Raw genomic sequence first — 72,089 nt, 5'->3', positions numbered from 1 at the left:
TGCCACTACTTTTCTTAATCAGTGGGAGTTTCCACTAAGACGGAATTCATTCCTTCATTCATTTTATACATGCAAATAACTGAGGAGCCCCCAGGTGTATAAGGACTGAAGGTGGCTTCTTTGTGTTTCCTTTTGCTTTTTTTTCCCTAAAGAATAATGGTTACAGTTAAAACCTCTCTCTAAATTGCTGCAGCTTCTGCAGCAATGAGTAACGTTTCAACTTTTTTCTCCTCCAGTTTTATTGAGATATATTTGACGTGTAACGTTGTATTCATTTTGGATATATGATATAATGATTTGATACATGTGTCAAATGATTACGGCAGTAACTTTAATTAGCATCCATCATATCACATAGTTACAAATGTTTTTTTTTTCTTGTGATGAAAACTTTTAAGATCTATTCTCTTAGTAACTTTCAAATATATGATACAGTATTGTTGACTGTGGTCACCACGCTGTGCATGACATCTCCAGGACTTATTATCTTCTAGCTGGAATTTTGTACCTTTTGACGCTCTTCACCCATTTCACCCACCCCCTGCCTCTGGCAACCACCAATCTGTTCTCTGTATCTATGAGTTCAATGTTTTTAGATTCCACATATAAGTGAGTCATACGGTATTTGTCTTTTTCTCTCTGGCTTATTTCACTTAGCATAATTGCCTTCAGGGTCCATCCATGTTGTCATAAATGGCAGGAGTTCCTTCTTTTTTATAGCTGAATAATATTCCATTATATATATGTGATATATATCTGTAATATGTATCATTATATATGTGTGATATATATATACCACATTTTCTTTATTCATTCATCCATTGATAGACATTAAGGTTGTTTAGTTTGTTTCCACTGGGTATTGTAAACAATGCTGCAACAAACATGGAGGGGGTGTAGGTGTCTCTTCAAGATAGTTATTTCATTTTCTTTGGATATATGCTCAGAAGTGAAATTATGGGATCATATGGTAGTTCTATTTTTAATCTTTTGAGGAAACTCCATACTATTTTCTATAGTGGCTGCACCATGAGTAACATTTTTAAAAGCTGATTTAGTTTCATAGCTTCTTTAAAAATGCTCCATTGTTTCTGACTTTAGGGTAGGTCCTTTTTTTTTTTCCTCAAAAGAGCCAGATAGTAAATATTTTACAGATTTCAGGCTCTGTCACAACTACTCACTTCTGCCATTGTAACACAGAAGCAGCCACAGCAATTAGTAAACAAATGAGCGTGGCTGTGTTCCTAGGAAACTTTACTTGGATTTCATATAATTTTCACATGTCACAAAATATTTCATTCTTTTGACCCGTGTCTCACCCACCATTTAAAAAAATGTAGCCATTTTAAAAAATGTAAATTCTTAGCTTGTGGGTCATACAAAAGTAGGCAACAAACCCTGGGAGGCCTCAATGAACCTAGGGAATTGTTGCCCAGACAAGACACAGGAAGGATGGACGGAGCTTGGCTTCAGGAATAACTGCCTTCAGAGACCCCACAAGTCCCAAGAACCCCTCTCTGCCTCTTGTCTCTACTTCTTTCTTCTCTCTAGCTGCAAGCTATCGTTTTCCTCATGTAGGAAACATGACCACTGAGGCCTTTTGAGCCTCACGTCTCAGAGGCGTGGCCGTGGGCTGACTCTGCATCCCAGATCTACACATCTTGGGGCAGGAAGGCACTGGTCCACTTGGGTCAAGAACCAGCCCAGGAAAAGACATCTGAGGCTGGCAGTAGGAGGACGTAGGAACACGATGGATCCCGTGGGATCCAAAGGGGTGAAGGGCAGCTCCCAAGCAATAGTTGTCTTCCTCAAAGACTCGTAAAACAGGATGTGTGTGTGTGTTTGTGTGCGTGTATGTGTGTGGTGGGTGAGACAAAACATCCATACATTACAAATTCCCAGAGTGCATTCCAGTAGGCTCTTCAGAGCACGTGCTGGCTCCCTGATTGCACACATCGCCTTTTAAGGACCCACAGGACTGATTGATAACACGACCAGAAAAAGAGCTGTTTGAGGCGTGCTGGGAAGGTACATTAACACGAAGTATTTTGCATTTGCAAATTTTAACATTCCTGCTTGTTTTGACCCAGAATTTGATAGGCGTCTTTCATGGAGAAACTTTTTCCATCTCTGGACCCAACTTTTGCTCTCATTTCAGAAAGAACATTTTAATGGCTCCCGCTCTTCTCACGGTGAAGTTGCTGCTCTTTTTGCAGAAGTTTAACTAATGGCTTCTCAGCAAGATCAGGGCAGACAGGTCACCGCAAACACCCCGAGGTCTGGCTCTCTGATAGAGCCAAAGGGATGACAGCACAGGGAAGGATGAGCTGGGGCAGGTGGTAGCCAGCCGTGGGCCTGCTTTCAGGCTGTTTGCTTGTTAGTCCCTGGATGAACGTGGAATTTCACAGTCTGATCAGAGGAACAACCCACGCGTTATCAAACACTCTGCAACTAAGAGGCCAATGGTGGGCCGTGGGGCAGTTTGTGCTAATCAGACTTTCTAAATGTGCTCTTGTCCTCTTCATCCTACACCGTGAAAGCGGGATGCTCCCTGAATTCCTTGGCCGAATAGCAGGCAGGGAACAAGAACATGAGGCCCTCGTGGGCCCATCACAGCATGGTTCTCTCTACAAAGATTACCCACAACCACTTGGGAGGAGGCAGTGGTAAAGGGGAAAACAAAAATATTAACCAGACCAATCCATTCCCCAACTATTAGGTGCTGGAGGAAGAGAGTCGAGACCCACGTGAAGAGGGAGCAAATTGCCTTCACACGTCTGTAATATCAAGGCAGATGCAGCACTCACTTGGGAAGCGGGCAACGTTTGTCTTCTGGCTTCCTTCATTCTCCTTTTGGGATCTCCTCTCAATTTTAGCATCTTCATTCATTCACCAAATGTTAATTGAGGACCTAATATATGCCACAGACTCTGTTGGGGGGCTGGAGTGGATAGAAGGAATGAAATGATTGAATCTTACAGTCTAGGGAGACCACCTCACATGTGAGCCAATAATTAGGATACGGTATGATAAGTACTATAAGAAGGGAAGTCAATCAGGGTGGGCTTCAGAGAGGAGGTGGCATTTGACAGAGGTCCTGAGGGATGAATGAGCTTTGCTGGGTGCAGAAAAAGAAAGGCTATTTTAAGGCAGATGGTGTAGCAAGAGGTGAGACAGAGTGGTGGGTTCTAGTGGATGGAGGATTGGTGAGTAATTCAGTGAAATGAGACCTCAGGGTACCTGACAGGTGGTGACCTGAGGTAAGTCTGGATGGATGGATTGGAGTCAGGCTGTATAGGGTCCTTGGCTTGTATGAAGTGCTCAATTAATACTTGCTCAAGGGTGAGAGAAAGAAGGGTAGTAGCAAGCACATAATAGTAAAAATGATAATGACAATAAAAGTAATAGCTATTTACTATTGGCTGACTCATTCATTGGCTTGAAGATTTACAGGGTATTGGGAGAGAAATAAAGAATTACACAAATTCAACTGCTTATTACATTGCACTATATCACATCTCTCTCTCTCTCTCTCTCTCGCTCTCTCTCTCTCTCTATTTACCTATCAACCATCTATCAGCCAGCCCTGGTGATCTTGTGGTTAAGATCTGGCATGCTCACCGCCACAACCTGGGTTAGTTTCCCAGTCAGGGACCTACAACACCCGGCCGGCAGTTGTCACACTGTGGTGGCTGTGTGTTGCTGTGATGCTGAAAGCTATGCCACCACGATTTCAAATACCAGGAGGGTCACCTTGGTGGATAGGTTTCAGAAGGGCTTCCAGACTCAGACAGACTAGGAAGAAGGACCTGGCCACCTACTTGTGAAAAAATTAGCCACGAAAACCCCAGAAATAGCAGAGGAGGAGCATTGTCTAATGCAGCCCTGGAAGGTGAGAGGATGGCACAAAAAGACTGGGCAGGGTTGCGCTCTGCTGTCTACAGGGACGCTAGGAGTTGAAATCAACTCAAAGGCACTAACCACATCTATCTATTTCTCTATGAAAGACAGTAAAAGGAAGCTTTGGACTGCTCTGATCTTGAGTCCTTCTGTGATGGGATGACAGTGGGTAAGAGGACAACATCAGACCATCTGTCCTTCCCGACCCAGCATCTGTTCTGGGGAGTGGCCACTCTGAAGGGGACCAGGCCCCTGTGCAATGCTGAGGGCAGCATCTTAGGGGGAGATTTCCCTCCCAGGGGGTCCGGATAATGCCCTTTTGTGGAAGCCTTCCTGCAGGGTAAGGGCACGACCTCAGACAGAGTCCACCAAGCTGGCCAGGTCTGAGCATGACCCTTGGGTGAGGAGGGCATCGAGTTACCTGGTAAAGCAAAGTTCCTTTTTCGGAACAGGGGGTGCATTGACATTACGTATGTTAACATGAAGACCCTTAAAGATTTTCGGGGATGAGCAGCAGCAGTCAGCATCTACATGGATTTTCTGAGATGCTCTTTTCACCTGTTGTGAGAGTCAGGTCACTGCCCAGGGCACTGTCATCTGGCAGGCCAATGGGAGGGGGCTGGTTTTGACAATGCAGGGAGAATGTGTAACAGATCCCCCACATCATGGAAACTCTCTCTCTGGAGTAACTGGAGAGACTATAGGACTCGGCACTAAGGAAGGAGGTAGCCACTCACGTGCTTCCTGTAAGAGGTGAATAGCAGGCAGGAGCGTACAGGACAAGCATGCCTCGTCCTACTCAGTGAACGCTCCCTCCGCCGTCATCCTGGGAAGGTCAACACAGACCCACTCCATTGACACTGCCGCTTTGCAAGCCTTGAAGAGTTCCCCAAACTGCTTCATGAAAGAAAATGTGTCTTATTATAGTCACGGCTCCTTTTGGACCCAAAGGAATACAGCTCAGTTTGATCCCTACCTTATTCCCCAGACCAGGCTCAACCACAGCAATGTGAGTAATAGGGACCTTTTATTCAGCTCTTATAGGTGCCAGGCACTGTGCTGAGCGCTTTGCATCATCTGATGCTCTCAAGAACACTAAGATGTGTAAATGATTACTATTTCCATCTTACAGATAAGGAAACTGAGGCACAGATTTGCAACCACTGAATATAATCATAAGAATATGCCTCTGGCTCTAGAGAGAATTCGGAAATAGGAGTGCCCCACAGCTCTATGTCAATTTGATGGCAGCTCGTTGAAATAAGCATATAAAAAAACCTCTCAAATTAAAAGCCCCCTTTGAAAGCACCCACTCTGAGCTTTGATTTGAACATGGCAGGTACATATCCATGGATTCGGTGTGCTGAGTCTGCATTTAATGCTGAAATGTTGTGACGACAGAGAGAGAGGCTGAGGCTGACATCAGCATGACAGCTCATGTCCCAGTCATTTGCCTAAAATGTCATTCAATGTTGATAAGCTCTTGAGCTCTCCACACTGCAATGTTTTCTTTCCTTTTCTGTTTTGAAGGGAGAAGATCAGCATCCACAATCATAGGGATAAGCAACAGAATTTTGCCAAGAGACTAGAAGTAGGGACAGAAGGAAGGTTGGAGTTATGGCCCTGCAGTTACAATCTGTGTGTATGGATATCTGTCACATTTTCTAGCTTCCCAGCACCTTTTGAATACCTCTCTTGTTATGACTTGGGACGTTTTTTCTCCCTAAGGTGGAAGGCAGACACTGACCTTCCCCACCTTGTTGTCAGCTGGGACACAAGTATGTGGCTTGGGCTGGGCTGGCAGATGCACCTGTGACCGACTCTAGTTTGGAGGAAAGGAGCATGAGAAAACAGGCACCACAGAAATCCCTGTCTCTGGCGAGGGTGGTGCTGGGGGCATCTGGCTTTGGGGGGCAGCAGTGACAGAAATCCTGAGTCCAGTGTCCACCATGGTGAGTGGCGTGTCTGTGCCCAGTGGGCCAGTGGTGGGATCTTTGTTCTGCCATGTGGCTGGGTTTCCTGGCTCCAAGGCTCATCTTCTGGGCCTCCTAGAGACTGAACTCCCTAAGAACCCTTTGATGAGCATCTTTCCTCCTTAAGCCAGCGGGAGTGGGTTTGGCTGTTTGCTGCTAAGAACCCCACCTGGATCTCTGTGATCCTCCTTGCCTCCCTTGATTTCCTCATGTGCAAAATGGGGATTGAAGTAACGCTCACCTTGCAGCATTTTCATAAGGATTTTATGAGATTCTTTAAGCAAAGAACATTTTGAAAATTCTGAGTAATTGTGTAAACATCAGTTATTTGAATTTAAGAGGAAGCCATAGGGAGCAGCCGCTGTGGAAAATAGTTTGGTGGTTCCTCAAAAAATTAAACGTAGAATTACCATATGATGCAGCAATTCCACCTCAAAAGAGTTGAAAGTAGGGACTCAAATAGATATTGTACACCAATGTTCACAGCAGCATTATTCACAATAGCCAGAAGTGTTTCGGGAAAGCACAAGTGTCCATTGGGACAATCCCAGTGTCCACTGGCGGATGACTGAATGAACCAAATGTGGCTTATCCACACAATGGACTATGACTCAGCCCTAATAAGAAATGAAATTCTGACACATGCTACAACGTGGCTGAACCCTGAAGACATGCTAAGTGAAAGAAGCCAGATACGAAAGGACTGTATGATTCCACTCACGTGAGGTACTTAGAAGAGGCAAATTCACAGAGACAGAATGTGGAACAGCGGTTACTAGGGAGGGGCTGGCGGGGGGATGGGCGGTTAGTGTTTAATGGGTCTGGTTTAGGTTTGGGATGGTCTAAAATTTCTAGAGATGGATAGTGGTGATGGTTGCACAACAATGTGAAGGTACTTCATGCCACTGAACTATACACTTAAAAGTGGTTAAAATGGTCAATTTTATGTTATGCATATTCTATCACAGTAAAAAAATAGTCCAGAAGAAGGAGGAGGAGGGGAAGAAGAAGAAATATCCCAGGGACACATTAGATTTTCAGAAACTTTGGTGTTAGCTGTTTTTTGTTTAGTGGATTAAAACAGAATTCAGAAATTTGCCAGCTTGTTCTGCTAGGCAGGCTGGGAGGAAACAAGGAAATGGGGCTGGTGGGAATGTAATGGGTTGAACCCCTACAGAAGGGAGTCGGGCAGTAGCTTTTAGAGCAGCAAATATCTTTACCCTTTCACTCGGCAGCTTGCGTAACTTAGCCTGACCAACACATCTGTTCCCACCCCTGCCTGCTCCTACCCGGTCTCTCCACCCTCCGTGCTACCTCTGGATTTTAATAGGAAAGAGATTTTGAAGGGTGGGAATGACCATGCGTGTGAAAGTTGACGTTTCTTCTTCCTGTATAGCTGAACCTTGGAGAGGAGATGTTTGTTTAGAAAAGTTTTCACAAATCCTTTGTTCTGGAGATTTCCAGGAAAGGTGACAGTGAGCCTTATTAAGGTGACTTTTTATATACCAATTAAATGTCCTGATTCAAGGATTGTGGGGCAGGAAGAGAAGTGGCGGCAGCCTTGGGTGTTCTGATCTGAGCAGCGCATCAGTGCCTAATAGCCTCTTTGCTACATGTGGGTACAAATAACCAATCTTCTGCTTTTTCAGCCTCTCTCGCCTGGATATTTTTTTCCCTAAGGAAATAAGAAAGTGTCACTGGTCACTACCTCTATGTCCTATGAGTTTATGTCTCTATTTTATGTTCTGGAGGGGAAAAAGCTCACAGTCAGAGGGAAAAGTAATTTTTCCTGTTGCTAATAAGCTACGTATGGGCAAAAGGTTAGTTTCTGAATTTCTTTCAAAGATTCTGCGATTCAAAACAAAGGATTTGGTCAACTCTAATGGACAATTGTGAGAAATGAGAAATTAAAGGGGGTTTGGAGTCTTTCATATATTTCAAGTTTAAAAACAATTTGGTCTCTGCATCATTAAAACTAAACTTTCACCTGCTACAAATTTCTTTCTTTCTTCTGAAGGCTATTGTTGGTTTGAACAGAGAGGAGAGGAAGCTGTCGGAGGCCTTTTACACTGTGCAAATGAGAGCAGAAATGAGCAGGGACACAAGTATTAATGAGAATGGCTGCTGATCAGAGGGTGGGACACAGAAACCTTATCTTGGATTTTAAAAGTTTTTCAGTTGGTCATTGGTGGTCACAGTAAGATGAATTGCCTTTAGAAAATAAATATCAAGTGATGTGAGATGTTCTAAATGATTACGCCCATGCTTTGCAGATCTTGTGCTATGACTTAGACTTCACGTTGAAGCAATCAACCTGTACTTAGAATTTCTAGATCTTTGTATATATTACTGCACATCTATTTTGAAAAAATATATAGACAAATACATAGCATTTGTATCAATACATATAAAAATAGACGTCTTTCAAAAGAGAGGCAAATACTATAGTTTCTTCACCTATCAACTCACTCAAGTAAAACTTATTCTATTTTTCATGTATCTAACGTTTCATATACCAATCTGTCAAATGGTTTTTCCTGCACTGTTATCTTATTTTATCTTTAGAACAACTTTGTAGGTCAGGGATTGTTATTCCCATTTTATAGATGAAGAAACTGAGGCTCAGAGAATGATATTGACTAACTACTGAGACAATCGGTTGAACCAGGGAGATGCATGGGAAGATGATGAGTCTCTGAAGAGGGCAAATAAATTACAGTGAAAGGGTGAATTGCTGTGAATACCATGAACCAGTTTAAAAAGATGAGACATGTCACTCTCCCACTTGGAGTGGGGGCACAATATCAGTGCAGGACACTGAAATGCAGAAAGGTATTTAATATAGGAAATTACGTTACGTAAGTGTTGGAAGGGCTGGAGAAGCAGAGGCAGAAGGCATTTGCTAGGCTTCAAGGTCACATCACAAGAGCTGTGTCCAGGGGGGAGGAAATCTCCATCATCAACAGAACAGCCTGGTCTGCAAAGCCAATGCCAGAGTGAGCAGGAAATCTGGCTGGTGCAATGCTCGTGTCTGTCGGAGCCTACCCGTCAGACACCTCTGCCTCACCTCTGACTTTCAAATTGTGCACAAGTACATCTGATTGGCAGAACCTAAACAGCGTCTAGAACTCTGGTGGGAGAGAGTTTGGGAAACGTAGTTTAAAGCTTCCAGTTTCTGAATACAGGAGGGGACACAGGAAAGGGGTAGGGGGTGGGGTAATCTGAACTATGGTAACAAATAGACTCCCCACATTCAGCGCCTTTAAGGATAAAAATGTTATTGTTCAGGTAATAGCCCAGGGCAGGGGTCAGGTCAGTGGCAACGCCGCTCCATGCAGTCATTCAGGGAGTCATGCGGGATGGTGGCTTTGCCATCTTTACCATGGGGCTTCCAAGGATGTCCTGGCTGTTCATCCTCTCAGTCAGCGAGAAGGAGGAAACAGCATGGAGGGACACATGTGCGTGAACCAGGGAGTCCCAGCATCATTTCTGTTTGTATCTCATTAGAGAGAGCTTAGTCTTGTGGCCACACTTAACTGTAAGAGATTCTGGACAACATTGTGTAGCTGGACAGACAGGTGCCTGGTGCCTCTACTAAAATGAAACAATAAAAATACAGATTTTAGGACAGCTGGCATTCTCTTATAATGAGTGGAAAGGATCCCATTTTTCAATAGGTGATTTCCAGCCCAGAGATAAACAGTTGCTCTTGCCGATTTTCATTCCTATTATTTGCAGGTGTAATTTGGTGATGTTAGCCCAGAAGGAGCTACAAGTCTCATTATAAGTGACCTGTGCTTTTTCTCCCTTGCTCCTCACCAAGTTAAAATGCACGTTCTGATTGAGGATAATACATCTGCTCAAGCTATGTTTCCATGTATGGTCAGTTGTGAGGTTATTGCAATTAATTTCTCTTGTCAAAATAAAAACCTCCTGTGCTACGCTGTTGTTATATATTTTGGTTTGTAAACTCACTATTGGAGTATTTCTCCTCACCCTTCACACACCCTCCAAAACACACACACACACACAGTATTTTGCCTGCAATTAGAGGTGCTGCCCACAGATGGTAGTAGTGTGCTACTTGGGCAGATGTTCAGAACTGAGGGCACGTGGTCTCAAAAATCAAAGATAAATTTTAAACTGACTTTTAGAAAATAAATGATATAATAGTTTGACAAAATAGGCATCCTTAAAGAATATTCCTAAACCCTACCTTTTAAAACCCCCACCCCTCAGACTTACATGCACACACCCTCAGAAGTCAGATTTCATTTACTAAAGCACAGGTCCTATCGTGTCACATCCCCCAGGACTCTGTTGAACTCATGTCCTCCTCTCTGGTTCACTCCCTAATTCTTCTTGTTCACTTACTACGGTGTGCTCTGGTCAAACTCCACTCCCTGAACGTAGCTCTCAATTTCTCAACTCCTAGCCTTTGCTCAAGACGTGACTTCTGCCTGAGAGTCCCTCCCCCTCTCATTTTGTAAGGACCAGTTCAGATACTGCTTCCTCCATGATGCTTCCCAAGATACCATGGTATAAGGGAGCTCGCTTCTCTGAACTCTCTACCTTTCTCATGGATGAAGATTGTTACTCTCCCGCTTGTGGTCAAGTTATTTGCCAAGGTCTTAGATTTCCTCTTAGACTGTAAGTTCCTTTGGGCAAGGACCATATCTTACTTATCTTTGCACTGCTGGACAACCCGTGTCCCCTTTCTATGTTTCTAGTGACTGAAATCAGTGTTGTTGATGAGTCAATAAACACACGCATGGATGAATTAAAACAATGCCTTAACGTGGCTTAACCTAACCCTTGTTCCTAGAATTAGTTTGCAATGACTCTGACTGCTACCATTAGCAACTGTCTTTGGATAGAGAAATTTCAGTAATCTTTCATTTTTTGCTTGTCTTATTTTTTTTCCTTTTTTAAAATGTAGTAAACAAACATTTACCATTTTAATCATTTTTCAGTGGTGTTAAGTACATTCACGTTGTTGTGCAACCAACATCATCATCCACCTTCAGAACTTTTTCGTTTTCCCAAACTGGAACTCTGTACCCATTGAACATGCACTCTCCATTCCCACCTCCCCCCAGACTCTTAACCGCTACTCTGCTTTCCTTCTCTATGAATTTGACTATTCTAGGTACTTCATAAAAGTGGAATCGTACAGTATTTGTCCTTTTGTGTCTGACAGTTAATTAACATAGTGTTTTCAAGGTTCATCCATGTTGTAGAATGTGTCAGAATTTTCTCCCTTTTTAAGGCTACGTAATATTTCATTGTATGTATACACTATATTTTGTTTATCCATTCATCCATTGATAGACATATGGGTTGCTTCCATCTTTGGGCTATTGTGAATAATGCCGCTGTGAATGTTGGTGTATAAGTATCCGTTTAAGTCCCTGCTTTCAATTCTTTTGGGTTTATACCCAGAAATGGAACTGCAAGATCATACGGTAATTCTATGTTTAATTTTAATTTTTTGAGGAACTGCCATACCATTTTCCACAGTGGCTGTACCATTTTACACTCCTACCAGCAATGCACAAGGTTTCCAATTCCTCCACATTCTCACCAACACTGGTTATTTTCTGTTTTTTGATAATACCTGCCCTAATGGGTATGAGATTTTATCCCACTGTGGTTGTTTTTATATTTTAAATAAAGAAAACACACTAATTTAATTTTTTTAATTAAAGGGAGTAATATTCCTATTTCCCTCTCATCACCAATTAATTTACAGGCAAGTGCTTCTCGGGCTGGTGAAAGCTTCGGTGGCCTCATGCTGAGTGGACTGTAGCTTGCACTTGGCTCTCATCGCATACCCATTCTTACTCTCCTGTGAAATGAGATGATGTGATTAACGGGGGGAGTTTCACCTCAAATCATTGGATCAGTCAAGGGACATGAAAGTGTGAACAAGAAATTCTCTAAGGCAGTCCTCTCAGGGCCCACATGAGCTGTGATCACCACTAACGGCTGTGCTGTATTTGAGAAAGTGACTTAGGAGCTGCGATTGCTTTTATATTTAACAGCTTTATTGAGCTATAATTCACATACTGTACAATGCACCTATTTAAAGTGTACCATACTATAGTTTTGGTATATTACATTACCAATTTTTTAAAATTACATGTATCTTAAAATTTGCCATCTTGACCATTTTTAAGTGTACAGTTCAGTGGCACTAATTACATTCACAATGTTGTACAACCATTGCCACTATCTATTTCGAAAACTTTTTCATCCCCCCAAACAGAAACTCTGCGACCATTCACCAATAACATCCATTCCCCTCCCCCCAGCCTCTGGTAACCTCTAATCTACTTTCTCTAGGAACTTGTCTATTCTAGAGACTTCGTATATGTGAAATCATACAATCATGCAATATTTGTTCTTTTCTGTGTGGCTTATTTCACTTGCCATTATGTTTTCAAGGTTCACCCATGATGTAGCATCCGTCAGGACTTTGTTCTTTTTAATGGCTGAGTAATATTCCGTTGTATGGATAGACCAATTCTGTTTATCCATTCATCTGTTGATGGTCACTTGGGTTGTTTCCATGTGATTGCCTTTTAGTAAGACCAGTACTGTCCTCAACCTCAATTCCCGCCCCCCCCAACCCCCCATCCAAAGCTGTTCAGCCAGAAGCTTGGGCAACTCCTGGCCACACCCAACTTGTCTAAGGCTGTCCTGGCCTCCATTCAGATGGGGCGCACTGTTCAGCATGGCTGCAGAGAAAACCCAACTATTATTTTTCTGAGAGACCGCCTTTCTTGCCATGGGGCACCCACTGCAAATCCACGTGTGCCACGTCCTTTTGACAGACACCATCATTTTAAATTTGAAGTGTGCCAATTACTATTGGCTTTCAGTTCCAAACTCACCCTTCTAAATTCTGCTGTATGCTGTTGGATGGGGGCTGGGGCTTTGCAAGCCACATTTCTGCTTTCCCTGCAGGCTCCAAGTTAGGCTCTGCCAGTAGGGTGAACAGGAGAGAAACTAAAAGGCTGAAGTGGAAAAGGAGGACTTGCTCCTTCCTGTCTGCTTCAGCCACGCACACTTCTTCACCCGGCAGCAGCAGTTCCTTCTCACTGTAGGAGCTGCATCCAGCATGTGGTTTTCCCAACAGTTAGAAAATCAGCATCACTGCACCCCTCCCCCACCTCGAGAGCCAGCCTCAGCTGGCTGGAGCACCCTCCTCCCAGATCTGCATTCCGGCCCCACGAGGTCCCTCTTACAAGCCCAGAGCCACCAGCACCAGCGGAGCAGGGCCCCTCCCTCTAAGATCTGAATTTCTGTTTCTCGAGGTCTCTCAATCTAGGTTTGAAAAATACCTCTTTCCTTTTTTTCCCACCAGCCCTACGAGTGGTAGCTGCTTCTCGTAGTTGCTGTCTCCATCTCTCTGTATTTTCAGTTACTTTTAAAACAGTTGTATGCCTAGTTAACAGCTCTTTGGATTAAATTCTCCTTTTGAAGGCTTGGTCATGAGGTGGCTTCTCCCCTGTCCTCTCCCAACCCACACACAACACCTGGATGCCACGCACACACTGCAGGTGCATATTGGGGCTGGGGACGTCATTATCCAGGGAAGATGTGAATAGCCTGTGGTGAGCTCTAGCGTAGGGCCAGACCCATGAACCTGGGGACCTCCTCTGGAAGGGACAGAAGCCCCACTGTGGGTCTCTGTAAGACAGCAGGGACCTCTGGTAGGAATTGGGAATGTAGGAGTTCCTCAGGAACCTGTCTCTCTCTCCCTTGAGAATGTAATATTGAGGAGTCTGCATAGGGTGATCCAGGGCGGGCAGTCCCAGGCGATGGAGGAAAAGTGGCTTCTGATGAATTCCTCTGACGTTCATCTCTCTTTTCTTCTGTGATGCCTGCAAGTAAAAATTGGCTTAAACATAGCAACTTAGCTCTGCTGGGGAGGATTAGGGGGTGGGTCTGGTATCCATGCCCAAATTGAATGTTAAGAGGGAGCAGCGACTCCCTCCCCCAGGGCTGGGTGGCAGCTCTAACTCATAAGAACTCCTCACTGGGGATGGGGGCCCTCCCCAGACTGACTTGATGACAAGACTTGAGGCTTAAGACAAGAATTGTGATGGATGCTAAAACTATTGGATGAAAGCTTGAAAAGGAACAAGGTATTAAATAGTCTGTAAATATCTCCCCACAGATTATTTATTAATTACAAAGTGAATCAGAGCAATGACAGTGGAGGGACCTGGCAGACATCACTCTATCAAGTGACCTAAGTTGACATCACCAGTGGGACCAACTGATGTCATGTGTCCTGATGCACTGGGAACATACATCATGTATGTAGTGCTTGTGCCAAAGATGCAGAAACCAACCCTACTCAGCTCAAACCCAAATTGTGGAATATCCTACAAAGCAACTGACCTAAACTCTTCAAACTTGTCAATGTCATGAAAGCCACAGGAGGGCGGAGGAACTTTTCCAGATTAATGGACACTAAAGAGACATGGCAGCTCAAAGCAATACACAAACCAGACTGGAGTCTGGATCAGGGGGAAAATTACCATAAAGCACATTTTAAGGACGATTAGCAAAATTTGAATATGGTCTATATATTAGATAATAGTATATGTCAATGTTAAATTTTCTGAATTTGGTAGTTGCACTGTGGTCCTGTCAGAGAATCCATGTTCTCGGGAAGACACACTCAAGTGCTTGGGGATGAAGAGGCTGATGCTTGCAACTAACTCTCAAAATATTTAGAGAAAAAAATGGGGTAGGTGAGTCTCAGGTGGTGGATGAGAGAGAGAAAGAGAGGGAGAGGAGAGAGAGAAAGGAATGATAAAGGATACGTGGCAAATGTTCACAATTGGTCCATCTGGGTGAAAGGTTATTTATACTATGGGAGTTTTTGTACTATTCTTACAACTTTTATATAAAGGTGGAATTATTTCAAAGCAAACAACATGAAAAAAAAGAAAGGATTCACTGAAATATGCAAGCAGCCTACAGTCTCTAAGACATTTGCAACCCCGTTATGGCCTCCCCCCCACCAAACTGCTCCTACCCTGGACAGGAGAGAAACTGAGAGCAAGAAGGAGGTGGAGACAGAGAGGAACATAAGTGCAAGGAGGTGACAAAGAAGAGAAACCAGCCAAGTCTGTCTGCCCGCTGTGGCTTCCAGCCTGAAGCGGGGCTCAGCTGGGTTTGAGGAGAAGATGTAACACCACCTCACGGCCAGGATCGTGATCAGTATATGACAGGGACATGCTAATTTCCGAAATGAGGCAGTGCCCGTCTCTTCAAGGGACAGTCCAACTCCTGGGGCCCGCAGGAACTTTATCCAAGGGCGGGAAGATGACGACGATTGAATATTCATTCAGAGGGATGGTGAGAGGCGAGACATGGAGTCACGTCTTTCCTAAGTTAAGTTCTCTCCCACTGCTGGCCTAGGAGAAGGAGGTCGTTCGAGCTGAGGGAGACTGCTGTTTCTTTACTCTCTCACCACATAATGACTTCTAGAAGCCCACATTTAAGAGAGTTCTCTCACTCCTTGTAAACTGCTTGGATAATGCACTAGAAAAATCTGTTAACTCCTCAGTTATCAGGTGACATCTTAACAGGGGTTCCTAAGAACGAGGCACTTGAGTGGCAGCTGGTGGGGACAGAGGCAGGAGGAACAGAGGTGGGCTGAGGAGGGGACAGGCTACAGACAAGCTTCATCCTCTCACAGGGTGGACTGGGCCTGACCTAGACCTGGGACCCCACACGCTGGCCTGAGGGCCGGGTTCCGGGAGCCCCGTCACCCTGATGTGGATGTAGGATTATTCCCCGCGTGGTTTGAAGGTCCTTGGAAAGCAAACATTGCCCCCAGTCCTTCATCCTGTTATTGGCACTTCCTTCAGCTCAGAGGAATTTACAAAGGAGCCCTAACACCCCTGTCCGGCCTGAGGGCCATTCGCACAGACGGAGGCTGACGAAGGAGGGGCTGGGAGATATGGGACGCGAGCCTGCCCTCTCTCCGCTTGGCCAACTGACCTCTGATTGGTCACTTCACCACGACTGGCCTCAGTTTGTCTTCTCTGTGAAAGGAGCGTGGTCTCAGCCGTACCCACAGTCCTTCCCAGACCGTGAGTCTTTGATAATCTTCCAGGAAACCCTCGGAGAGTTTCAATAAGCCCAAATAGTCCTGTTTCATTCAGGGAGCAAGCAAGAAACTGACAGTCCGTGCAAATTGTGGTATTTGAGGAAAGTTTAATAAAGGGACAACTTGCAGAGGTGTGGCCCGGGAGACGGGCCGCCACAAGGAAGAGTGTGGCATTACCGGGCTGGTAATCGTGGTGGACGCTGTAACCACACTCAGGCCTGAGACAGAAAGGGCTGGGTGCAGAGGACACCCGGCCCCACGGGGTTTGGAGGGGCTCGGCCAGCCTGCAGCGAGCCCCGGGGCCAGTCAGGAGAACACAGGCCTGACCTCACCCTCGAGCTCCGTCTCCTCTCTGGCCCCACTGACTGAAGACTAAGGGCAGTCAGAGCGCACGGGGGCCCTGGGAGGCTGTCCTCCCCATCAGCCACCTGGGCACAGAGCAGGTGGAGAGGGGTCGAGAGCAGAGCTGGAGGCACAAATGGAAGATATTCAGCACAGGCCACCCCTTCGTCCCCAGTTTTCACCCTTGCCCTTCATCCAATTGAAAACGTGTGTCCCCAATTCAGGGGCCACACAAAGTCCCATCAGTCACTGTACCATTGTGGGGTGACACCAATCTAGTCAAACTCCCACCTGAAACCTAAAAACTGAGCCACCATCACTATTCTTCATATAAGGTAATGAGGGAAAGAGGGGAGGGGAATGGTGTCTTGATATTACTTTTATAATTATTTATAATTTATGTAACGGCCATGGTTCCTGATTGAACTAATTCTTGCAAGTCTAAAAACTTGCTGTTGATAGTATATTATATTAGGGTTCTCCAGAGAAACAGAAGAGAGAAATAGAGAGAGAGAGACAGAGATTTGAAGGAGCTGGCTCACGTGATTGTGGGGACTGCTAAGTCTGAAATCTGTAGGATGGGCTGGCAGGCTGGACACTCAGGTAGAGTTGGAGTGGCAGTGCTGAGTCCAAAATCCATGGGGCAGGCCAGCAGGCTGAAAACTCAGGCAGGGTCTCTATGTTGCAGTCTTGAAGCAGAATTCCTTCTTCCCCAGGAAACCACAGTCTTTGCTCTTATGGCCTTCAACTGATTGGATGAGGCCCACCCACATTATAGAGGGCCATCTGCTTTACTGAAAGTCTACTGATTGCAAATGGTAATCACATCTAAAACACAGATTCACAGCAACATCTAGAGTGGTGTTTGACCAGCCAACCAGGCACCATGGCCCAGCCAAGATGACACATAAAATTAACCTTCACAGGGGCCAGTCCCGTGGCTGAGTGGTTAAGTTTGCACACCCCGCTTCAGTGGCCCAGGGTTTCACCACTTCAGATCCCGGGCATGGACATGGCACTGCTCATCAAGCCATGCTGAGGCAGCGTCCCACACACCACAACTAGAAGGACCCACAACTAAAAATATACAACTATGTACTGGGGAGCTTTGGGGAGAAAAAGGAAAATAAAATCATCAAAAAAAAAATTAACCTTCCCAGCCAGTGAGTCGGTATTCCATGTTCCGATGCTGCTGTTGAGAGGATGCTCAGCTCGATGGCCTCAGCTTGGACTGACATCAGGCCTCAGTGTCACGTGGGCTTCATAAGAGGAGAGCTGCGAGTCGAGGTGGATTTCACTTCTGACTATGTTCAGTTTCACCCCTTCATAGAAGAAAAAGAAGGATTCCCAAAGGCCACAGGCAGTTCAGAGAAGTATTACTAGAGAAGAAAACAGAAAGACTAAACATATCCCCCGTCTCATGGCACGGAAAGAAATTGATCATTGCTATTTTTGGTTAAATATGGGCAGTATTTACTTAATTCCTCCTGTTGTGTTTATGCCTTACTTCTAAAAGTCTTACCTTTATGTGTCTTAAAATAGCCTTCAAAATTTAAATATCCGATAGTTGAAATCAACTGCTGTCTCAGAGGACAGAAAGAAACACTATCCAAACAGAGTTGTTTCCTACATAGATTATTTGTTTAATTACTTCTGCTACTAATTACTACTAATTGCCATTGTTAATTAGCCTTACTGTTGTTTTGTTTAAATAATAGCATTTATGCAACAGGATGGTAAGTAATATACAATGGTATATAATTTCAGATACTTATTTTTCAAATTTTCATGTTAAAGGAATAACATACGTGTCTGAGTATGTATTATATATTGTGTTACTGTGGGTCGTTGTTGGTGGTGTTAATCTTATATGGCCATGTCGCAGGTTGACTTTCTAAAAAGTTGGGCACCCTGCCCATTGGCCAAACGCAGCCAGGAGCCAGAGGGCAGGGGAGCCTGGGGTGTAACCCGGTCAGGCACAGGGCCCAGAGCAGAGCGGGGTGACTGTGGCGTGGATTTGGAGGAGGAGACACAAGCCCTCCCAGTTTCCCAGCGTATACCATTGGCGTGCATGTTCCCAGGTGCCCAAGAGCACCGCCAGCACGGCGACACTGAGAGCTCTGCTGCGGCTGGGACGTGGAGAGCCCTGATTCCCACGAAGGAGCCACCGTTGTCCTAGGGCTGCTTCCTAATCTCTTCTCAAGAAACAGTGGCACTGCTGGTGCCCCTGAGAGTGCCAGTCGAGCGTGACTTTTCACTCCTGTGCCTCTAATCAGTCAAAAGTGTGCAGTGATCCAGTTCAATTTTCCCATCTATAAAATGGCGAAAAAAAAGCAGATTTGTTGGGGGACTATGGATAATAGATAAGAAGGTGCCTTGAAAGACTTAGTGATCAAATCATTTCTTGCCATTTCTCTCTTCTGCCTTACAGGCCATGGGAGCCTTACAAAAAATAATAATTCTCTAAAGTTGGATATTTTATTCAAACCAGGAGGTAATAACCACCATAATAACAGCAGACATTTCTTGAGGGATGACCATGGGCCAGAATCTGTGGAATGCACTTTCACATGGATTATTTTATTTAATCCTCATAACAATCTTAGGAAGTTACGCCATTGGTGTATTTCACTGAAGCGGCTTAGAGCATTAAATAACTTGGCCCCAGTTTCCATAACTAGTAAGAGCAGACCCGGGATTTGAACCCAGGCAGTCTGCCTCAGCCCACGCTTTTGACTACCTAGCCTTCTGCCACCCTAATCGCAGCTTTTTGTAAAGCCAAGATAACGAGCAGGCAACCGTGCCCTGTCGGGAGATTTTTGATGAAATATTGCAGAATGGTGATGAGACACGGGTACAGCAGGGAATCATAAACTCTACCACGATTCGTGCTTTGACCCTTCCGTGGGCACCAACACAGAGTAATGACAGATTTTTAAAAATTGCCATGCTCAAAAAAAAGATAACATCTCCATGGACCAGAAACTCAAAACTGAAGGCGGGACTGAAGCTACCAGGCTGCTGGACTATGGGTCTGGAAGGGGTTAGAGAAGAAAGGAGCTTGTCCCCGTTCAGTGGTCAAAACTACAAATGTCTCATGCAAAGCAGGGAACAGAGCCAGGGGTGGGGCACAGCTCCCTGCTTCCAGAGAGGATGGAAATGCTGCCATCGACCACAGACTTTAGATACATTCCTGTTAAGAAGAGGAGAAGCACGGACAGCCTTGCAGCCAGGATCTGGCCATTCTACCAAATTGTCACTAGGACTGCCATCATCCCCCATCATCTCCTTGGGATGAACACTCGGAAAACCCACGTTAAGATGTGGTTCTGAGCTGGAGACTCTAAGGGGACAAGAGAAACAACCAGCCACCCCAGCAAGGGAGTGGCGAGTACAAGCCTCTGCAACCGCACAAGGTGAAACCAAACAAAAAGAAACGAACTCCTGATGAGCTCACAGCAAATCGACGAAATCGACAATCAGGAAATGAAATCACTTTAGAGAAAATGAAAAGTAATAGTGCAACGTGAAAATGATTTTTAAAATTACTATGCTGAATATCTTCTAAGAGTTAAAGGAAAAAATAACAGGGACAGAAAAAGATTAAAAAATTAAGGACTTGGGGCCAGTCTGGTGGTGCATTGGTTAAGTCTGCACGCTCTGCTTCAGCGGTCCAGGGTTTGCAGGTTCAGATCCCAGGGGGCGGACTTACATACTGCTCATCAAGCCGTGCTGTGGCAGCGTCCCACATACAGAATAGAGGAAGATTGGCACAGATGTTAGCTCAGGGACAATCTTCCTCAAGCAAAAGGAGGAAGACTGGCAACAGATGTTAGCTCAGGAACAATCTTCCTCACCAAAAAAAAATTTTTTTAAATTTAAAAAAATTAAGGACTTGAACGAGGCAGAAAAGGAAAAAGAACCAGTGGGTAGGAAAAAGAACCATTTAGAAATCATAGAGATAAAGCAGCTTGGAACTGAAATTTACAAAGCTCAATAGACAGGATAAACTCTGGGTTGGAAGGCTCAAGAGAGACCGGATGAGCTGGAAGGTCATCATGGAGGAATTCATCCAGAATGTAGCAGAGAGTGATAAGTCATCCAAATGGCCGACAACATGAGAAGGTGTTTGACATCATTAGTCTCAGATTGCATTTTAAAAAAACAACTAGATATTGGATACAAGTTAGTCCTAAAACCAAATGAAACCTAGGCGTTGAAAATATGGGATATAGAAAGGTACCATCTGTGAAGGATAACCAAAATGCTGTATTATTCAGAGAAATAGGACCAATAGGACATATGTGAATATATGGGACATATGTGACTATATAGGATATATAGGAATATGCTCATCATATGTATATACATATATGTATAAAGAGATTTATTCTAAGGAATTAGCTCACATGGTTGTGGAGGCTGACAAGTCTCAGGAACTGCAGAGTGGGTTGGGAAGCTGGAGATGCAGAAGAGCTGACGTTTTAATTACAGTCTGAAGGCTGGCAGGCTCAAGACGCAGGAAGAGCCAATGTGTCAGAATCCAAAGGCAGGAAAAAGTCAACGTCCCAGTTCAAAGACGTCAGGCAGGAGGAATTCTCTCTTACTTAGGAAAGGCTCAGCTTTTTGGTCTATTCAAACCTTCAACTGATTGGATGAGGCCCACCCCCATTAGGGAGCGCAACCTGCATTACTCAGTCTACCGATTCGAACATTAACCTCCTCGAGAAACACCCTCAGAGATACACCCAGAATGATGTTTAACCAAAAATCTGGGCAGCGCATGGCCCGCTCAAGTTGACGCATAAAATGAACCATCACACATGGCCTGGGAAACTTACCCAGCACAGCACCCTGGTCAGCCAGGGAGGAAGCACCCCTTCTTTTTGGCAAGATGGGAGAATGGATCATCAGGATGGCGGTCTCTAGGTGCAGATGGCTGGGCTTCTGGGCACTATCGTAGAAAACACATGTGCTCTGAAGCCAGAGAGACCCAGATGAGACACTCCCCCCCTTAATTCCTCTGAGCCTCAGTTTCCTCATCCTTTAAAGGAGAATAATAATAGTACCCACCTCAAAAGGATATTGAGAGCATTAAAAAGGTAATACAGAAAATCCCTAGCAAAATACCCAACCTGCAATAGCTCTTCAACGGTCAGCACTGGGGACGTGGACAGCTGACCACCTCTGGTCACAATTGGACCCACCCTCATCACCACCAGGGAGGACGGTGCAAAGGAATGAGCGGGGTTTGAGATCCGGCAGGCTTGGCCTAAACCCTGCTCTGCCTCGCACACGAGCTGTGGGAGTTGGGGTTCCTCCTTCACCCTTTCTCAGTGCTTGCGTCTCAGCTACAAACTGAAGGTGGCTCCCCTTCCTCTGGAGCAGTGTTTCTGAACTGGGCTGGCTTTTCCCCCCTGTGACATTTGGCAAGGTTGGAGACATTTTTGATGGTATCCACTGGCATCCAGCGGGTGGAGGTTAGAGATGCCGCTCAACATCCAATGATGCGCAGGACAGCCCCCCACAACAAAGATTGATCCCATCCCGGTATCAATGAGACATGCTGGGATAGAAAACTTAAATGAGATAATGTGTGTGAAAGTCTTGGCTTAGGAAATAAAAATAAAGGCTATCATCATAGACAGTGGGTGGGTTTCTGCTCTTCTTCCCCGCCTCCCCCTCCTCCCCCTCCTCCCCTCCTTCCCCCCACGCCCATGGCTGGGTCCCAGCAAGGAGAGGAAGTGTGACTGTCCCACTGGCAGCGTGCCCCTGCTCAGCACCCACTTGTGACCTTCCCTAAAGAAGGGCTGCAGACTGCGGGCTGCAGGTTGAACATGCTGAGTCCTGGCGTGCAGCTCCTGGGCAGCCCATCTGGAATGTTTTCTGGCTCCCTCTGCAGACCCAGCCCCCTGAGGCAACTGGGCTGAATCTCAGGGTGGGGGAATCTCAGGGCTGGCGGGATGCTGCCACTGACCCCAGCACCCATACAGGCCTCTTGCACATCGCCTCCCACCCTACCTCTGAGCTGCTAGGGGGTCTGGCTCACTCTGCTCAGTCCTTAGTCGTGACCCTTCCACAGACATCACTTTTCCCAGATTTCCTGAAATCTTAAAGCAGTCTTTTCTTTAGGATTCTGTATGTGCTTGTTGTCCGTGCAGGCATGGAAGGAGGAGACAGCCAGGGAGAAAAGGTGAGGGGACAGAAGAGCAATGTGCAGTCCCCCCGCAGGAGCGCTGTGCTGGCTTTCTAGAGATTTCCCAGGACAGAAGGTCTTCCTCCTGCCTCTGCAAGGGAGGCCTGGGGAAAAGACCCAACCACACAAACCCAGCAGAAAGACCCAAACGAAACCAGTGTCCTCCACTGACGCGCCTGTGCGAGCTCGGCCCACCCCTCCAAAGCCTTCCTGTGGGGCCGTGTGTCCAGGATGCCGTCGTCAGGTGGGTTTAAAGGGCAAGGACAGCTGGCCACACTCCCATCCCTCAGACAGAGCATTGCTGCTTTTCATTTGTTCAGCCACAGTAGAGAGAAGTCTCATCGCAAAACTTTCCCCTGGGTGCAGGAGATTTCCCCTTTGAAGGAGCTCCCAGCTATACTGCTGTAATCGGAGCACAGTCTGCTCTTTTCAGGCGGAGCAGACCCCCGAGCCACCCTGGGGCTGCAAGGATGGAGCAAGCCTTCCTCCCCAGAACATGCTTTCCTGGTCTGCGATGGGTTGAACTTTTTTTTTCCCCCCCCCCCCCCCCCCCGCAAGAGAGCCATAAACACAAAGATACCAAAGAGTTAATTTGCGTTTTTAAACCTCCTTCCCAATGCCGGCTCTCATTCCTGCCTAAAATCCTCATGTCCAGACATCAAATAAGTAAGCCCTGTTGCCTGTCAGAGAATACAATGTCAGGCCATTAGTATGTTAATAAGTCCGGAGGGCGACAGGTGGCTTATTAGACAGCTCAATTAAAGCTGCTCATTAAACACAAGCTAACGAACAGCCCAGGCAGGGCCTGAACAGCACCATTCTGTAATGACATGATGTCAGAGTGAACAAATGAGGAAAAATAACAAAAACATTACAGCAGGGACAGACGCCACTAATAAGGACCCCTCGCACTACATCAGCCCGCAAATCAATGAGCCAGAGGGATCAAAAAACTCGACCCAACATTCTCAGGAGACTGAATGCAGCAAGATTTTTTTGGTCAGTCCTTAAAAAAAAAAAAAAAATCCAACCCACAAACCCAAAATGATCACAGAATATCACCAATGAACTGCTAAAAAAAAAAATGAAAAAGAGCAAAAGTTTGACACGGAGCTAATCACAAAGTCTGAGAAATTTGTATTGTTGAGTTTGAATGAAAATCATTATTTAATGGGATCATCATTTACATTTGATTGGCATCTTTTTTATTTTTTTAAGTCCAGAGGTTCGAATCGTTCTCCTGCTCCGTTACTCAGCCAGTTTAAGGGCACCGCGGAACGTGAAAGAGCATGGAGCCAAGTTTCTTAGGTGAAGATTTGACTTGTTAGTATTTTAAAAGAAGGGATTTCCAGCGGGTGCTAGAGGTTTCTCTCTTTTTCAAGTAAGGGGCTTTCTGAAGGATAAAAAATCAAATTTCCACCAGGCACAGCTCTGATGACGGAGACACGTATTGCTAAACTAATAGGCTGGTTCGCCATTAGAAGGTCATGACCTTGGCTCTCATCTGTTGTCAAGTTCGCAGCTGACACCTCCTCTGCGTGTAGACTTTCTTCAGTCCTCACTAGAATGGCGAGCGGAAGGCAGGCACAGAACTCATCACCGGGGCTGCTGGCCCTCATGGGGCTGGGGCAGAGTCCTCGGAACATGGTTCTTTCCACGTTTGTTGAGCTTTCTCTGTCCCAATCTGTGATGGGAGCAGGTAAGGCCCTCACCTGCGTGTCCCCGAGCAGGTCAGCTTTACCTCCCGACTCTGTTTCTTTATTTATAAAATACAACTGGACCGGAGAGTCCCTCTACCCTTCCATTCTAAGGGGGTCTTCAGTGTGAATAAGCGTGGGATGCCCATGGGATTTGCCATTTGGTTGGAAAGACAAAGCTAGTGACTGAAAACAATCCAAAGAATTCAGGAACAAAATGCAGTGTGATACCTGGAGGTACCAGAAGAATTTGAAAACGGAAGACACCAGGGTTTCGTAAGGGCTCGGGTCAACTCCCCGAAAATCAGGTGGGCCCCGTGTAGGCTGAGACGCTGAGAGGGAGCTTGGTGAATTTGGGGAACACAGCGGTCTGGCTTTTGTCTTAGCGCTGAGATACCTCCCTAGGCTGGCAGATGCGAGAGCGTGCAACAATCCAATAGACGTTCACGGAGGGTCTCTCTTTGCTCGAGGAACTGTGGGGAATACAAAAATGAGAACATTTCATCCCAGCCCTCAAGGAGTTTACAATCAAGTCATTCATCTAACTAACATTTATTCCGGGACTTCTCTTTGCCAGACTCTGCTCTGGGCGCTGGGAATAACGGCAAACATCACAAGCTTGGTCTATGAGCTTAGGGTCAAGTGGGAGAGACGGGCCTGTTATTTCTCTAATTCCATTTCAAGTCAGACTGTGATCAACGCTGTGGCAGAGGAGGGAATAAAGACCCGTAGGAACATAGATGAGGTCGTGGTCAACTCTGTGAGAATCGTAGAAGTTTCCAGCATCATTAAGAGCTCTTGATCAGTGCTGTCCAACAGAACTTTCACAAGGATGGGAATGGTCTCTGTCTGTGCTGGTCAATATGGCAGCCGCATTGGCTATCAGCCTTCTGCAATGTGGCTAGAGTGAACGAGAAACTGAATTTTTAATTTTAATTCATTGAAGTTTAAACAGTCACGTGTGGGTAGTGGCTACCATATTGGACAGCATAGCTTAGAAGGTAGTGGGGGGGAGTTGTTACTGCACAAAATTGGGGTTCTCTTGCCCGATGTGCATAAAAAAGTCAATTAATTATGGCATCAGCTTTTGGGAAGAGTGAGATGGATCCACAAGGAGTCAGGGGTATATGCTTTCAGATCTGTCTCCTCGATCCAGCCCTTGGGTTTATGGGATGAAGGGCAGGTGTGGAGAGAGACGACTGGAGGCAAGGAGAAGTGAGGTAATTGATGATCGTGCGAGCATAGTCAAACTTCGTGTGTCTTCATAGGACGCATGTTCACAAAGTCACAGCCTTACCATGATCTGAGGGTGGAGTTTTCAGCTCAATGACATCCAAAGGTCGCTCACTGAGCATTTGCACAGGCCCAGTTGAGGGGTTGGTGGTCTCACCAGCCTGAACTGGACAAGGGGGTCTCAGTTCCTGAAAAACCATACTCAATTTCTCTGTTGATCAGATGGGGTCCATTGGACTGATCCTAGAGGGCCTAGGGTTATAAATTGACTGGTGGAGAGTTTCATGTGGAATGACATGTCTTCTTAAACTGGCGCTTTCCCTCTGCACAGGGCAACAACATCCCATAAGTGGGGAAAATCATGAGCTCTCCCCTCGGTGATGCTAAGTCCTCAGTGAGAGTTATGAGGCCGCGCACAGTGGGTGTAATGATAGATGTGGTACGGACATACTGGTTAGTAAGACATGAGAAAGATGTTTAAATTTAGAATATCTTTCCCCCTTTTCTCCTGAGTTCCAATCTCACTTCCTCTGGCAATAGCATCTGCACTTCCCTGCCCTTTGCCATCTTGGAGAGCCAGGAGAGAACCCTAAAAGCAGTACCAGCTCGCCCACCAGGGGGCAGTGCATGCACCTCGAGATCACTCACTCCAATCAGCGTTGCTTGGACCTTACAGGCCGTCGTGGTTTTCCAGGGAGTGAGGAGAACCACTTAAGTCCTACTGAAGATTTTTCTTCCTCTTCTTTCCTTCATTGCCTTGTTAGATGCTCTAAAACAAGTGGAGAAGTGGTGAAGCAAATTTCTCTTCAAGTGTTAGAGCAAAGTCAATAAAATAGCAATGGATACTGGAATGGGCTTTGGTTTTGTTTTTCTTTGTTTGTTTGATTGCTTCTGTGATAAAGGCAGGCAAGGAAAAGCTCCAAAGCCAGGGCCACTGCGAGCAGATGGGGCACTTCTATTAAGGGATGGCAAGTCAAATGCAGGGGTTAGTCTCCAGTCCCTCCTGACACCCCACTAAAGCAACAGAGGAGGGATTTTGGAGGACACGCAGACCAACGAGATGAAGAGAACAGGAGAGATGATAATAGTGGTAAAATTTGGAAGCTGAAAAGCAAATGTATGTTTTGCAGCCTATGTAACAGAGCTGAGGAAGCCGAACCATAAGCCACCAATGGGGAAAGCCAAAAGCAACCCAGTTGCTCAGGAACTGGGGACATTAGGGACCTATGGAAGTGGGAATAAAGGCAGATCTGCAAGCGGGATGACTGATTTGAAGTCCTTTTCAGAAGTAGATACATCTCTAGTCCTCCTCTCCTATTCTGTGAAGCCAGTCAGACAAATGTTCACATTCTGAATGTTGAGATCTCTGGCCATTTTCCCAATCTTGTTTCCGGAATAATGGTAGTAAGGACTGTAAGTTCCACATGAAAAATTATAGGAGGTTTCATTGTTGCTCTTCCAACAATACAAGAGGAAAGACTTAAAGATACTGATATTGAAGGTTCCCCAGGGAAATGGCCCAGGCAGATCATGGAACTGAAGCCCACAGCTGCCAAGTCCTGTGCATGTGCACAGAGCTTACCACACGCTTTTCGTGCCCCAGTTGTAAATATGGAGAGACACTTAAGGATCATTTGACCTTCGAGAACAGCCTCTAACCGAAAAGGCAGAACCATTGAGGTTGGGGGCCAAGGGGAAGTAACTTGGAGGCAACAGAAGCTATAGAAGTCATACAGGGAGAAGATAATGTTTTAAAAATTAGCATTAATATTCTCAGAGAGTAAGGACAAAATGTTGCATTCATGAAATAACAATAGGATTCTAATAAAAATTCAGAGAACAAACAAAAAGTGCTTGGAAATAACAAAAATGAAAAAGTTAAGGAATTCACTCAGAATGTGCAACAAAAACACAAAGAGAAAATAAGAGAGAAGTACTGAAATTATAGGACCACACAAGAATGATTAACATCCAAATATGGAAAGCAAATCCAGAGACAATGGGAGGAAATCTCCCAAAGAAGTAATTCATGAAAACTTCCCAGATGTCAAGTTCCTGACTTTCTCATTTACACCCAGCATCATGGATGAAGATGGATTCACCAAGAGACATCATTGTGCACTTTCATCACACTGGGATAAAAAAGGTACTAAATGTTTCCAGAGAGAAAAAAATAAAACATATTTTAAACAAAAGCTCAAGAATCAGAATGGCATTGGACTTCTCAGGAATATGATAGAAGACGATGGAGAAATGTTTCAAAATCCTAAAGAAAAAATATTTACAAAGATAGAATTCTATACCCAGCAAAACTATTAATCAAATCTGATGGTATAATAAATGTGTTTTCAGACATGCAAGGGCTTATAAGGAAGCTGTTGGAACTATTTTTTTTAATCAAAAGGAGTAAAATTTTTAAAAAGAGGAAGATGTGGAAACGGGCTCTGTCACAAAAGAGAGATGAAGGAAATCTGTGTTAATACAGCAGCTTCACAGTAGACGTAGAGGGTAACCAATCCAGAAGGTTCTGGAAGAGACTTCTTCAAAAAGATGGAATTATTGTGTGAACACATTGAGAGAAGGGCGGCGTTTGGGGATAAATTATTAAAACAGACCAAAAGAATAGGTAACTGTTAATTTCAAGAAAAGTGTAAGTTGTTCAGGAATGGCAAAATAAACATCATATTCGGGGTTCAGCTGTTCACAGCATTTGCAGAATTATAATAATGTAAAAACTAAATATTAATCTCCAAAAATTCAATGAAACTATAGAGAAAGAATGAATGGAAGGCATCTGTGTGTGTGTGCATGCTTGTGTGTGCAAGTGTGTATGTATACGCATGTATGAGCGTGTGTGTGTACATGTGTGTTATGTGAAAGAGTAAAATCGTTTTCTCCTGTAGAGGAAGTCAGTAGTCAATGCCTATAACTCAAAAACCAAGAAATGGCAATAAAGTCATGTTATTGCAGACCTATGGATGTGAATATCAAAAGGATCTGTGAGAATAAAAGCGATTGCCTCAGGACGAGGAAAAGGCAGACGGAACGGACAGTTTAGGGACTGCTGTTTATCATAAGCTTACAAACCTATCTGACTCTCTAAATTCTGTGGACTTATAACTTTAATTAAAACAATGTTGAAATAAAAGGGAGAGATACATGGCCACAAGTTACAGAGTAGTATAGGAGAATAAGAACGGATTGAAATCCTTCTCCAGGGACCAGCAAGCCACTCCTTCGCAAAGAGCGGGTTCCAAGGCTGGGCCACTCTCAGTGCTATAGTCTGCCCCTTCTTAGATCTGCCCTTAATACAGGACAATCTGCTTCACTGACTACATGAAAATCATTCAGATTTGTCACATGACGGTAGCTTCATGTCACCGGCCCCTACCAGTGTTTATTCAACATATAGTCATTGAGGGCTTGCTTCTCAATGACTCTCTCCAACTTTGTGTCTCTTTCTCCTGTGCCATCTCCCCACAAACCCAGCACGGACGAATTCTCAGTTTCAACATTATGTCGATGTCAATACGTTTGACAAGCACAGAAACAAGAGATGGGTACAACCTCCAGCTGCTGCGTGTCTCCAGGCCTCCCGGAAGCTGACTTGCAAAATCAAATGAGTTGTGTTTTCCCCTTTGCTCTCACATCCTCCCTTTGTCCTTCTGCATCCTCCTAAATTCAAGCCCCACCCTCTGGCACACCTTCTCCACTCCGTCTTTCTGAACCAGGACAGGCTCCCCCAAGACAAGCTTCCTTGCCCTCTCTCACCCTCTTGCTGCAAGGCACCAAGAGCCCTTCTCAGTAAAGCATCGAGCGCATGCTGCTCCATATTCTCTATTTTATTGTTCCAAGCGCCATCTGAGGACAAGGGACCCGACTGAGACTGCTTCAGTACTAGCCCCTGAGCATGTGGGAAAAGCTCAGTCGGAACTTGTAGATTTGGCTCCTGAAACCCCACAAAATAAAACGAAATCCTGAACACACTTACACAAACACAGCCAGTTCCACTGACTGGTTATTTGATGAAATTGAAGTTATCCTTCATTTTTTTTCAGGTATAACAATCATCTTGTTTAAACAAAGAGGTATTTACTATTCTTTGATTTTTAGAGGCATGTGCCAAATATTTACATATGAAACTATATGATGTTTGGGATTTGCTTCTAAATGACCTGGTGCTTGAAGAGAAGTAGGGGGCAGTATAAGGGTAACCAGAGATCCAGGAATTGATGCTTTTTGTAGTCGGATGAAGGGTAAATAGAGGTTATTTATATTATTTCCTCTACTTTTAGCTTGTTCAAAATTTTTATAATAAAATGTTAAATAAGTATTATATGTATGTATGTATAAGTTCTGTTATGGAAAAGTGTTGGGCATTGGTGACTCATTATTTTCCAGCTCAACCTCCTTTACCTTACAGAGAAGTCCTAGGGAAATGAAATGACTAGCCCAAGGTCACAACATGGCTGATTAGTGACAGTGCTGGGCCCAGACCTCAGATCTAACGATTCCAAGAGTGGTGGACTCTGAGATACCTAATGAAGAGGAGACGGCGAGGGAGGGGGCTAGCTGCTTTGTCCTTCCAGCTGAAAGTTTTGCCTTGTTAAAAATACAAATTGCCTAGTCAAGATAATACTCTCAGCTGTTATCATTCAACTACACCTCTGTGTGAATGAGTGTGCGATCCTTTTCTGAGAAAGAACTCATTAAGAAACTCCAGAGGAAAGAAAGTAGAAGCTGAGGGAAAATGCAGAACTTGAAGGCAAGGGCTCTGACCATAAAATGTACCGACTCCAAATGTTTGGGGCCAGAAGATATTAGCAGTGGCTGTCTCTAGGGGTTGAGATTACAGTTGTGGGATTTTTAAATACTTTTTTTCACATTTTCCAAGTTTTCTGCCAAGAACACATACACTTTTATCATTCATTCACTTAATCATTTAATAAGTTCTTATTGAATACCTTCTGTGAGTCACTCCATCCTGGGTGCTGGAATACAAGCCTAGTCCTTCCTTTGGGGAGTTGTGGTAAAGGTGATCTTGGGAACACCCCAGAGTTTTCTGGAGGCCCCTGAGTCTGGACCCACATTCTGGTACTAGAAAGGAATCATACCCACCTCCATGCTGTGAGGCTGCTGGAGTCGGGTATAGGGGAACAACTGATGCTGTTCTCCCTGGGTTTAAATTCCAGCTCTGCAATATCCCAGCTGTGTGACCTTAGGCAAGTTGCTTAACCTCTCTGTGCCTTGGTTTCCTCATTCATAGAATAGGGATAATGAGAATCATACCTAGTTCTCGGGGCTATATTTGGGGCATACTTAACTAAAAAATTATTCATTGTCCGAAATTCAAGTTTAACCAGACTTCCTGTATTTATCAGGTAACCATACTTCACCAGAGGCCTCAGCTAGGGAGGTAGACCCTCAGAAGTACCCAGCTCAGGGACTACGTCCAGGTGGGTGTGGGGTGCTTGCCTCTGTCGTCCTTGTACCTGAGCATTCTGCATAGCCTAGCGCACAGACTAGGCGCTCTATAAAGAGTACATGATTAATTAACCTATCTGGACTCTTACAAAAATAAAACAGAAAGAAAAAAGTCAAGTATTTTCTATCCTTTTCTTAGAGGGCATTTTCCTAAAATCGCATTTTAGAAAGTATCATAGAAAAATTAATTTCACCTAGAAATGATTGGAAACAGGTTGCCTTTGTCAGAAACTTAATTGCAAGAGGACACGTGGAGAGACTCTATTTGATGGATCACTCCCCCAGGGAGTGCTGGGTGCCGAGCCGAGCCTGAGAGAGGCGCAGAGAGGGCCTCAATGACACAGAGCCCAGGGTTCACCCAAAGCAGAGACCAGGCCCAGGGGTCAGAGCTAGGCCTGCCGCCCGTTGCACGGGGGCTCAGCACAGCTGCGAGAATCTAACTTCCGTGGGTCCCCGGGCCATCACCTTAGTCTTTCCACACCTTCGTGAGGCTCCTGCTAATAGAAAATCGGGATGAAGGAGAGTTTGGCCCACTTTGCAAAGGTGCCAATGATTTATTCAGATTGGATGCTGAAAGTCTGGGAGGAGGCACGACAGAGGAGGTCAGGAAGAGGCAGATGGTCTCACACGTCACACTTCGGTAGCTTTCAATCCACGTGGGTGCAAAAGATATAGACGCCCGGACCTTTCCTGAGACCTATTGACTCGAACACCGTCGGGTGGGTCCCAAGGGTCTGTCCTGGGCTATTCCCCTGTGGCAATTTGGGACAGTTCGCAGATATTCGTAATTCCAGACAGAATTAAGGATCTTCAAGCTTGGTTTCTTGAGACAGCATGTTGCTTTCTGTCTCTGTCTGTCTGTCTGTCTCCTTTCAAAATGAACATCGCCTTTCACACTCAATGCTAGATTGCTAACTGGGCTGAACCAGAAGGGTCAGGTCTAGTTAGTGTCGGTGTAGACAGAATTGTGGAATTATACAACGTTAGAGCTGGAGAAGGTATTAGGGGTCGTTGGTCCAACCAGATGAAGAACCAGAGACCCGGAGATGGAATGTCCTTTGGCCAGGTCTCCAAACTCACATCCAGGTTCCACCCTGTCTGCTCATCCCAGGCCCCAAAGCATGGGGTGTGGACAGAGAGTGCTGTTGGTTCCACCCGAGGGGATGGACCACCTGGAACGAAAACCGTTCAGTGTTCGTGGTCGAAGTACCTCACATGGTAGCCTGCTCTGGGGGCACCAATAACCCACTTCCTCCCTCCTTAACACCCTAATCAGTAACAGGAAGTAAAGGGACTCACCTTTTGCCAATCTCTGCAGCAGGGGGCAGTGAGGATGCTAGGTTCCCTCATGGCGTAGGTCAGGGACGTCACCTAGCAGCGGCCTCTCAGAGCGAGCTGCACCCAAGACGCAGGAATCGGGCCCCGGAGGGGCGCTCCCAGGCTCTGTGGGGCCACGGCCCCTCCTCTTCACCCCTATCAGGTGGGTTCGAGTGCGGGCTTGCTGGCCTTGCTTCTGGCGCCCGGCCTCTCAGGGGACTGGTGAGAACAAGGGTGACAATCCAGAGCCCTTGGCAAGCCCACAGCAAGGACTTCGAGGCTGCACTAACGTGCCTTCCCCTCCTTCTGAAAAAGGATTAGGTGCGGAAAGAGCTTGAGGCTTCAGCTCTTTTGAAAGGAAACTCAGTCTGAAGTGCTGAGCTCAGATTCCAGGAAACCAGGGGCCTGCGCCAGCTCTTGGGGTGGGGGTGGGGGCAGAACTGATGTTCTAAGGGGATTATCACCTAAAAGAAAAGCCCAATTTTCCCATTTGTCACCGACTACTTAAAGGCAATTTTTCCACATAGCGCCACCAATTTGGGGGAATGAAAAATAAATTTGACCTCTCCTGATGGCATGCAACACCCTGAGCTTCAAGGGCCTTATCTCATTTAAACCTCACAATGGCCACAGTACCTCTGTTAAGGGACGAATTGCGTCCCTTCCCAGATTCCCATTTTGAAGCCCTAATTCAGTCCCTCGGAATGCAACAGTTTAGGAGACGGGGCCTTTAAAGAAGGAATCAAGCGAAAACGATGTCATTAAGGTGGGCGTTAACCCAACACGACTGGTGTCCTTCCAAGATAAAAGAATTAGGACACAGGCACAGAGGGAGGACCCTGTGAAGACACAGGGAGGAGACAGATATGCACAAACCAGGGAGAGACGTTTCAGGATGAAACCAACCCTGCCGACACCTTGATCTTGGACTTCCGGCCTCTGGGATTATGAGAAAATAAACATCTGCTGTCTAAGTGCCCTCGTCTGTGGTATTTTGTTCTGGCCGCCCTAGCCAACTGATGCATGCCCCATGGTACGGAGCCAGACACCAAGACCTAGCTGGGTTAGCTAACTGGCTCGAAGGTAGGAAGCTCTAAGTGGCCCATCGTGGGCCTAGGTTTGGTTGCAAATTAAAATTTTGGGAGCAGTTTAGAAAAACAAGAACCATCTTTCTGGGCGTAGCTCAGAGCTGCTTGGGGTGGGCATTTTTGACAGAGCCCCCGGATGATTCTAACGCATGGTCCAGTTTGAGAACCAATCCAGGAGAGAAAGCATTCACAGAGGAGAGCTCACCGATGGAGGATAATTCTCGTACGTGCGGGACCTTTTATTTAAAAGACAAATTCACAGCCAAGCTTCTCAGTGTTCCTGTCCCCACGTGGCTGGCATGGTCTGTAGTGTGTGGAGGGACATCAAGAACTCAAGGTGGCCTCTGCTGGCCTTTAACTGAAGCTTCCTGCCAGCTTCGGGTGCACCCCGTTCCAGAGGCGAATCAACCACGGCCCCAATAATGACATCCAGGCCTCCAACCTTCCAGGCAGCAGACGGGTCTTCCCTGACAGCTCTCCTGCTGCAGTTTACTGCTGTCCTGTCCTGCAGAACTTCAGTGGGGATATTGCACGCATTTGTCACAACCCTCACTTGATGACTCCAAATGCACTGACATCATTATTAGGTTGAGACCACAGCTCCCTAGATGGGCCGGCTTCTTTAGCTCACAGATTGCAGTTGGCCAGTTACAGACTTAGAATTCAGAGAATGGGGGCCAGCTGGTGGCCGAGTGGTTAAGGTCACGTGCTCCGCTTCTGTGGCTCAGGGTTCCACCAGGTTTGGATCCTGGGTGTGAACGTGGCACCACTCATCAGGCCACGCTGAGGTGGCATCCCACACAGCACACCCACAGGGACCTGCAACTAGAATATACAACTATCTACTGGGGGCTTAGGGGAGAAGAAGAAAAAAGAAAGAAGATTGGCAACAGATGTCAGCTCAGGTGCCAATCTTTAAAAAAAATAAAAAGAATTCAGACAACGGCTTCTTGCTTGGGGCACTGACAAACTAAACCTCACAGCCTCACGGTGAAAGGATCTGCTCTGTTGAAGTCCTTTAGAGTGGAAAGGGACACACCGGGTTCCCATCACAGCCATGAGGGGCATTTCCTCATTTGTGACCTCTGTCCTACCTGCCTTACAGGGTTGTGGGGAGACCCACTGTATTAGTCATCCATTGCTGTGTAACAAAACACCCTCAAACTTAGCAGCTTAAAACAACAAAACATGTTTTATATCTCGCAGTCCCAGTGTGTCAGGAATTCAGGAGCGGCTCGGCTGGGTGGTTCTGGCTCAGGGTCTCTCGTGTGGCTCGAATCACCTGGGGCTGCATTCCTCTGACGACTAGATTGGGGCTGGAGGATCTGCTTCCAAGACGACTTCCTCACACGCCTCGCAAGTTGGTGCTGGTTGTTGGTGGGAGGCCTCAGTTTCTCCTTCGTGGGTTGTCCACAAGCTGCTTGTGTGTCCTCATAGTATGGTGGCTGGTGTCCCCAGAGATGGTGACTCAAGAGGGAGCAAGGCAGAAGCCGAAATAACTGTTATGACCCAGCCCCAGAAGTCACACACCATTAGTCCTGAAAGACCCTAGTTACACGGGTCAGCTTGATTCTCGTAAGAGGGCACACAGAGGGTGACTACGAGGAGGTGAGACTCACTGGGGGCCATCTTGGAGGCTGGCTGCCACACCACTGGGGAAAGGCAGGGGAAAGGTTTTGCCATCAGGCAGTATAGACAGTGAAGTGATGACGGTGGAGGCTGCTACCGAAGCCTGCCACAGGATATGCTGTGTGGTGAATGGTCCTTGCCGGGCTGTAAAGAGCCTTCCTGCATTTCACAGTTGCCATTGGTGATTGGTGACTGGTCCTGTTTGTGTCCTTTCAGATGCTTTAGAATCCAAGAGAGCAGCTGTTGCTCTGAGTCTCTGACCAGATGACCAGACATTACAGAACAGACACAGCGTGTTTATTTTGTATCTCATTCCAAAAAATAATAATAATAAAAACGTGCCTGGCCCCATCCCCAAGCTGATCAAACCTCCCAGGCGCATGGGCATAAGAAAGTGCATCTCTGGCCGCCTCCTCATCATGTGCGTTTCCTCTAACACTTATGCCAGTTTTCTTACCAACCAAACCTGCTTCCCCCTCTCCAGAGGGACAGGGAGCAAGGGGCATTTCTGTTCATTTCTACCTATTTCCTCCTTGAATGTCCATGGGACTAGGCCAAAGTTCCAGATGTATCCCAACTCCCAGTAATTACCCTGACACACCACCAAACACTGCGCAAGCTCTCGTCACAGTGTTAGATTTAGTGGGGAGCCCTGAGATGAACTACGGTGGGTTGAATTATGTCCCCCCGGAAAAGACTTTAAAGTCCTAACCCCAACACCTCAGAATGTGACCTCATTTGGAAATAGCGTTGTGCAGGTGTCATTAGTTAGGATGAGGTGGGTCCCCAATCCAGTATGACTGGTGTCCTTAGAAGAGGGCAGCCATGTGACGGCACACAGACGCAGGGAGAAGGCCAGGTGAAGATGCAGGCAGAAATCAGAGGGATGCAGCCACAAGCCAAGGAATGGCGGAAGCTACCAGAAGCTGGAGAAGGCCAGGAAGGATCGTCCTTTAGAGACGTCAAAGGGAATATGGCCCTACCAACACCTTGATTTCAGACTTCTAGACTCTAGAGCTCTGAGACAATAAGTTTTTGTTGTTTTAAGCCACTCAGTTTGTGGTACTTTGTCACAGTACACCCAGGAAACTGATGCTCCACCATCCCCATCAAATTACTCCTCTCTATTCCATCATTGATGAAATGGAGTTTCCCGACTATGATCATTAAATTTTCTGCTATGGCTGCTGCCACTCCTGTGACTACTACCATTGTTACTATGATATAATACTTATCATCCCGGGAAACAAAATGATTTTGGCCCCCAAACTGGGTTTGCACATTAATAATTCAATGCAACTGCTTAGGGGAAACAATGCAAAATCTATACAAATTAAACACAATTATATGATGTTTTGAGGAGCTAAAGCAGATGCGGAACAGAGGCTCTTGGAAGGAACCGTGGTTACTGGGCAGGGGGCTGGGGGTCTGCACCTGCCAGTCAAGAGTTACAGAAGCAGAGCCCGCGAGAAGGCTGGGGGCCCGAGCATGTGTGAGAGGCCTGGTGTCCGGCCCGCCAGCCACTCCGAGACCCCGGTAGGTTTCTGCAACTGCGCCGCCCAAGCTGTGAAATGGTGACAATGATGCCTCCCTTGTGAGCTGTCATAAGGATGACATGAGACAGGGTACAGAGGAGGCTCCCAAACCATGTCGGCCGCTACTGCTGCTTACTAATACCATTAATGATTAATCCTAACGACCTTCAGTGGTCATCCAAGGCAGTCCCCATGTCACAGAGGAAGACAACAGGACACACGGCTGTTGCCAAGCTCGGGGAGGCAGCCGATGAAGTGGCACAAACACGGCTTTGAATCACGGAAACGGACTCTGTCACCAACTGATTCTTCCCCCTCACGTGACTTCAATCAGGTCATTTAGTCCCTCAAGATTGAAACAGGGAGGAAACTAAACCAAGGATTACAATACCTAGCTTGTAGGATTGTTTTGAGAATGTAATAAGAAAGTACGTGACAGAGTATTCTGGAACAAAGTAGAGACCCTGAAAATAATTTTTCAACATAAATAATGTTTTTTTAGCATTAAATATAGGTAGACATGTATATTATATAATTGACATACATTATAACATAAGTATACTACATAATATATTTTATATATTAAATATGTGTATATATATGTGTTTGACATATATCTTGGAGGTTTTATTCCAACCCCAGATTGGAATATTGTGTTCTGTTAATTGGCCCACTGGTATCACAATAAATTAGCATCAGATTAACTAAAAGTGTAAAAATAGATCATGTATGACATTCAACAATTAAAGAGAACTTTACGAATGGTGGCTCCATTTTCTCGAGTGAAAGATACTTCTGTCAATGGAGGGGGTGGTTTCATTTGACAACATCTGGACACGTCTTTGGTTGTCACAGTTGGGCAGGAAGTGCTGCTGGCACCTGTGGGTGAAGGTCGGGGTGCTGCTGATCATCCTGTGAGGCACAGGACGGCCCCCACACAGAAGAATGATGGGGCCAAGTGTCAACAGCGTCAAGGTTGAGAGTCGGCTGTAGAGACTGACTCAATTCTCCGCATGGGCCCAGGGGACGGGGGTCAGATTCTCATTCTTTCTCTCAGAATGAGTTGATGGGAGGGTGAAGGAAAAGTTAGTGAACTTGGACGGACCCCATAAATACAGTCATGAAATTTGGGGTTAGAAAGGGCACCAGGAAGAGTGAGGAAGTAATCGAAACTCTGAGTTCAGAATTGCTAGCTCTGTGGTCCTTGGAGGGTTGGAAGAGACTGAACTCAGCAGAGGAGTGGCCCGAAACAACCCGTCCAGCTTTCTAAATTAAGAAACCGCCAGTTCCTTCAGGCACCTTCCCCACTCTGAAAAGAGCTGCTGTTGTCACTACTTGAGATCACCAGAGGGCGCTCGAGAGAGGAGGAGGCGACCAGGTGACCGGCAAGGTATTCTGTTTGTCTTTAGATGGTGCGTCCCAGGGGCTGGGGAAAGAAGCTAAAGATTCAACCTTTTCCCTTTCATCTCTGCCCCCTCACTAACCAACGCTGGTTCACCCCATTCTTCTGCTTAAAGTGGCTCAGCGACACTTCCTGACATTGTAGCTGAATAAACATTTGACACTGGGAAACCTGCTGGCTGAGGGCTGAATCTTGGGCACCTTCATATTCTTAGCCCGTAGGTGCTTGAGAGGGAGATTCTAATTTGAAAACAAGCCATGGAGAGTGATGCTACAGTGATCTCTCAAGGCAAGACCTACGATTATGTCCTTTGGCAGTGAGATTCATCGCACAGTAACAGAACGATCGTTGGCTGCAGATCAGGTCCTAAGGAGGCTCAGTTTTACCCTAACTACCTAGTTCCTTGGGACTCCTGGGGCTCAGAGTCTCGTCTGTAGACTTGGCTGGATTGGCTCGCATATTAATTTCCTAGGATTCTGTAACAAAGTTCCACAAACTGGGGGGCTTAAATCACAGCCTTGGAGGCCAGAAGTCCAAGTTCGGGGTGTCAGCAGCATCAGTTCCTTCTGAGGGCGAATCTGTTCCATGCCTCTTTCCCAGCTCTTGGTGGTTTTCTGGCAATCTTTGGTTGCCATCCTTTGTAGATTGCCAGTCTTTGTAGATCCGTCACCTCAGTCTCTGCCTTCATCTTCACATGGCGTTCTCCCTGTGTGCATGTCTGTCTCTGCGTCCAAATGTCCCCTTTTTATAAGGACATCACCTGACATACTGGATTGGAGCCCAACCTCATCTTCACTTGTCATCTGTAAAGACCGTATTTCCAAATTGGGTCACATTCACAGGTCTGGGAGGTTAGGACTTCATCTTTTGGAGGGACACAATTCAACCCATAACAGATGGCTTCTAAAGTCTCTTCCAGTTTCTTGACATTATGGCTACAGAGTGTTGAGAAGAAGACCGACTCCGTGTGGAGCTAACTGTGCATCCGGCGAACGCCTTCCAGGAGGAAGGGCTGGTTGTCTCACCGGGGAAAACCAATTCCAGCTTGCCGGCTAGAATATTAAAGCTGATTGGTGACAATTCTTCCCAAGGGGGCTGCTACCACTACGTATTGCCACCGTCGGTGTTTCAGAACCACTTTGGTGGCAGTTGGAACGAATGGAAAACGTGTCGAACTTAAAAAGCGAAATACACAATGCTATCGTATTGCACAGGCGGACGGGCGGTGGAGGGTAGGCTACTACTGTTTCAAGATGATTTAAGAATTGATCACACGTCTGGCTGCACAGCCACACGCTTTGAAAGGCACCTCACAGATGGGTTTCATAACTGAGAAACGCGTCTGTTCTTTGCTGGTGTATAAAAATAAGGCGATTCAAAGCTTTGAGTCGGACGTCTTTCTGAAAGTGATTTCCCTCCCTCACGTGCACACATACTGGTGGATTTTCACAGAAATGACATGCAGGGGGAGAAAAGGTGGGATTATTACTGTACGTAGAAATTAGAAAAATAGCCACAGAGAATGAAAGGCGTGGCATACTCTTGGAGGCAAGCACCTCACGGAAACTGGGAATTCACAGGGCTTGATAAATTTCGGCGTTCTGAGAAATACACTGTAAAGCAAACTTCTCCCGTGATTGTGCCCCACCCAGCATTTCCAGATCCCACGGGACCTGAGCAGCTTGATGGAATATTCCGGTGTCTCTCTCTGCTGATGAAAACAAATGACATTTTAAAACAGAAGAAATGAGCTTTTCCAAATATCACATGACTAGAACTTCGTACTAGCATCTGGAAAGTGGGACCTGTCCCGAGGCCCACCTCCTCTGCTCCCATCCTGTTTACGTGCTTTTGGACCCCAAGACATCATGTGGCTTTTCAGCGTTCTCAGGATTACTGACTTTTTTTGTAGAACCGAAACCTGCTTGATGTTTTCCTTCCTGAGAGACCTGCATACAAGCAGGCTCTGAGGGTTTTTCTGGAATGGGAAACACACGTGTTCTGGTTTTCATATACCTTCATTCGGTCTGAGCAATTTCTTAAATCATAATTTGCAAATAAATGTGTTCATAACGGGCCGTTCCTGAACCCTTCTCAGCTCCAAGGCATGGGGCCCGCTGGTCCCTCAGTCCCCGCGGGATGCACAGAGAGCGGAAAGGGCACGGCTGACTCCGTTCCCCGAAGCAGAGGTTCTCAAGCTCCGGAGATGGGGGACCCCTGGAGGGCCTGCGAACACAGACTGCTGGCCCTCGCTCCAGAGTCCCCCATTCTGCAGGTCTGGGCTGGGGCCTGAGGATTTGTTTTTCTAACAGGTACCCAGGTGACGCTGATGCTGCCCGAGGACCGCTCTCAGAGAATCACTGTGCTCCGGACATAAGGAGCATGGGGAAGAGAGGCAGTCAAAGGCCCCCTAAGGGTCTCCCGCCAAAGTCTCAGCAGAGTCACCAAGCCAGCTGGCTCTGAGACTGCTGGCCTCAGCTCACATCCCTCCCCAGGAGTGAGGCTGGTGCGCAGGATGCAGGAGAATGAGCCGGTGACGGGCCACCGTAGCTGGATGACCTAAAAACAGACACCGTCACCCCTGGTGGATTGTTAGCTGGCTCAGCATCTGCTTAGGAGCGTGTGACAGAGTCAGACCTCCAGGAGGGGACATCGTCAGAAGCTGGGCTAGGGTCTGAAGTGCAGTGGGAGGTGGGAATGTCTCTAGGGAGTCAGCACGCCGGCTGCAGGCTGAGCGGTAGGGACGGAGACTGTAGTCCTCCATCCGCCCCTTGAAAAGGGGGTTTCAAAGACTGAGCAGCAGACCCGTTTACAGATATGAAAAACACAGAGGCAGAGCTCCTCTGGTCAAAGTGGGAAGAGGGTGAGCAAGGGCCCTGGAGGCAGGAGAGGGTGGGGAGAAGGACAGTGCTCCACCCACCCCCAGCCTTTCCCTTGCATGGTCTTTCTCTTGATTCTCCCAGTACCTGACTTTGCGGTAGCTCCAGGGAACCCCAGGGTTCCTTGGAACACAGTTTGAAAACCACATAGTGGCTCTGTCCCTTCTCCCTCATTCGTGCATCCCCCAAAGGCTTTTTGAGCTCCTCTGTAGGAGGACAACCACAGATGCCCACAGCATGCTTTCCACCGTCAGCCAAGTAGAGACTGTCCAGAAAAGATTAGATGGTAGTTTCGTTGGAGCATTGCTGGGTAATTCGCTAAAATGAGCACGTCTGGGGGCATCAGCAGGTGTTAACTGTTATGTGTGGGTTTGCCCGGTAACGGCAGCCCTAACAGAGACCTAGAGGCTTAACCAGACCATGGTACCTTCACACCCTGGTAGAAGGCCCGTGTGAGTGAGTGTGTATGGTGGTGCACACATGGCAATGGGGGTTCTTCCAGGCAACTGGACTTCTGCATGTAACAGGCCCCCGAGGAATATGTCTGTGATGCTCCCTCTGCTAACTCATAAGACCTGCCTGTCTATTACATTACAGGGAGCTAGAACAGCCCCACAGTTGAGAACGTAGACTCCAGAGCCACACGACTCAGGTTCAAACCCCAGCTCCACCACCTACTGCTGGGTGAACTTGGGCAAGTTACTTAACCTCTCTGTGCTTATGTCTTCATCTGTAAAAATGGGAGTGACAATGCTGATGGTGGTGCCACTTGATTCATAGGATTCTTGAGAAGATTAAATTAATTAATATATTTGAAGCACTTAGACAAGGCTTTGGTGTACAACAAGGATTATAAAAATGTTTGATATTTTTATTTTATTACAAGAGATTTTTGAGAGTTTGATTTTGTACATTAAACTCTCAATAAATATTTAATTTTTATTTTTAGGGGTTAAGGCTGGGAAAGCATTGGAAGCTGGCTACAGAGAGGCCTAAATCCTCCAACTTCTCGTCTCAAACCTTGAAAATTTTTGTACATCAGGTGGTACCTTCTAGGCCAGATGTGAACATCGTTGGGTGATGGGAGCAGGGGAGCTCTTAAGAGAAGCAAACAGGGCTGGGACCCAAGACTGACCCCTGATCTCTAGTTTTCTGCTCTCCCCACCTCTTTCTCACCTTTCAAGAATTAGGGGGCCAGCCCTGATGGCCTAGTGGTTAAAGTTTGGTGCTCTCACCACCTCGGCAGCCTGGGTTCAGTTCCTGGCTGTGGAACCACACCACTTGTCTGTCAGTAGCCATGCTGTGGTGGCGTCCCACAGAGAAGAACTAGAAGGACTTACAACCAGGATATACAACCATGTACTGGGGCTTTGGGGAGAAAAAAAAAAAGTAACGCTTAGAATCAAATTATTAAAAAAAAAAAAAAAGAATTAGTGCAAAAACCTGAGGGGCAAGTAGGAGAAGAACATCCTTTGGAAGCTGTGATCACTGGACCAGCAAAGCCAGTAACAGTAGCTGTTTGATGACACATCCTACATGCTCTCAGCCGGGCTGGGTACTTTACACGTGTTCTGTCCTGGGCTGGGTTTCCCAGGAAACCCAGAAACAGAGGCTCATGCGCACATGATATATTCAGGAGCAGCTCCCAGGGGAAATGGGTAAGGAAGTGAGGAAACAGGACAAGGAAGGGAAGGAAACCAATCAAAGGTGTGATGTCAGGGAAAATTGCCCACAAGTGGCTTCCACCTGATCCTTCAGGGAACTGTCATTTACATGTGAGTTGTCCCCAGTAGAGGCAAAGGAGCTGGGGCTTTCTTTTTTTGGCTTTGTTTTATTTTTGGTGAGGAAGATTGGCCCCGAGCTAACATCTGTGCTGATCTTCCTCTATTTCGTATGTGGGAGGCTGCCACGGTGGGGCTTGATGAGCGGTATATATGTCCACACCCAGGATCTGAACCCGCAAACCCAGTGCAGCCAAAGCGGAGCATGCAAACTTAACCACTACACCACTGGGCTGGCGAAACTGTGTTTCTTGATCACACACACCAGTTAGAGGATAAGAGCCACTTTGGGGAGTATAAATTCCCAAGTACCCCCAGCTCTACATCTTGGAGCAAAGTGGGGCTCCAGAAGGCCCAGGGAGGCCACAGGCCTTGTTTAGCTATTAGAAGCAAAACAAACATCAGGGGGAAGAGTGCAAAAAAGGGATCCAGGGAGATCTCAAAGGAGAAGGGCTCGAACAGTCAGTCCTTCCGCATCAGTGTCACTTGGCTCCTGAAGATTAGAGGTCACCAACTTGGCCTCCACCAACCTACTGTCAACACGTGCCCACTGAGGCAAAGTGGTCCATGGTCAACAGTCGTCTCTTGAGTTGGATTCGAATCCTCCTCCTCCATTTACCGGCTCTGGGAACTTGGTCATCTCTTTGACCTCATTTTGCGTTTCAGTAAAATTGAGATAATAATAGAACTTGTTTCAAAGAGAATTGTTCTGAGCATTAAGTGAATTATAACATGTGAAGCACTTAAGACATCAGCTGGCACATAGCAGGTACTCAGTACATGTCAGCTAGTACTATGTGGTTGCAGAGTGGTTCTGCCAGCAACACGCACAGTGAGGGGGGGTCGGCCAGGACACAGTGGGGTCAGCGCCGGCTGAGCACACAGGGGCTGATGGGGTGTGCAGGCTGGGCGGGACACAGATCAGAGGCCAGGAGGCACAGCCCAGGCAGGAAGGCTCAGGCACCAGGTGCAGACTGGGGTGGACCCTGGAGGTGAGGCAGTTAGCAACAAGAGCCCTCGAGAAAGATCCAGATGGTCGGAACAAGCTCTTCGCTCTTGGGCTCATTTCATTTTGGTTGCTGGGTCAATTCTATTTCCTTCTCTTTTTTTTTTTTACATCATTATTAAGATTTAATTTGCATGCCATAAAGTTCTCTCATTTAAAGTATACAATACAATGGTTTTAGTATATTTGCAGAGTTGTAGAACCATTACCTCAATGTCAATGTATAATATTTTCATCACCCCAAAAAGAAAGCCCATATCCATTGGCAGTCACTCCCCATCCCCGCTTCCCACCACCACCAGGCAACCACTAATCTATTTTCTTGTTTCTATAGGTTTGCCTGTTCTAGACATCTCATATAAATGGCATTATATAATATGTGGTCTTTTGTGACTGGCTTCTTACACTTAGCATAATGCTTTCAAGGTTTATCTATTTTGGAGCATATGTCAGTACCAGATTCCTTTTTATTGCTGAACAATATTTCCTTCTATGAACATACCACTTTTATTTATCCATTCTTCAGTTGATGGGCGTTTGGGTTGTTTCCACTTTTTTCGCTGTTGTGAACAACACTGCTATGAACATTCAGGTGCTAGTTTTTGCTTGAATGTGTTTTCAATTCTCTTGGATATATACAAAAGAGTGGAATTACTGGGTTATACGGGACCTCTATTTTTAAGATGAGGAACTGCCAAACTGTTTTCCAAAGCAGCTACAGCATTTTGCGTTCCCACCAGCAGTGTATGAGGGCTCCAATTTCTCCAAATCTCACCAACACTTGTAATTATATGTCTTTTTGATTCTAGCCTATCTTAGCGGATGTGAGGCAGTATCTCATTTGTGGTTTTGATTTGCATATCCCTCATGACTAATAATATTGAGCATCTTTTCATGTGTTTATTGGCCACTTATACATCTTCTTTGGAGAAATGTGTATTCAAATCCTTTGTCCTTTTTTTTTTTTAAAGATTGGCACCTGACCTAACAACTGTTGCCAATCTTTTTTTGCTTTCTTCTTCTCCTCCCCAAAGCCCCCCAGTACATAGTTGTATATTCTAGTTGTAGGTCCTTCTGGTTGTGCTATGTGGGATGCCGCCTCAGCATAGCCTGATGAGTGGTGCCATGTCCGCGCCCAGGATCCGAACCGGCAAAACCCTGGGCTGCTGAAGCGGAGTGCGTGAACTTAACCACTAGGCCACAGGGCTGGCCCTTGTTTTAAAAGTTTGATCTGGACTTGGCAGGACTAAGTAAGAATCCCTCAGCACCTGCATGTGTTAGAATTAGGTTCATCCGCCTAAAGCCAAGGCCCCAAAGGAAAGTGCCTTGAAAAAGACCTGAGGTTTTTTCTCTCTCAAGGGCCCAGGGCTGGTGGGATATCACTGCTCTGTGGGGTCATAGGGAGCTGTTCTGCCTCCTTTGTGCAAGTTTGTATGGTGTCAGGCACCCAGCCATCACCTCTGTATTCCAGTCAGCAGGAAGGAGGGAGAGCAAAGAAGGGGACATCCCTGCCTTTTAAGGACACTTTGCAGCAGACACGTGCCTGGCTATAAATTGGGGTCTCTATCGCGAAGGAAGAAAAACAGAAGTGATATAGGGGGGATGTCTAGACTTCTCAGCCAGAGTCTGAAGGCACTCTGTCCCAGGACTCAGGGAATCTGCTTCCAATTTCAATTCTGCAAATGATTTGTGAGGCCGGTCAGGGAGCTGGTTAGGACAGCGTACGCAGATCCTGTCATGCTCAATTCACCCTTCTTCACTTCTGCATCTTCATTTAGTACACTCGGCTTTAGTACAGAGCAGGAGAATAGAGTTCTAGAATATGAAGGAAATGAAACTCCCAAATGGCTCAGCGTGCACGGATTCTGCTACTTGAAATACGGTGGTACTCTCCACTTTCAAACGAAGATGGTGACATTGTTTTCCAGAACAATTGCACCATCCAGACGAAGGGACCTACCAAAGTGTCAATTCACTGCATGTTAGCTTTTTTTTTTTTTTTATAACTAATTGTAACAAGTGGTTGCTGTGAAAACGCAGGCTTCCTAAGGCTGCCCTTTCAATGACCCATACCCTGACCTGGACAGACCACCTTCTGTCCAAGAGAGGAAAAGTTTTGTTCCTACATCAGCTGAACCCCTGGCTTACCCTGGTGACCAGTAGGATTAATCAGACACCAGTAAAACAGCTGACAGAAAGGCTAAACCAATTGACGATAATAAGCGCACACGTCAGGCAACATCCTCCGAGGGTCTTACCTTGCCTGTCCGTTTCTTTGCCCTAAGTTGCAATACCTGCTCCACTGCCCCGGCTGTCTGTGCTCCATAAAGGGAGCACCCGCAAGCTAAGAAGCTGCACGTTTTTAGGATCAATATGGTATTCACCCAAGGTGGTTAGGAAACACAATGCCAGAGACAGAATTTGCATTGGGGGCTTGTATGGGATTAGGCTGTTTCCCCAGGATTTATCGCCAAACACACAACCGGCGCTGAAGCCTGCGTGGAGGGCTGTGTGGTTTAAACTGAGCCCAAAGGAGTTGTCTTCAGTGTTTTGACTTTAAAAAGTAAAATCTTCCCAACATGCAAAAAGCAACCTCTAAAAATGAACCACATTCAGATGCAGAGAAAGAGTGATAGTCAGCGAAAAGAAAACAAATGTCTCAAATTGTCTTTGGGAGTTTCCCGTAGAAAGAGGCTTTCCTGGAGAAAGCATCAAAGTTGATCACTCTTCTCTACACAGTGGAAGTTTCGGAAGCTAACTTTGCAAAGCCAGTTTCTTCTTCCCTCTTCTACCCATGGAGAGCCACTTTCTTCGCTCAACAGCTGTTTGGGTCCTAGGCTATTTTTTATTTTATCCTATTTTCTAGGGCAAAGCAGGAAGCAAACAAAATAGCATTTGTGCTAATGACTTAATATCAAAAGTACTTTAATTCAAAGTTATTTCCCTCTGATTTCATTTTAAAACATGTTTGAGAAGAAAAGCAGATTATTTCTGGTCCTAAATACAGCTATCTCAAACATCGCTATTGAAACTCTAAGCAGTGGCATAGAAGGACAAGGGTGATGCTAAGGATGCGGATGGCTAAGAAATGAGGGCAAAATATTACCCATCCATGACTGTTTTTAAAAGTTATGGTGGGAAGAGGAGAAACAGTGAGAAACGGCAATATTTGAGACATAAAGACAAGACCTGCGGAAACGTGGCTACATAGGGGAAAGGATTTAGAGAATTTAAGTCAGATGCCAAAGAATCTTTCCTAGGGAAGAAAATAAAATCCATTTTTCTGATGTGTGCTGCAGAGGAAGTGTTTCAAAGCAAGACAATCTCTATTTCTAAATGCCTTCTGGAGACACTCCCCCAAGGACACAACATCAGTGCTATTAATCTTGACTTAGTGAATGAAAGTATTATACGGATTTCAGCCCAGAGCTTCAAGTCTGAAAGAACTCTGAAGAGCCCGGATCAAGCGGCTGGTTTTTCCTTTGGCGATTCCACAGGGGTAACTCACTTTAATTTCCCTTTCATCTCTATGGGAGGACTGGAAATTTTAAAAGCAAACAGGTTTCCTTTTCTAATTCCTGGAGAGAAGGCTTCTGTCGCTTTCTTGCGCTGCAAGCCTGAAGGTGAGTGACTCGTCTCCATTTGTCACCTTGGAAGATGTAGAGAGCCAGAAGTAAGTCTGAAACAATAGGCAAACGGTCGATCCCTCCCTTCTTCAGGGAGAGTTATTGCCCTTCCAAATGCCAGTTTGTTTTTTGATTTTCCACGGTCCAGTCCTGTATTTAGCACAGAAAGACACTTTAGAAGCCACGACACTGATAATAACCCCAAACATCCACAAGGACAAAGCAGAAAGCCTGGCCGTTTTGTTCTGTCACGCAAATTATGATCTAAGTTTTCTGCCAACACTACTTTTTCCAGATTGTTTATTGCAACTGCAGCCTGTTTACTGGGATTCTAAAATGCAATTAAATTTTCTGGGATAAAAAGAGAGAGCATGGGTGTGCTTATCATGTAGGTGTAAACTGTTTCAAATGGAAACACAGCTCCTATCGTGAAAAAAGGAAAAGGATTGTGGAAAATTATACCAGATTATCGAGGCTAAAGGAGAAGATGTTATGCCTGGCTGTGCTCCTTGCGAGGGACCCGAGAGGAAAGGGTGCATCAAGAATTGCGTGAAAATATAAGACTAAAGCAGGATGCAGGGAAGGCCGCCTCTGCTAAATTTGTCCAACTTGTACAGGAGTGACAAGAACCGAAGGCAATTATTGACCAACAAAGAGTGAAGGAGGAAGATGGTTCTGGCGTGTTAAGTTTTACATAGAGAGACAAGACACAGCTCAACACTGTATTTTTCCTAAGGTGTTATCAAAAGACACCAACTTGTATAAAAACTGATATGAAAATTGGATGACGTTTTCACTGACACCGTACGTTTTCTCTTCCACATGTCCAAACCCTGGAATAGGCTAAGAAAAATAAAACTTGGAGCCTCAAAAGATTTTTTTCTGATTTGCATAGTAGTTGTCGCACATGCATGAGAAGATTGTAGGAATGGGAAAAAATTAGAAAAATCTTGCATCGCCAGTTATAAAAAAGAAACTTTTAAACAGTTAACATTTCTATGAGAATAATTTTTAAACCTCATAGCTAAATCACTAAAATATTGATCACATCATGGGTCAAAATTAAAATGAATTTATTTAAATTGGGAGAGGAAATAAAGTCAGTACTACATCTCAGGGTAGGGTGTGGCTTTGCAATGTGCCTGTTTTTTACTCAAATAAAGGAATTCGGCAAAATTTTGGACCACAATTATGCAAGGGAATACCAAAATATATAGAACATGCAACAATGCAAGGAAGTAGTTTTTTCTCATTTTTTAAAACTCTAGGCAACTTCCTTTTGATGCAAATTAGTCCTATGGACTAACATGCTTCCTTTCCACCCCATAAAAAATCTGTGAAGTGAATTATGTAAAGTTTCCTTAAAAGCTGAAGTGTTGCTGTACTGCACTCCTCCCACATTGAATAGTCACACAGGAGTTTCCAGAAGAGTCCACCGTGTGAATTTTGCAAGGAGCCTCCTCTGGGCTGAATCTGAAGACCGGCCCTTCCAACGCCTTTCTGAGATGGTGTACGGGAGACCAGCGCGTCTGAACACGAGGTCTCTGAAGTTGCAGCCTTTTGTGTTTACACTTTTGAAATATCTCTATTGTGATGCAAATTTTGATTTTCAATCAAAATTGGCTGGAAAAAGAAAATCTTTCTCTGGAAACTGTTGTCGGAAGCAAGTCAGCCTAAATCTCAAATTTTCTCTCTTCTGGCTCCCTGTGAAGCCATCTAACAAATGATGTTAAACACAAACGCTTTCTGCAAACGTTGATTGAAAACAACACTGCGGCAACTCGCATTGCTAACTGACTAGTTTCCATCCCCAAAGGCACTGAGTTTATGCATTTTAAATGACCACCGCTTCCCCCCCACCCCCTCCACTTCTCTAATTTGGATGCCAATGGAAAAAAGCAGCTAAGAACATTTTGGCTTTTGTGGACTGTTCAAAATCAAATACACATCAGTTTGCCCTTCTCGGCCTGAATCCTTTATTTAAGTCCAGACAAATAAAATAAGATGAAATACAAAAGAGACACCATCAATGGCACGAAGGCATCCCACTTTTATTTTGAAAGCTGGACGTTGAAATATAGAATCCGCGGAACCTCTGCAGAAAGTTTGAAGAGATCGAGGCCGGGGACCCAGCCTCGTGGAAGTCTTTCATCTGCCTCAGGTTGGAGGGGTTTGTGTGTGTGTGTGTGTGTGTGCGTGTGTGCGCGCGCCTGTGTCTTTTACTGTACCCTCCGAGATGGAGTTCTGAAGGAGCATTTCTCCTGCCAAAATACACACACAGCCTGGGATTAAAAGGGCTGAAACCTACCAGCAAGTTCTTAACGCCCTCCCACAATCATTAGACCAAATCCACCATCATTCTAGATTCATTTTTCCCTTATTCATCTGTGCAACTAATTCCTGCCGCATTCACCGGGCTTATATCTTAATCTTTTCTGTTACATGGAGAATACATAATGAAAAGCTGCATTTTCTGGGTACATGCACACATTTGGAGCGGATGAACCATATGTGAAGGGACATACAATGCTGAATGCGGGCTGAATGGTGTCCAGCACTAAAAACACTGCGCAGGCAGGAACAAAAAGCTGCAAACAAGAGCCAGTGCGGGGCTGGCCTCTGCTCGCCCACCAGGGGACTCGCGGCGGAAACATGGGTATAATTTCACTGTTTTCACTCTCACAAGCTGTGGGAAAGGAGTCACCATCTGATGTTTGATTGTGTGGGATATGTTTTTGGCAGTGGCCTTGTATTCCGCATTGACAAAAAAAAAAAGAAGAAAGAAAGAAAGAAAAAAGGGGAAAAGGAGGGGGAGAAAAATAAAAAAGAATAGAGCTACATTTGCTGTTTTTAATTTGCCTTCTGGGGGACAGGCCCAGCTGACAGAGTTCTGAGCAGTGGCCACCTGAAAAGTAGAGCAGGGGCCTGGCTACTGTCCCCTCTGCCTGTACCCCCTGGGGCCCCCTTTTATGGCAATGCTGTCGCAAGGGGACTTTTATCCGTCCACCCCTGTCGTCCGGTTAACTCAGTACTGAGCTGCGGGGCTGACGTTTGCCTGATTTAATAAAGCCTTTTATTCAAGAGAGTGATGAGGAAACACGTCCACGGAAGCGGGGTCCTGCGGCACCGAGGGAGAAAGGCCTAGCCTCCCAAAGAGGCATTTCTCCTGGAGCCTCAGGGCTCCTGGGAAGTGCATCTGGGGTTGCCGCCCAGCTGCCTGGTGGCTGCAGGAGTCTGGCAGAAGGACCCCCCTGGCTTGTAATGTCTCCTGTGGATTGTGGCTGGAGGCAGGCAGGGATGTCGCGTTTACACCCTCAGTCCCCACCCCAAACAAGATTTTAGAAAGAAATGTCTTGGCCTTTGTGTCCTCCATTATCTTCCCATCACCCAGGAATGCCAGATTTAGCAACTAAAGATACAGGATGCCTAGTTAGATTTGGGTTCCAGAAAAACAACAAATGCTCAAAAACGATGTTTGATGTGAAAGCCAAACTTAACTGGGCCTTCTGTGTTTTATCTGGCGACCCTACTCCCACCCCGCTATGCCCCCTGGGCTGCCCCTCCCTTCCTCTGTCAGGGCAGCAGCCTCCTCTGCCTGCATCTCAGGATGTTAAGAGGATAACAAGAAAATAGATGGGTAGCTGCTTTCCAGAAAGGTCGCTAATTAGCCTGGCTGGTTCACCTGTGGCTCCCATGCCCCAGCTGTGCTGTCAGACTCTCCCCCTAACTTCCAGCTTAAACTAGGAGACGTCACCGGGGATGCTAGACAGAGAGCGCTCCGTGTCCTTGCCTCCTGCTCCCCACAGCTCCTCCTCCAAAGGGTTTGGCATCATTTTATTTGGACCACCTTTTAAACCAAACCAAACTCCCCAGTCTAACACCTATCACCTTTATTAGAGGCAAATAGAGTGTTGAATGGAAGATTTGGGGATAAAGCCAGTTTCTCCCCAACTGAGTATGTGCACACTCCTCACCTACCCTGAGCCCCCGACGTGCTCCCCGCTGCCCGCACACACCCCTACCTGCCCGCCGCCACCCCGACAAGTCCTTCACCTGCAGCAGCGACAGTGGCCACAGCTCCTGTTTACGGGGATATCGTATTGCTATTTTTGATCACTGGTGTTTGCTAATAAGCTGATAAAGCCCAGCTGGCCTGCAGGATTTGTCCCAAGGAGGGCACCCTGCTTTGAGTTTCCCACTCGCGGGCCTCTGAAGCATATCTGATGACCGGTGGGGAGAAAGGAAAAGCTTCCCCTGGAGAGGTGGGTGGGCGAGGGAGGGCCCATCTCGGGGACAGCCAGTGCCAGGGGCGGTGCCGCCTTTATCTGCAGGCAGGCAGGTGGAAGCGGGCACAGGCTGGACAGCCGGTGGCTCTCTGCGTTAACCTGGTCGGAGCCCTGACTCTCATAAGTGTGGCGTAAGAGAAGGTTTCCAAAGGAGCACTGTCTTTGGAATATTCCCCTGACTGGAGACAGCAGTGGCTGCACATATTGGCCGGGACTAGGAGTGTGGTTTTCCCCATGTGGTGGAATTGCTCTCATTTCCAAACGTGATACAGGGGCATAATGGCCGTTTGTAATGACCACATTAGCATCATGGGGCAATATATCTACAATAAATTAAGACTGCTCTGCAATTAGTACCGATGATCACAGCTGTGGAGACAAATGGCATATGTGCTAATTAAATAATTTGTCACTTGACGGTTAAACAAACAATTCAGGCTCTTTACATTACAAACTGCCATCTCCAGAACACCGCCATGGGCCATTAACCCCGTGGAAGGAACAGCGTGCGGTGCCCACAACTGCTGGGGAGCGATGTCTCTGTGGTAGGATAAAAGACGACAGGGGAAAATTCACTTGGATTAAAAATTCCCTTGGACTTTGAAAGTTTTCTTGGAAAATGAGTTCCAGGAGAATAAAAGAAACTCTGTCCCTAAGGAAATGTTTGGAAAGTAACCCACCTCCGTGTTAGGATTTCTAAGCTATATTAGATGCACCCTGTTGAAGGGAACCATCAAACTGGTTGCAACCAAAAAAATTGCGCCACGTCATGTGTCAACTTCATCTCGTGTCTTCAGTCACAACCTCCTCCCCATTTGCAACACCTTTTTTGTGCTTTCTCTTTTCTCTCCCACCAGCCCTCCTTCCTCCCTGACCTCCACTGCAGATGCTAATCCATAAAGCTAAACTGTGGAATATGTGTTTAATGGGGGCCACTGCTAGCCCATATGATGGCTTTGTGTGAACCACAGGGGATTCAGCCTCGTGCAGGGCACCAGGCTTGGTAAACAGGATGCAGGCTGGATTTGAGTCCCCTGCTCACCGCTGGGGTCCAGCGCTCTTGTGCAGTGAACAACCTGCCCAACCATATAGGCAGTCCTGTTCCCAGCTGCCTCTGAAACCAGGAACGGATTAGGTACTTTAAAGCCACAGAAAATCCCCAAACCAATTATCACCATTGTCCTTCCTTCTTTGCTCTTTTACCAAAATTGCTAATTAAGAGAACTTGATTTCATCTTCTTACTCCTTCCCTTACTCACACACAAGCAGAATATTGGTCAGACAAGAGGAGAAGGGTAGAGCAGCGAGGACTGTGTATGTGGTTCCATTGGTCAAATCCCTCCTCAGGTGCCACGTTTCCAAGGAGCGTTTAGCCCTGGAGTGGCGTTGAGTGTAAAGCCTCACGCAATGTAACAGTTTGGGGCGAAATACTCCAGCTTACGTAAATTTCAAAATGATTCTGTTGCAGCAAATTTCCACCCGGCAGGAAAGGAACTCCAAAGAAGCTTGAGCACTGAGTCTTTCTGCGGGAAGTTGCAGCCCTGGATAATTTCAGATTAGGCTTTAATAGCTACTTTTGTGTGGAATATGGTAGCAGAAAGAAACCCAAACAGTGTTTTTAGCTTTACTGGATTCCAAACGTTTGGACATAAAAGTCTGTGACGGAGGCAAGTTCGTCAGCTAGATGACGCGTTACTCACCCAAAGAGCCATCCTGTTGCTTTTATAAAGTGAAATCAGAGTTTATCACAGAAAGAATGGGACATGGAGCATCTCAGCTGCCGTCACTTAGGACAGAGCAGGGCACAGTAAGTGCTCAGTGAGAGCCAGCTCTTGAGATTGTTGCTGCTGTTGTTACTGTCGCTATTAAACTGAACGTTGTATCTTTGAGTGTCTTCTCCAGCACTTGTTATTGTGCTGCCGGGGGAGCAGATTCTCATGGAGTAATGTTTTTTGTTTTTGTTTTTGTTTTTTTTTTAAAGATTTTATTTTTTCCTTTTTCTCCCCAAAGCCCCCCGGTACATAGTTGTATATTCTTCGTTGTGGGTCCTTCTAGTTGCGGCATGTGAGACGCTGCCTCAGCGTGGTCTGATGAGCAGTGCCATGTCCGCGCCCAGGATTCGAACCAACGAAACACTGGGCCGCCTGCAGCGGAGCGCGCGAACTTAACCACTCGGCCACGGGGCCAGCCCCCTCATGGAGTAATGTTTTTAAAGGAACTGCTTTCCTGAAGCCTGTTCATGTGTCAGGAAATGCAGGGGACACCAGGGGGAGTTCAGAGCCTTTGAAGCACCTCCAGGACACGAGATGTGTTATAGAAGTCTACACACCCGGACAAACTTTGTCACAATGAATGCTCAAAAAGTACTTATTGGATGAATGGTGAAATGTGAAAACATGCCATACGGAGCACAAACACAGTGACAGGGAGCCCAGGAGAAGGAGAGATCTGTTTTGCTTTAGAGCTTCCGGGATGCTTTTTGGAAGACAGGGGATGTGACCAGAAACCTGGAGAATGGGTAGATCCAATCCAGGCAGGAACGAGAGAGGAACGAACGGTCTGAAAGGAGACACAGCTCAGTGGACCTCTTGGGAGCCTTAAGGATCATCCATCCAGTACTTTTCAAACTCTGGGTCACTAACCAGTCACAGATCATGAAATCAATTTAGTGGGTCTCAACTAGCATTGAAAAAAAGAGAAATATCAGGGGCCAGACCGGCAGCGCAGCGGTTAAGTGCGCATGTTCTGCTTTTGTGGCCTGGGGTTCGCCGGTTCGGATCCCGGGTGCGGACCTACACACCACTTGGCAAGCCATGCTGTGGCAGGCGTCCCACATATAAAGTCGAGGAAGATGGGCACGGATGTTAGCTCAGGGCCAGTCTTCCTCAGCAAAAAGATGGCGGCAGATGTTAGATTAGGGCTAATCTTTCTCAAAAGAATAAAAGAGAAATATCAGACTGCATCATAGCTAGCTAGGGTGAGTTCGATGAAATTTAATTTCAGGAGCAAGTGTGTGTATGTGTGTGCATGCACATATGCATTCACACAGGGTCATAATATAAACATTTCTTACTCTGCGCACAAAATTTGGAAACATTGTCCTTGAATAGATCTCCCTCCAAATCTAGGATTTTCCTCTCTGGTGAATAGACACCTCTGTCACATAGTCATTCAACTCTTCTTTTCCAGGACTGACGATGAGAACTCCACCCTCGCAGGGAGCCTGTTGGCTTGTTGCATAGTATGGCTTCTAGAAGCTGCTCTATGTATGTCCTTTTGTTCACTCAGAGAAATTATGTAAATCAGTCCACTATGTCTTTGTTTCCTATTTTGAAAATTTTAGAGACACAGAAAAGTACACAGGGTAACATGTAATCATCTAGAATTTATAACTGTTAATATAATTTCATAGTTGTTTTCAGTATTTTTTTTAAAGAAAGACCCCTTTCTTACCAACCCCTGTCCCAATCACCTCCCCACTCCTGTCTGGGGGAATGGGGGCTCCTGTGTTTGTTGATGTCCTTCTCCAGTTTTAATACTTTTCTACGCCTCCGAGAACAACAGAAGGCATTATTTGGCTTTTGACTTTGAGTTTATGTCAGTGTGTAAACGGATCATTCTGGGTCTTGCTTTCTTCACTGGAACTTGGGGTTTTGAGATCACAGGGGAAGTTCTCAGTCTAGACTTTGAGGACGTCCCCTGCCCGTAGATCCTGCTGGAGAGGACAGACGGCTAGTCCTGAAATTTGCGGCTGAGGCATCTGCTCTCTTGCGGAACGAGGTTTCCTTCTCATTCCCTGGAATACTGAGGTCCCTCCCAGTAACCAGGCTAGGAAAGGAGCAGTTGAGCTGCACTTGACCTGCTCCAAAGGAACATGGAGCATCCTCCCAGACTGTGGGTGTGCACAACTCCTGTCCTAGCAGTAAGCATCTCAGTGGGAAAATCTAGGGTCCAGCCCTGAAAGGCCCAAGACCAGTTCTGGTGAAGAAGGAAGTGGAGATATGGAATGGGACAACGTACATCGGAGTTTCTTTCACAACATGGGCTAGGAGCGGTTCTTACAACACCAAGCCACCTCCTGAGGGGGTTTCCAAGATTCTTTTATTCCTGCAGCCAAGATCTGTCAAGCATCTCCTGTGTGCTCTGAAGCAGTGTAGCTCAGTGGTTAAGGGCATGGAGTTTGTCATACAGACTTGAATTCTAGCCCTGGCTGTGTGTCTTTGGGCAAGTTACTTACCTCTCTGAGCCTCTGTTCCCTTAAGTCCATAAGGAGAATATCAGAGTATCTACTTATAGGATTGCTTTCAGGGTTCAATGGTTGATGCATGTAAAGAGTGCTTGGCACAGAGCAAGAGTTCAATAACTATTAGTCGTTTTGTTTTATTACTATTGCTTTTCTTCGGGCACTGTGCTAGGCTATGGAGACCCAGAGATGGCCAGTACCTGGTCCTGCCCTTGAAGACTTCATAATATAATGGGCTGCCTCTAGATTGCTCTTTTTCTTCTCCAATATCTCACAAAATAATAATAAAAAAAAAAGGCAGAAAGTGCAAATTACCCCCATAGGCCATCAAAATCATGCGTGAAGCTTCTGTGGGGTGTGAGGGCCAAGACTCACATTAAACTGGCTGATCATGATGTTGGGAGAAAGCAAGGATGGCCAAAGGTGGAGGAAAATAATGAGTCTGCAGCCTCCTTCCCCAGGGGCGCCAGGTTCCTGAGCCTCTGGCTCTGCTGAGCTCTGGGCCGAGGGCTATAAATAGCAGAGGCGAGCTCAGGATACACAGCCTCTCGATCACAAATCTGGGAAGCTGTGCTTTTCCTTCAAAAAATCCTATTGCTGCTGGTGGAAAAAAAAAAAAGGCATGCAACTTTCTCATTCGTTTGATTAGAACTTTGGGCGAAGTTGGGAAGAAAAACTTCATTTTCTCTAGGTTCCTCCTTGCGCTCACCCTGACCTTATCTAAATACTACTGTATTTTTTTTAAAGGATATTTTCAAAAAATTGCTAAGTGACTTTAAAACTTACTAAAAAGTTCATTTTCTTAGCTGTTCAGTTTTCTTGGTTGGTAGAGATAATATGTACAATTTAAAAATGCAGCCCAGGGGCTGGCCTGGTTGCACAGTGGTTAGTGCACACGTTCCCCTTCGGAGGCCCGGGGTTCACCGGTTCAGATCCCAGGTGCGGACATGGCACCGCTTGGCAAAAGCCATTCTGTGGTAGGCGTCCCACATATTAAGTAGAGGAGGATGGGCACGGATGTGAACTCAGGGCCAGTCTTCCTCAGCAAAAAGACAAAAAGAAGAGGATTGGCAGCAAATGTTAGCTCAGGGCTAATCTTCCTCAAAATAAATAAATAAATAAATAAAAATGCAGCCCATTTTAATTTGCATCTGCACCCCACCTCAAAATCTATAGTGCATACATTCATCCAGGAAGGCAGGATAGAAAGCACTAGACAGGGAGAATGGAGAAGCGCCAATTATAATTAATAGCTGTGGAAATAAAATGTCTACTATCGTGTCTTGTTTGCGAGTTTTGTACCTAATTTTGCAACTGACTATTTGAAACAGATCAGTGCTAGAATGTGCCTGTTAGGAAGTCTGTTTTGTAAATAAAATGGGCCCACATATTTATGTCAGTGTTGTAAGTACAGAAACCAAATCTTTAAAAGGATTTGGAAAATGTCCTTCCAAAATTTTGAATCAAATCCTTGGCCCAAGAACTGAGTTTGAATCCCAGGTCCATTTGCAGCCTCCTCCGCAGGTCAGTCTCCGTGTGCAGACGGCCGCCCTCCTGGGAGGTACCGGCAACGTTTGAATGAAGCCCACGCGTCACTTTTAGATGAGACGGGGATCAGGCATAGGAGGGACGGGAGAGCGAAAAAAAAAGGATATTCTGATGGAAGCAGCCACTAAATTCTCATTCCACTGTTATCTTTTACTTAAAACTTTTTCACTTTTGAAAAAAAAAACTTCTTAAAAATCATTATTAAAAGGCTGGAAAATAGGGGAGCTGGGAATCGTCCATAATGGTACAACTCAAATAGAACTACTTAATGTTTCTAGATTCCCTTTCAGCTATTTGCCATATGCATTTGTATTTTTACAGGTATAGTTATAATGTGCATAGTGGTTTGTGATCTCCCTTCCTCATCATTGCCACAGGTAGCTCCAGAGTCTTCAGAGAAATTATTTTAATGGGTGCAGAATATTTTATTGAGTGGCTCTCTCAGCATTTAATCATTTCCCTATTGATGGGCATTCCAGGAGAGGAAAAATAATTTCCCCTCTGCCCTTCTGAGTTCTTAGCTGAGATTTCTGTAATAGAAGACAGATGAATAAGAAAAAACAGAATAAACAAGTTTACTAACACGTATGCCTCGTGATACATCGGAGGTACCCAGGGAAAGAAGAGTGACTCCCGGGGTGGCTTCGAATTCAGAATTAAACATCATCTTAATAGGGGAAGGGCAGAGAGGACGTAGACCTCTTAGGGGAAAGTAAATGATTTTTAGGGAAGATGGAGGGGCCCTTAGAAGACTAGATGGGAGATATGATAGTTTGTGACAAAGTTTGTCTAGGCTGCTCTCCTGTGACGAGTCCATCTTCCCTGGTTGTGGACGCTCCCTGGGAGGAGACTGGTGATAATTGACTTCCTTTTGGAGGATCAGCCTGGATAAGGGGAGCTCAGAGAAAGTCTCTTCCTGTTTGCTGGTTTTCAGGTGCCTACAGCTCAAAATAATCAATATCCCAAAATGGCATATTTTAGGCTGGCAGGTCCTGAACTCCTGCAGTCATATTCGAGGTGGCATATTCCGCTACCCTTCAGTACTGAGATTGCTTAGAATTTTCCCCATTATAGATAAATATACTGAAGATTTATATATACATATATACAGAAGGAACATATATGTACATATATATATATATTTTTTTTAAAGTAAGATAGGAAAATTCTTAGCTTCCAATAATTATCCTTCCATGAGTTAATTCTCACATAGACTTGCTAATATAATCTTGACAACAGCCCTAAAGGTAGGTATCACTAATACGGTATCCTGCTTTCACAGCTAAGATGACAGAGGCACGGAGCGTTTAAGTGAGTCACTGACAGTAAACAGCAGTGGAGCAAGGCTTCCAACCCCAGTCTGACGGTGGTGGAGTCCTCTCTCCTTGACCACAGCAGGTGCTGGCTCTCACTCTCTGGTATGTGAAATTCTATACTTAGTGCAGTCAAGTAAAAGCATCATAGAGAATTCACACCTTCCTGTCTTCTCTACACACACACACACACACACACACACACACACACACACACAGTGTTAATACTCGCATCCCCAGAATGCTCTCCCTATGACCCGGCTGTGACAGAACTTTAAAATCAGGAGAACTCAGGGGGAGGAAACTGGGCTCCGTATTTTCAGTTGTGTTCAATTCTGTGAGTTCGGAGTCCCCGTTTTCCCATCCTGGTCACACACTAGTCCCAAATTGTCCCCGAGCAGAAGAAGGGAGAGATTTATGGACTGAATCCTGGTCCAAGTCAGAGAGAAAAGTGTTCTTTAGAAAGACATCTTCTGATGATTATTTTGAGGCACTTTCTGGTAATCCCCAGCAAATCTGCATGTTAGTAGGAATCATTTCCTCAAAGCAGGGGTCCACGAAAATGGCTTTACATAATAACAGTAGCTGGATTTGATTACTTCCATTTGGTTCTTGCTATTGAATTAAAGGTAAAGCCAAGCTTTTGGAAGTTTTACAGGACGGGAAACAAAACGGGAATAGTAAATTGAGACTAACTAGCTTCAACCCGCACATCTTTATTACTTCTAATGAGCAGGGGGAGGTAAACAGGATCAGGGAGTAAAAACCATCGATAATCTCCTTAGCTTTCTGGATGATTTATCGGTTTCTTTCCCACATTGAGGACTCTAAGCCTGCCTAATATTCCTTCAGGCTTCTCCACAGCGCCTTTCCAAATGTCTTTCTTATAAGCTCAGTGTAGTTTTTGCTCACTTGCTCTCAAAAATGCTGACATTTCCAGTTGCACTTGGCCATTTTGAGTCACAGCAGTACTTCCGTTTATTTCTAATCATTTTTTTTTTAAAGATTTAATTTTTTCCTTTTTCTCCCCAAAGCCCCTCTGGTACATAGTTGTATATTCTTCGTTGTGGGTCCTTCTCGTTGTGGCATGCGGGACGCTGCCTCAGCGTGGTCTGATGAGCAGTGCCATGTCCGCGCCCAGGATTCGAACCAACGAAACACTGGGCCGCCTGCAGCGAAGCGCATGAACTTAACCACTCGGCCACAGGGCCAGCCCCCTATTTCTAATAATTTTATCCTTACAGAAGAGTTGCAAAAATAGCGCAGAGTTCCTGGATCCCCTTCACCCGTTTCTCCTTTGTTGACATCTTACATAACTGCAGTGTACTTGTCAAAATTAAGAAGTTAACCTTGGCACGAGACTGTTAACTAAGCACAGAACTCATTCACAAGTCATCAGTTTTCCACTTAAGTCCCTTTCCTGTCCGGGGTCCCATCCAGGATGCCACATCTCATTTAGTCTTCCTGTCTTCTTCTCAGTTCCATAGTCTTCCCTTGGTTTCATGACACTTCTCGTGACACTTTTGAGTACTGGTCCCTGACGTTGTGGAACGCTCCCGTCTCAGTCAGCTTGAGCTGCTATAACAAACGCTGTCGTCTGGGGGGTTCGAACAACACACATTTATTTCTCAGAAATTCTTGGTGAGGTCCGCCTTCCTGGTTTGCAGACACCCATCTTCTTCTTGTACCCTCACAAGCAGAGAGAGCGAGCATCTCTCTCATCTCTTCTTCCAAGGGCACTAATCCCATTTGTGAGGGTACCACCCTTATGACCTAATTACCCACCTCCTAATACCATCACATGAGGATTAGGGTTTCAACATATGAATTCGGGGGACACAAGCATTCAATCCATAGCACACCTCAATTTGGGTTTGCCTGATGGATTCTCGTGATTAGACTAGGGTTATGCATCAGTGGAGGGAAACCTCAAGGTGACTGATGTGTCCTCAGTGTACCACGTCTACCTCCATCACTTGGCTAAGGTGTGTGGGGACCTGGATTTGGCCACCCCAAGATATGTCTTTTTGGCATGAGGATTATTTGAGGCTGATTGCTTTTGATAAACTGGGACAGGGAATGAGGCTCTGAGGGTGGAACTTGCTTGCCCTTTGTTAGGAGACATTTACATTGTAAAGGAATTCTCCATCTGTAAAGATATCTCCCTCTCTGTACCAGGAAGAAGGAGATGACCTTGTCTCTAGAAACTCTTAATCAATGCCAAAGGCAAGGACTTAAATCTGCATTTTGTTTATTGTGCTTGTCTGGTAACCTCCTGTAACTGGCTCCCCTCACCCCCAGCGTCCTCCTTTGTCTTTAGCTGGATGTGATGGTTGGGGTGGTGGTTTGGACCATTTTGGCGGGTTGCTTGGCTTGCCTAGGCCTCTCCCATGTGTACATTGATGGGTAAAGATGGCAAGCAGTAGGATATATTGGAGTACATGAGGAAGCCATTTGGTGTAGACCTAATTTTTTTTTTTTTTTTAAGATTGGCACCTGAGCTAACAACTGCGGCCAATCTTTTTTTTTTTCCTGCTTTATCTCCCCAAATCCCCCATGGTACATAGTTGTATATCTTAGTTGCAGGTCCTTCTAGTTGTGGCATATGGGACGCCGCCTCAACGTGGCCTGACGAGTGGTGCCATGTCCGCGCCCAGGATCCGAACCCTGGGCCACCACAGCAGAGTGCCCGAACTTAACCACTCGGCCACAGGGCCGGCCCCAAGTGTAAACCTAATTTGGCCTGATGTTGTCTTTCCAGAAGGGCCTGACTGAGGCTGTTGAGCATGCATTGTATATCTGCTTTGGATATTCCCTATGGCAAGAACAAGGGCCCTTGAGATAAGGGTGCAGCTTCCCTCCCCCTCCCAACATTGGCATTTCTTTAAGGATTAAGCATATTTCCTTAGGCTAGGAACTGATTGCTGGGCTCACCTGTGGCCACCCAGCTCCAGACAATAGACTTGCCTCCTGCTACACCCTCTGAGACGGGAATCTTGTGACTATTGTGGGAGGGACATTTCAATCACATGTGAAACACCCTGTTTGGGGGTATATAACCACTCTGTGCACCCCACTTCTTCGGTGCCCTTTCTTCCTTCGGGAAGAAAGGCCCCGGGCCATGGTCCTCATAAAGCTTATGAGGTTTAATTTTCTCTTGCTATTCTGTCTCATATGAATTTAATTTGTTCTCCGGCCAGACGAACCCACATTAGGTAGAGGAAGAGTCTTCCTCCCCTACAGGCGTTACCTGCCAGGTTCTCCACAGTAAACTTACTATTTTTCCCTTTGTGATTTTTAAATACTTTCAGACTATGCAAATATCCGATTCCTGCTTAAACCTTCAGAGCAGTACATTTTCTCCTCGAAAGCGATAGTTTAACCTCAGCTAAGGGCCAAGCAGACGTCAACGGGGGCTCTGCAGTTTGTGGAGGGCACGGGAGCCTCACAGCCATTCATTCACTCCTCCTGGAAATACAACATTCCAGAAAAAGGCTGACAGACCCGGTTTCCTCCACCAGCTGACAGCTGGACGCTGCGACTTGGGGTTTTCAGAGGCAGGAGCGGGAGCCTGTTCTCTATTGCCGTGTGACTTAGCATTCGCCCCAGAAGCACAGCTGTGTCCCAGGTATTTAGGAACAATATATGATTGCTGGAGGAGGGAAAGACGCGGGCGTCTTATAACTCAATGAACTGCATTCGAGACCATGCGATTGTTGCTACTCTTTGCCAGCCATGGATACTGATGTTCCTGAAGAATTTAATTATGAAGAAGATCTGCAACTCAGAAAAACAGTGGTTGCGGACTTATACTCTTTAAATATATTTTCTCCTTTTTTGCTTTCTTTTGAAAAAATAAATACAGAGGCCAGCCCGGTGGTACAGTGGTTAAGTTCACACGTTCTGCTTCTCGGCGGCCTGGGGTTCGTCGGTTCAGATTCCGGGTGCGGACATGCCACTGCTTGGTAAAAGCCAGGCTGTGGTAGGCGTCCCACATATAAAGTAGAGGAAGATGGGCATGGATGTCAGCTCAGGGCCAGTCTTCCTCAGCAAAAAGAGGATTGGCAGTAGTTAGCTCAGGGCTAATCTTCCTCAAAAAAAAAAAGTACATTTTCAGCAGATTAGAATTGGAAATGAAGGACGAGGAAAATTAAACCAAATGGACAAAATGGGAGACCCAGTCCCCCAGTGGCTATCCAGCTGGTGGCAGATGGTGCCAATCCTGGGAAGCTCCTTGTCTGAGATCCACCTTAAGAGAGAAGTAAATAAGGAAATAACGCCTTTCCCTCTCTCTCCCTCATTTTTCTTTCTATTTTGTGACAATAAAACTATCTTTCTTAGGGTTCTGAAAAGAAGAATATTAGGTTATTCTAATATAAACTAGGTCTGTTTATAGGATCCTACCCTTATTTACCAGGGGTACCCAACTAGAATCTGATGACGAGATGAAGGAGGAAAAAGAGAAGAGGAGGGACCCAATCTAGAAAAATTAACAGATATTTGTATAGAAGGTGGCAATATAATACGTATGTACATATACGTGTAAATACCTCACATCATATACATCATATATGCACATAAATATACATCATTATCTTGTTAAGGCCTCTTTACATTCTCTCTGTCTGATATCTACCTTTTACTCATACCAGACCAGCTGTCCCACATATCATGTATCCGTTTCTCTGCTCAGAAATAAAACATGCACACCAGAAGGTGGGTCGGGACTGTGGAATTGACAACTGTTGCTCACTGGCCACACTCAGTCTGTAACTGACCTTCACGACCTGCAAGGATCTGAGCCATGGGGTCCAGCTATGACCTCTCAGCCAATCCATCCTGGGGCGGGGCATAAAGTAAATATTCAACTTCTGTGTGTTCTCTTCATGGCTAAGATCTCACGTTAAACTGAAGTCCTTGACTTACGAGTTCAATAAATGTTGCTGATTTTGAGTAAATGAAAGGCACAGTTTTTCTTCTGAAAATACAAAAGAGGAGGTACAGATGCCACAAAAAGGGATAGTTGACAATGAGAGAGAGCAGCGTGAAATTAAAAAAAAAAAACAAACCATTCCATAAAACAAAAATCAGGCTATTCACATATGAACAAGTGAGTTTAAAATTCTAATGAAAAACCATCAGGAAAAGTTGAATCTGTATTTCCAGTGGATTTATTGTATTTATAAAACTCTGATTAAGAAGGCAAGGACAAGTACGAACTTTTAAAAGTCGCTTTTGCCTAAATTTGTTAGTTTTAAAACAAATTTTGGCACCATATGAAATAAGCCTTAGTAATTTAGAAGTCTAATTAACATGAAACCCCTTTTGCTTTATTAAGCCAGATAATAAGGTATTATTTTGAGCTCCCCACAAAGTCCATGTGAATATCTCCACTGACCAAAAAAGAGGGGGCCCTCTCTATTTATCGGAGCAAATTTGGGCAAGTTTTTTCTGCAGATAAGCTAGCTGGGAGCTCGCTGTTAGCAGAGGCTCCCAGTAGCATCTGGCCACGTCTCCCATCACACAGACACACATCTGCGCCCCCACTTTGCAGGCACCCACACAGACGTCTCCACAGCAGCTGGTGGGCTGGATCCAATCGGCCAGTGTGGGGCCAACAGAACGCGTGATTGATGAAGAACCCTCGGAGAACAGACCCTGAGTCTGGGAGCCAAACGGTTCCTTGCACAGAGCCAAAGGAGGAGGGTGGCTCGTCAGTTTGGGGGCAAGAAGCAGGATCCCACCAAAGTGCAATGCCTTTTCTTTCTCTACACAGCCCCGGTATTGTCTGTGATATAAAGCTGCTCAGTGTCCTTGGCTACTGCACACAAGGTCCAGTCTTGTCCTCCCCTGAACAACTCAAATATTAATTTTGAGAGCAGTGGACGCCATTCACGTGCAGACTCTGAACAGATTCCCGTCTGATGTGCAGAGGAAGGAATAGAGAATAATATGTTGAAGGTTTTTGTTTGTTTCGTTGTTTGTTTTAAATTTGGAGGCTGGTTCTTTTTGCTTGCCAAGAAAGCTTGTTTGGGAATATTAAAAACTGAGACCCACAGCCCCTCTCCTGCGTTAAGTGAACAGAATCCAAGATGTCAGGCTGCCGGCATGTGTGGTGGTCTGGGGGTAGAAGCAAGGACGGTGGGGCACGGCTTTTCTCTCCCTTCATCTGGGTTCATGGCCTTTGATAGCAAGATGAGCTATTTTTAACACATAGGTCGCCTCTATTTTGTTCTGATTGGAGTCTCTTTATTAAAATAATTATTTAATTTAAAATTAGTAACCCAAGTTACTTGGCAAGGTATAAAGATTTAGATAGAGGAGTGAATGAGGTAATAGAAATGCTTAATATGGGAGGAGTGCCATAGAAGCTTTCTCCTAAGTTAAAACTAACATTTGTTAAACAAAAGTTAAAACATAAAACAAATTGCCATTTTCATTTTAGACAACTTTTGCCCATATTTCTACCATCCTATTTAACAACTGCTTTCATTTCTCCATGTTCTCTTTGGATTTTTATTTACCTATGTAATGTTTTAACATCATTCTGACAACTCGGTGGATATGACTTTTGCGTTCTTTTCCATGGTCCTAATTACTTATCAACTTTATGTTTTTTAGTAAATAGGTAATGTTTCATTATATCCATATTTCATAACTTGTTTATCCATTGCCCGTTGCTAAACCTTTAGGTCATTTTCAGTTTTTCACTATCATAAATAACACTGCTATAAATGTATCAATACCTACACCATTTCTTCGTTTAAATTACTTCCTTGAAATAAATTCCAAAGAATGAGATTACGGGGTCAAAGAGTACAAGCATTTTTAGGACCTTTGACCTGTATTGATGGCTAAAGGCCCTCAAAAGGCATTGTACCGGTTCTCAAAGAATGAAATATCTGCTTCCCCCATGGGCTCATCAGCGCTGAGTTATAGGATTTTCTTGTATTTTTATTTCTCCAATCCCAATTGATTGAGATTAAATAATATGCCCATGGGAGTATTATTATAAGCAGCTATATACCTCACTGATTACTTAATAGCGGTTAGGACACAACAGAAAGGAGAAGAAAATAGAAAAACAAGCCGAATCAAATACTTTCTTCGTAGTGCCAAATGCCTTTGTCTCTCGCCTCTCTGTGAGCACGCTAAGCTTCAATACTGAGAACAAAGAAATTGGGCCTGAAACAGCCAGAATCACATGGCACCCCGTCAGATAACTTAGTTTTCATTTTACAAATACATTCACACCCTCACAAAGCTCCAAACTTCGCTAAAAGATTAAGACTAAGGGAAACGAATGTCCATTTATTTATCAACGCCTGAAGGACTGATTTCGAGCAGCAGAAATTTTACTCTAAGTGACCTCTTGCAAAGACTTGTAATTATTCCACAGCGGCTTTTCTGCTTTTCCTCTACGTCTCGAGCTCTCTTGAATAGGAAGAGGAAAGATAAAGGAGTGGAAGCAAAATAACAGGGGCAAGAGTCTATCCTTCCTTTGATGCATTTTGCTTTAGACCTGGCTCTGTTTTCTGGAAATACTATGCAAACAGAAATGGGTAACTCGTCTGTCCATGGCATGGTTAAAAGAAAAATCCCTGAATATCCAACTCCTTGGGAGCAGCCCAGCTCAAATATTGTTCCTTCTTAAAAATACGCCTTAGGATTTCTGTGACATAGTGGCTCATACAGGGTAGGCATACTATAAAATCCATGAACGGGATTGAGTCAAGTGTGGCCAGTGTATAGCCCACTTGGCGCATGCAGTCGAGGGTCTGAAGAAAATGCATCAGTATCGTGGAAGCATATCCATTGCTATTCGGGAAGGAAATCCACTTCAGCTGGGTGGGCGTCCCTTCTCTTCTCAGCCCCATCAAATCAGGGAGCGTGTACTTGGTGTTTGTATCCAGGAGTGCACAAGAAACAAGAACTCATAGACTCGTATTTTAAGGCCCCACCCATATTGGTAATGGAAAAGTATAAACCAGGAAGCGCAAATGTCAGCTCAGATCCATCCTCACCTCCCACCGCTGTCACCCAGGAGGAAGGGAAGAAGGGCTGCGAACTGAGACCGGACTCATCAGAACAGGAAGGGGGTGGCATTTTTATTCTCCGTTAGATCCGAGGGGCAGTGGATCAGCAGGAGCTCTCACAACTACACCAGGACACTACTGACTTCCACATGGCTGCCAGTTGCTTGCTGCTGAATTGTGCCGTTGGTGGTGATCTCCAGTTGGAGAAAGGCTGGGATCCAGCTGGCGTCCTTCAGCCCTGCTCAGGAGCTGTGTCTTTCCAGGCATACCAGGGCTGGGTTAGTGAAAAGCGGTAAGGTCAAGTGCTGAGAAGGGTGAACTAGAGAAAGGCACGGTAATTTACCAGAGTGGACCCTTCATTTAGAGTGAGGAATTGTGTGAGTGAGGGCCTGCAGGCCCGTAAATTGCTTGTTCAACTCCAAGGAGAGGATCCATCAGTGTCAGTGGCCAATTCAGAACATGGCAGCCTGCTGATTTCCATTCTCCCCTCACCCACCACCACCACCTCTCTCTCTCTCCCTCTCTCTCTGCCTCCAAAACATTTTCGTTTCCAGTGTGCCTCATTGGCTTGTGTGGATCATACAAGCTTCTATAAAATGCTTGGCTCAAATTTATTCGTTCATTCATGGGACAATTCTCAGCTCCTAGCACAGGAATGAACAGATGACACACACGTTAAGATAGAAATCCACCTACGCAATGGCTCCCAGGCACCGAGGGTGAGCCTGGGGTTAATAACGCACAGGGTCACTGGGCACCTTGGGGAGCAGAAATTTCTTTCTTGATCTTGGAAAGTGACACTGAAACCATTCTGGTTACATCAAGTCATCTCTCCCCAGCACTGGCGCTTCTTTCCAAGTCCCTTTCATGCCCCAGAGCAGGGCAGGGAAGCACAAACCTTCTTCGTGTAAGCCAGCTACCCTTGGGGTTTTAACTGGCATCATTCATTTGTTGTCTTGTTTTCTTGACACGTAGTTACTGAGACCCATGTTGGCAGGTGACTGTGATTGCTGCTGCAGGAGTTCACGTGGGAATAAGACAGAGTACTCGTCCTGCAGCAACTTATAGTCCCTGGGACCCCAATAAGGACCATGCAGTGTAGAAGGGTAAAATGGCCCTAATGAGGTCCAGGGTTTCTCCCTGGGGATATCCAGGAAGGCTTCATGGTGTGAGTACACCGCGAAGATGATCAGGGCCCAGCTACGCAGATATTGACGTTGACCCAGTAACCCGTGTGGGCACAGACCACATTATGGTGAAGCTAATAAAGCTTAAGCTTACAGGACCCTCATTTGCAAAGTCCCTTCCAAAGCTTGGGAAGGGCCCTACCAACTTGTTCACATGGTCATATGTTTTCATAAAATTTGCATCTGTTAGATGTTTTAGCCACAATCGATTAAGACCACTGTCTCTTTCCACTCCGACTGCCCCTTTCCCACTTCCCCAGGGTCTGTGGGTGTCAGAGTGGCTGAGAGCATTTTGGGATGCGGCTAAGGGGTGGTAGAATCAGGCATGGGGGTGTGTGTTTAGTTAGTGAGATTTACTTGTGTGCTTTGCATTCACTCCCTATAGTTGAGTTAGTGCTAGTCACCTGAGTATAGAAACAGCTTCCAGAAAGACCCCTGCTGCCCACAGGGTGGAGGCCCCCAGCATGGTGACAAGGGGCTGCAGGGCCAGAAATCAAATCATGATACAGACACATCCTTTGGTGTCCAGCACCAGAATATGGTGGGTGGTGGAGGAGAAACAAGGTTTGAAATGCATAGGGTGAGAAACAGTCTGTGGAAAAGTGTCATACAGGTGCGTCCAGCAGTTCAAAAAAATAGACAGAGACAATGATACATATATTACACCATATTTATTTCTGGATTTCATGATGTTTGTGGTATTTTCCAGGTTTTAACTTTTGTAGTTTGTTGTGATGTCTTTTCTCATCCTAAATAAATATTCCTGTTCACATCTAATTTTGTATTCATACTCTTACAGGCTTTTTCTTACCTGTAGAAGCTGGATCTGCCTACGCTGTGGTCATCGCTTATCCTGGAGGGCCTGATGGGGAAGCACACACCCAGAGTTCCATCTTTGTGCTTCATCCCACAGTGCCATCATATAGACACATCCCCAGGCCATTGGGATCCTGGTGGGAGACATTCCCAGAGTCCCTCTTCCCAGGGGGCAGCAGCTGCTCCCTTCCTCGGAGGCGCTGGGATCCCAGAGCCCGGTACCTGGGAGCCAGAGCCTGCCCAGTGGGCTTCCTTCCTGGCCACATGGCTGCCTTTGGCCAACAGCTGCCTGTGTGCAGTCCCTCTGCGGAGAATCTGTGTGGCCATTCATCACAGGCCTCCTCTTGGAAAGGCAAAGAAGGTTGCATTATACTAGGTAAAGCTTATCGTTGGCATCTGCCAAGATCCACGCATTTCCCCTCTCTCCTCGCCCCCAGCCGCCAGCACCTCCCCTCCCTTCTTCCTTTCCCCTCTCTGGTGGGTTTTCAATAGTGTGTGCTTTTTTTCTTTCTCCTTTTCTTTCTGGGCAAGACAGGGTTGTCTCTCTGGGTGGAAAAAGGCAGTGTGTTCGTGGAGCGCAGCTGCATTTCAAAGGTACTTTGTTGGCGAGTTATGAATTTGCCTTTGCTAATGTGGGGAAACAGGGAGACTCTTTGGCTGTCCCCCCACCCCAAACTGAAATTGATGTTATTTCTCTGCCAGTGGTACCCAAGGAAATGTTTTGTTCCATTTCCTCCCCTTTCAGGCTGAGCCCTATTTATGTTGGGAGCTGGGGCACTGCCATTAAGAATCATTGTCATGACCACCAGCATCTGAGGCTGGCCAAATCCAGCAGCTGTGGTTTCATGCCTCCCCTCACCAAGGTTTATTTCCTTGACAACATGTACTTGTTTGGATCAACTTTCTTAGTCTTTCTCTCGATGGCTTTTTCCCCCCTCCTTTCTGAAATCCCCCTTACAGTTTCGTGGGGCTTAAAATTAAAAAGAAAAAAGAGTGTGTGTTTGTGTGTGTGTGTGTGTGTGTGTTGAGGGCAATGGGCAGAAAGAAGATAAAGACCCTGGGAGTTGGAGAAAGGATACAAGGGGCCAGCGGTGGGAAGTTTTCACCATAAATAACAGCATCAAATTCGTTATTATTTTGATGGTCACTACCCTTCTCCACCCCTGAGCTAGACAAGACTCACCCTGGGCCTCACCCACCCTAGCCTTCAAAATGGAATACCCAGGTGGCCCAAAGGGACCCCTGACCCCTATATCCTGTTTCTTTCTCCCTACTTTGCTACTTTCTCCTCGATAAAAGGAGAGAGTGAGAGATAATTAACAAAAAACATGGCCCCAGGACAATGAAACAACTGGCCTTGGCCGGCAAGAAATTTATCCTGGTTTTCTAGGTGAACTTTCTCCCATCAATCTTGCCTTTAACCCCCGTGTTAGTGGAAGCAATAGGAACACCCCGCCCCTCCCCTGAGCAATGCTTTCTTTTGACTGGGAACAAAAACAGGGGCTCAGGGAGGCTGAGGTGAAATCTGGGTGGTATGGGGCGCACACAATGGGGCCGCTGTTCCCTGGCGGGGCTGCTGTTTTACAACTGGGGAGGGGCGGGCGTGAATGGTCTGATGATGGAAACAATCCCCCTGATTCAGGCCTACAAACGCATCTTCTGTTCCACACGGAGCCGCAGAGAAAAGAGAAAAGCGACAAAGAAAAGAGGAGGGGGGAGAATTCAAACAAAATGCGTTAGGCTAAAAATCTCCCCTATCCTACGTATCCGAGAAAGGAAATGCATCGGAGCCTTCAGGATTTCTCGGCCACATCTGAATAGCTGTAGCCGAACTCTGATTTATTGATGAAGCTTAAGCAACTCACTAGAGAAAGGCTTAGGGGGTTCTTTGTCTTTGAGAGAAAGTACAATAGGCTGCAAGGGCCAGGATCTCTTGGGATGTTCTCTGGTCCTGCCTTCCTCTTGCCCTCTCCTCTCTGCAAATGCCAGCAGCAGTAAAAAGGATTGGTGGTGTGCCTGGAAGAGCTGGTGACAAGGCTGGGCCACTTGAGGTCTCCTTAAGAGGGTATTATGGTCAGGGAAAATATTTGTGCTGTGAAGATGGCACACTCCATTTGGTTAATGGCTCTCATCTGTGTGGGATAATCGCCCCCCTGCCCGGCTGTCAGGGGCGCAGCCACGGCCAATTCATGGCGCCCTCGGAGAAAGCCCCCTTTCCACGGCGACCAAGGCGGAGACATTGTGTTCACCTACTTGAGCAGAGGGGAAGGTGACCACGAGGGCAGCCCGAGTTGTAAATTACCATTAAAACAAAAACAGACCACGCCTTCCTGGCCCCGGGAACCCCTTCCAATAAATTATGGCTGGACTGTCGGGGAGAGCCCAGGAGAGACTGGATGCTTGAGGGTCCTGCCCCTCAGGGTCTGGGGGTGGGCTGCTGGGGCTCGGGAGTCTGAGCTGACGGACTCAGCTCAGGTTGAGCTGATGGGCTCAACCTCGTCCAGTTGCTAAGCCTCTTAACTTGAGTCCTTCGCAGCTTAACACCCGTCTCTTCCTGCACTTCTCCATCTGCCAGGCGCCAGCGTTGGCCACCATCCATTGAAAGGAAAGGAAAGGAAAAGAGGAGAGAAAGAGAGAGAGAGAAAGGGGGGGGGGGGAGGGAGAAGGAGAGAGGAAAAGAAAGTGAGAAAGAAGGAAAGAAAGAAAATGGAGAGGAGAAAGCAAAGGAAAAGAAGGAAGGAAGGAAGAATCGAGGGAAGAAAGGAAGAAGGAAGGGAAAAAGGAGCCACCATTCATAACTAACAGAGGGAAGAGCAGAGTGATTTTTACTAAGCAAAAAGAATGATTTTTACTAAAAGTGAGTTTCTCATCTTTGATTTGAAGTCTGAAGAAGTGAGCTGTATATATATAACACAGTAAGCCCGAAGGGTTGCTGCCATCGACCAGGAATGACATACCTCATACATGTCAGGCACCTTGTAACCTGGCACGTTATCTCGTTTACCTAAATTAACTTTCAGAGTAATCGTTTTTTTCACTCTTCTAAAACAACAAGTTTTTAAAAATAGCCATCATTCTTACTCAATTGTATGGTATTCATCCTTGTTTTTAAACAGAAGATACCAAATTGGATGGAACCTTTTTTATTGACTTGGGGGTCAACTGAAAAAGGAGGTGTGAAGGTAAAGCGTAAAGCGGCCCGCAGCCGCGGGCCCCTCCTCCCCCTCTCAGTGGCGGCACCCGGCCGGGATGGTTTGGAAGGTTCTGTGTCTGCTTTTTACAGCTTCTCGGTGTCTTTCAGCTGTCAGTTCTGCTTGCCTTCATTCTGCTTTGCTGTCTCTATTGGGTTGCGTAACCAGACGATCAAGCCTGTCAACAGGGTCCCTGAGTTAAGTGTCAAAACTCTCTGGCTTGTGACCCTGGACAAATTATTCAAC

Source organism: Equus quagga, unplaced genomic scaffold, assembly GCF_021613505.1.
Source record: "Equus quagga isolate Etosha38 unplaced genomic scaffold, UCLA_HA_Equagga_1.0 73442_RagTag, whole genome shotgun sequence".
Lineage (NCBI taxonomy): Eukaryota > Metazoa > Chordata > Mammalia > Perissodactyla > Equidae > Equus > Equus quagga.
The sequence above is the reverse complement of the archived record's forward strand: the minus strand, read 5'-3'. Positions refer to the sequence as shown.